The sequence below is a fragment of the Ictidomys tridecemlineatus genome, chromosome 5 (genome assembly GCF_052094955.1).
Source record: "Ictidomys tridecemlineatus isolate mIctTri1 chromosome 5, mIctTri1.hap1, whole genome shotgun sequence".
NCBI classification, from domain to species: Eukaryota; Metazoa; Chordata; class Mammalia; order Rodentia; family Sciuridae; genus Ictidomys; species Ictidomys tridecemlineatus.
In genome coordinates this window covers 91,915,864-91,987,952 of record NC_135481.1, presented here as the reverse complement: position 1 = coordinate 91,987,952, position 72,089 = coordinate 91,915,864, and the positions used below count along the sequence as shown (strand labels likewise).

General features: G+C 37.6%; 1 pseudogene; it reads left to right on the top strand.

Annotated features, from left to right (window-relative positions):
- Window positions 1–65,476: 65,476 nt before the first annotated feature.
- LOC144377651 (T cell receptor alpha variable 8-4 pseudogene) lies at window positions 65,477–65,978 on the top strand (annotated as a pseudogene).
- Window positions 65,979–72,089: the final 6,111 nt, after the last annotated feature.

Genomic DNA, 72,089 nt, shown 5'->3' with positions numbered 1-72,089 from the left:
ATTCCATAATATTTTCCCTTTCTGTCTCTTCCTTCCTCCCTCTAGTCCCTTTCTTCTATGGATGTCCCTTTGATTTTCATGAGATCTAAACCCAAAACTTTCTTTTACTTTTTGTCTGTAGCTTCCACATGTGAGAGAAAACATATGACCCTTCATTTTCTGAATTTGGCTTATCTCACCTAACCTAATGTTCTCAACTTCCATCAATTTTCCTATAAATGACATAATTTCAGTCTCCTTTATGACTTTATAAAAACTTTAGTGTGTATATAAACCATGCTTTATTTGTCTAATCATCCACTGATTAACACCTAGGTGGCTCCATAGTTTGGCTATTGTGAATTGTGCTGCTATAAGCATGGGTATGCATGTATTGCTATAGTGGGATGTCTTTAATCCTTTAGAATAAATGCCCAGGTGTGGTATAGCTGGGTCATATGTTGGTTTCATCCTTAGTCTTTTGTGAGACCTCCATATTGGTTTCTAAGGTGGTTGGTTATACTAATTTGTATTCCCACCAACAGTGTCAAAGTCTTCCTTTTTCTCTACATGCTCTCCAACATTTATTATTGTTTATATTCTTGATAGTAGTCACTCTAACTGGGGTGAGATGGATTCTCAGTGTAGTTTTGACTTTAATTTTTCTGACAGCTAGGGATGTTGCAGATTTTTTATGTGTTTATTGGCCTTTTGCATTTCTTCTTTAGAGAAGTGCTTGTTTAGTTCATTTGTTCATTTATTAAATGGGTTATTACTTCATTTTTTGTTGTTAATTTTTTTGAGTTCTTCATATATTTTGGATATTAGTCCTTTGTCAGAAGAGTAGCTAGCAAAAATTTTCTCTCATTCTGTAGGTTCTCTCTTTCTTTCTTAATTGATTCCTTTTAGATTGCTGCAAAATTTTTTTTAAATTGGTGTCATCCCATTTATTTACATTTATTATTATTTCCTGAGTCTTAGGAATCCTTTGTGAATATCATTGCCTGCACTTATATGTTGGAGTGTTGACCCTATGCTTTCTTCTAAAAGTTGCATATTTTCTGGTTTCATTCCTTGCTTGACACATTTTTGAGAATTTTATTTTGCAGGGTGAGAGATAGGTATCTAACCTCATTCTTCTACACATGGATATCCAGTTTTCCATCACCATTTGTTAAAAAGGCTTCATTTTTACAACATATCTTTTTAGTATATTTGTCAATGATCAGATGATTGTGTCTGTATGTTATTTTCTGTGCCTCTAGTCTTTCCCATTGGTTTATGCATCTCATTTTATACCAGTATCATATTGTTTTTGATACTGTAGCTCTTTAGTATAAATTGAGGTCAGGTATTGTGATGGCCCGAGAATAGCTGTTTTTCCTTTTCTCACTTGGCTACTGTAGATCTCTTACTCTTACATATGAATTTTAGGACAAATTTTTCTAAATTCTGGCATGAATGCCTGTGGTATTTAATGGGCTTTGCATTGCATCTCTATATTGTATTTGTTAGCACCATCATTCTGACAGTATTATTTCAGCCTATCCATGAACATGGGAGTTCTTTCCATCTTCTAGTGTCTTGTTCAATTTCTTTCGTTAGATTTCTATAGTTTTTATTGTAGAGTTCTCTCACCTCTTTGTGTAGGTTTATTCCAAGGTGTTTTATTTTTTTTTTGAGGCTATTATCGATGGGATTGTTTTCCTGATCAGATATAGAAAATATATGTAAAGATAGTAGCCTAATGAAGTAGAATGCCATTTATGTGTAAAGTTTTGAATGAACTTAGTTTTTCTAAGAAAGATAATTTTAAAATTAATGTTGCTTATAATTAAAAATACAGCATCAGGATGCATAAATAAGCATTCTGTGTTATATACACATTTTGGATTCTCTATCAAGTTATCAGATATCCACCAGTTATAGAAAATATCTGTGCAAATATTAAAATTTTATGTATTAATTTACATTTAAAATTAAAGTCAGACTCACATGAAATTGATTTGGACAAGAAGGTAATTCATGTTACAAAAATCAATTCCCTAGAAACATAAACCCTAGATTTAATAAAAGTTATATTTCCAATTAAGCTATGAAACAATATTGTTCTAGCATTTGTAAGAACTTCTGTATCTGTTCCATCATTCATCTTAAACAGAAATTATCAAAAATTCAGTTCATAGTATTGCATTGAGTAAAGGTTCTTGACATCACTTTTAATTATAGTGCTTGAAAATGAAATTGCTAAGACAAGGAATTTTGAAAATCTAATACAATAAATTGCATAAGCTCAATTCGGAAAGTTTTATTTTCAATTTTGTTGGTTTGGATCTTCTTCCTCTTTCTTTCAGCTGATTTGGCTAAGGGCTAATCAATCTTGTTTACTTTTTCAAAGAAACAACTCGTTCTTGCATTGATCCCTTGTATTGTTTTTTATTCTTATTTTCTTGTTATTCTGCTAACAAATCAGTCCACCACCAATCACAGGCTGCTGTTGGAGTGAGGTATAAGTGACAGGCCATCCTCAACACCCATATCATCTCTATGGCCTTCCCTGCAAGTAGCAGTGTATATTCATTAGCCCAGGAAATCATCCCTGATGGGAGGATGCCAACATCATCAGCATCACTTGTACATTGTTAGTCAGGATGATCACTGAAATTGAGACACTAAGGACAACATTGTCCTCCTGCAGCTGGTAGTCCCTGAAGGTGGCACAAAATCTTTTTTCTGAATGTCAACTCAAAAAGGCAAACATTGACCCAAAGTATCTGTATCTAAGAATAGGGAATTTTGTTTGAGAAATTGTAAATTCTATTAAATGAAGAATAGGCAAGTAATATAAAAACTTAGAATGGAGGAATGTTATATATATGTAAATATTTTATACACACACACACACACACACTTATTTATTGAGTCAAACATAGTCATCACACATATCCTTAAATCTATAATAGCATGAAATGTGTTGGATTTACTCTCTGCGATTCCAGGGGAGTAGTGAGGACAAATCAGTGGAAAGGGGTCTTGAATCTAGAAGTGAGGTCATCTTGGTTTGCCTGAAGCAATTGCTGATGGTTAGTTTTGGGGGTTCTGCTTCTTCCCTTTGTTTTATTTTATCTTACACAGGCAATTGGTAAGCTTTTCTAGATTTTTTCTTATAGATATTTCAAGTAACACCAAGGAATTAAAGTAGATGAATGCAGGCTTTTTGGCTAATGGAAATAATCCTGGAAATATGCACAGCTGAAATACTTTATCAAAGTTTTGGGGAAAGAACTTTGTAGTGTAAATCTGTGAAAAAATATTGATAAAGGCAGCAGAAGGTCATCCTAGGAGGATTGGCTCATAGGTTAAGAGAAAATTCCAGGGAAGATATAAGACAGTCACAGTATTTATGGACAATAATCAATTTGATAGCAGATTATAAAGTTACATAAAGAATAAAGTTATGTGTGGTTACATATTTTGAATTTTTAGTTTGATGTTTTGAGCATCTTTTCTCTTTCTCTAGGACTTTGCAGAATAGGAGCCATCAGAAATAGGAAAATTTTTCTTAACATAAAATTTCTCATGGCAATTCAATCCAATCTGTCCACCTGTTACTGAAGTTGAAGTATTAATGACTCAAGAATGTATCCCTGTACTCCTTTACCATTAAAATTTGATCTTTTATCTCAGGCACCTTTACTGAGGGAAGATGCCACAGTTTTACTTTTGTACTGCCTCTTCTCTAGGAATGGTAAGTTATGGGCAGGACTAGGCTTGGAGCAGCAGACTCTAATATAATGTGCATTTCCAATATTCAGTGGTCTTCTCTTTCTATTCTTTGGCTTACAAGTTCCTTTGATGAAGAGTTTTTCTGTCATAGACATATCTTGGAGGAAGATTTTGCTGAAAGGAAAAGTAGTAAGTGTTTCTTCATTTACAAGAGTACTTCCTTGATTTCAAATTTATCAAGCCAGCCCATGGTTGTATCAACACCAGCAGCACCAATTTATTAACGATGACTCAGTAGTATGCATGAACATCAAACTTGATGTCTACATACTAACTGTGCATTTAATTTCTGATCTGATACCTATTTAATAGACCTGTTGCCTCTTTTACGTGTCTGAGTTCCTCTTGGGGAAAGGAAAGACCATTTTACCAGGGATTTCAGTAGTTAAGGATGTGACCACAAGGGAGCAGTCTACCCTAGCTGGTGCAGAATAGATGACATGTTCTTTGTGGTAGTTTCTGAATGCATAGGCTGATGTCAGAAGCCTTTTGCTTATTGGCTGGGTAGGTAATAAGAGAAGCCACTATAATTGTTAGAGGAAACAAAGTGACAACCTGATGACAGAAGGAGCTCTCCTGGCTAGAGATCAAATCTGTGGTCTAAAAGAAGAATAATGAAGACAGTGATTTATTCTTTATTTGTGTTCTTGTGGCTACAGATGAGCTGTGAGTTGAGGATTGGGGGATAATAGAGTATACTACTGAATGTTCTTTTAATGTCCAGGGAGATGATTAGGTTTATTTAGATCTCCTGAATGTCCTGCAGGAAAATAAAATTCTGGAGTGTAATGACCCAATTTCTTGTTTTCTTTTTTTTCCAAGGTATGAGCCGAGGAAACAAGGTAGAGCAGCATCTTTCTATGCTGAGTGTCCAGGAGGGAGACAGCACTGTTATCAACTGTACTTACTCAGACAGTGGTTCATCCTACTTCACTTGGTATAAGCAAGAAGCTGGAAAAGGTCTCCAGATGATTATAGACATTCGTTCAAATAAGGAGATAAATCAAATCCAAAGATTCATTGTTGTGTTGGATAAGAGAGCCAAACACTTCTCCTTGAACATCACAGCTGCCCAACCTGGAGACTCAGCTGTCTACTTCTGTGCAGCTGATGCACGATGCTTCCTAGACATCTGCAGCCTGTACTCAAACCTGCTACTGGGCAGAGCCCCACCTGTTTCCCTTACCACAGACTTTCCTGAATAGCATTTGCCATATTGTTTAAAAGTAGCAAATAGCATATTAGTATATAGTAAGAAATTTAGGTACATTATTACCCTGGTGCTTAATATTTTTTCTCTATATTACTTAATATTTTTCCTAACATTTTTGTTAGGAAAGGCATACAGCACAAAGTTTTGCTATACATATACATAGTGAATATTGGACAGATGGATGAGGAGATACACAGGGAATGCATGGGGGTAGAAATCCCCATTCCAGGTATGTTCACATGATTAACAATTCTAAAGCTGTACTTAACATAGTGTTAAGGGGGAATTAGAACTATTTTGCCTTGAAATCTAGACATTGAAGATGAGTTTATATCTGCTGTTCAGATTCTTTTCATCTAAATAACCCCTTGTGAACAACATCATAATCCCTATGATTGCTGGCTTTTGACTCTTTAGATATTGCATTAGTTTTTTTTTTCTGACTAGAAAACATTATGCACCAAACACAGAAAATATATACGATACAAAAAATGAGAAATTGATAATTTTGTACCCAGACAATCCATTTCTAATATTTGCTCAAAGAATAAAGACAAGTACATATATAAGATGAACTAGTCTAGATGTCTAATATACAGTATAAGGCATACAGTTAATGATATTGTGTTAGGGATTTCTGTCAAATAAGTAGATTTTAGCTTTTTTTGGTCAACACAAAAACTTATTATGTAAAAGAATAGATATGTAATTTGCTTCACTATATAACCATTTATATATATATATAATTTTCATCTTAAAACATCCTATTGTTAAAAACCGCAATTATATAAACAAAATTTATTTTGAAAAAATCTATTTATTTCTAGTTATCCATGCTTCTCTCTCTTGATAGAACTCCATTTTATAGAGACAGTTACATTTATTACTCAATAGTTAATTTTATTTCTCCTTTAGTTCTTTGTGTATATGAAACAAAATTATATATGTACAACCCTAGATCCATAAATATTAATCCCCACTTTACTCAACTCTTACTAGTAGATTACAGAAGGAATTTGCTTAATGATTAACTCATAGATGTCTTGCTAAAATGCTATCTTTATGTCTAGACTGAATTAAACTTTATGATCACAAGTTTCTTTTAAAAATTATATTTTAGTGATCACAATAAGTCAAAGAATATGAAGAAGCTATATAAAAAAGAAATTCCTAAAGTCTTTGACTTCTTGAGAAAGGAAGATGAATTTGAAGAGCTCCCATATTAAGGATAGACACAGCTGGCTGTTGGTGTGGTGAGGAGGATCCTTCTTGGCTAAGTTACAGATGTTAGTTATCAGCTAATTGGCTTGTTCTTCTAGTCTTTAGAATAAATCAAATTTAAAACATCTGAATGGTAGTGGCTAATGTTGTGACCCCTTCTTTAACTGGCTGTCCTTCTTTCCCTCAACATTATCACTAGCTCCTGTCCTGGAGAAGGAAGTGGATTCCTGATTAGTCCATTTCACTCGAGACTGATAATGGAATGAGAGGGAAGCATGGCTTACATTTTATCACTAAGTTTCATGGTTATAAGAGAGAGAGTATGTTATTATTCACCTAAAATATCTATCTTACTAAGGTGACAATTTATCCAAAAGAATGAAACAAAGCTCACACATTATTAAAAGAAATCTAGCCACAGTGTGTAGGATAAATTATCTTAGATCCAAGCTGTTCAAGCTTTGGAACTTCAACATGGTTCAGGTACATTTCCCTTTTGCTTCTGTAACAAATTTGGTGGCTTACAGCAATGGAAATGTTTTTTCTCCAACATGGTTCTAGAGGCCTGAGGTTAAAATCAGTTTCTCTGGGCTGCACTCACCCAGAGGCTGTAGGGAGAATCTGCTCCTGGCCCCTCCCAGCTCTGATGGCTGCCAGCATTTCTGGGCTTGGGGCTGCCCCCTCCATTCTCTGCCTCCACATCACCCTGTCATCTCTCAAACACAAACAAGATTGCTTTCAAATTTCATATATTCCCATATACTTTCTAGTTAAATATCTTAACTTAAACCTATCTGCATATAAATTAACTGACATTCTAGTGGTCAGGAACTGAGTTGTTTTGGTGGTGTGATTTTGCCTTCCACAGTGGGTATGGCTGGGGCTTTTCTTTTTCCACATTGAGGAAATAATGTTACATATTAGACTGAGTCCAGTCACAAAAATAGAAGGTGTCATCACTTTATTTTCCTGGCATTTTAAATATCATTTCTTAAATTATTATATAGAAGAATTAACTCCTTGGTGTACAGTTCTATCTGTGAAAACTGAATTCCTTTGCATCATATAGGTCTGTGTAACCACTGCACAATCATGATGTGGAATAATGTTGTCATCTCAGAGCCTCTTGTGCTCTCCAATTATAACCACACCCTATCATCCCTAAGTCCAGGCAAACTTCATGTGTTCTTTTCTACTTGTGACTTTGCAGAATATCTTGTGAATTGAGTCGTATAATTTCAACCTCTGAAGAAACCTGAGTCTTGGATAGAGGAAGCTAATGCCATAGGGTACATATGAAACCTCCAACTCTGCACCAATCTCAGTCGCTCCTCCTCTTAAATGTTTTAAACTTTTATGTCATTTCATTTAAAACAATCATCATTTCAAGTGTTTTTATTTCCTTGGAGATATGATTTTTATTTTTACCCCCCCGCCCAAAAAAGTATATCCCACCATAATGACAATTGTTAAAGGAGAGTTTCAGATGAGTTTCATGTCAGTGTACACAATTAGGGTGAGTCCTTCTCTTTGTATGAGTTTAACTGCACCAATTCTACCTTGATTATTTATCAGCAGATACATTTCTAACATTTTAAGTCTAATTTTATTAATCAAAAGTCACTTAATCTATGCTTCTTGAGTCTGGGTTATAATTTGGATTATTCAAGAAGTAGCATTGATGATATACTCAGCAATTCTTTAGTTATATTTTACTATTAATGGCTTTGTAGAACTGAAATAAAACACTATTGTGGCCATTGCCTCAATAAAACCTGTACGTTACTTTGCTAGTATAAGAAGAAAACAAAATAAATTAGAAATATGTTCATTCTACCATTGAGGTGAGAAAATACTATTAAAGTATAAAAAATTAAGGATTGGACAGGAGATGTCACTGTGAGTGTTTCTAATTATCCAGAGAATTCTGTTCTGACAGTCTCAGAGGCACTGTATAGGTTGTATCAGGGTTTGTGTGTTTCAAGGATCCTGGGTCAGTGCCCATATTTTGAGGACTGTCTTCTTAAGGACATTCTCTACAAAATCTTACTTAAGATCTTTAATGTGAATTACTTTTTGATTCTTGTCACTGTAGGATGAGTGATGTCATACTAGTTGTTAAATGCACTTAGGATCAGTTCCTTGTACTTTATTTGTTCACCTGGTAGTAACAGCAATTAGGTCATTTCTATAAGGTTCAAATGCATCATTCTCTGGGTTGTTCCATCAGTTCATCTAGGTTTAGGCCAAGTAAGGGCTGATGAAATTAGAGGCTAGGAAAGGCAACCTGTTAGCATGCTGATGAGGATACTGATTCATGAGTTTACTTATCTTGTTAAGTTTGTGAAACATGGAATCAGTATAATTTGGGAATTACCTGTACCTACTGCTGATTAGTTCCTGTGAAGGGGAAAAGCATAGCCACAAAATCTTCAGTTAACAATGCATTACATAGGACATGGGGGCTCAATCATGTCTGATACAATAATTAATTTCACCTGATTTTTGTTTTTTCTTTGTGGCAATGGGAGTGGAACTCAGGGCTTCACATATTCTAGGCATGCACTCTACTGCTGAGCTATATTGTAACATGATTCAGTACTTAATTTGATTTTGGACATTTCATTGGGTTCCAAATTTTCAGAGTATATTGAGTTGATGAAAAAAAAGTGAAATTTCTGAGTCAGGACAAAGTCTTGCCTAACTGTCACACAAACGTGCTTCACATGAATTGAATGAACTCAGACAGAGAACACAAAATCAAGCTGAGTTTTGTTCATTGCAGGTGCTGTGGCTTTCTGATAGGAGGCTGCTTCAACTCATAGAAAGTAGAAGACTTAGTGGTACACACTCATGACTCATGCAGGTAGTGTACCTTTGTGAAATTCTTTTGGAGATGATCAAATGGTTCCACAGGATTGTATTCCTGTTAATGTTTCATCTTTACTGTATTTATGGAACTTTTTTCGTTCCAGGAAAGGCATGAACTAGCCACTTTCTCTGATATGCTAGGAAAGTTTTCCTACAAGTAAGTGTTCATTTAACGTTGAAGCCCACATGTTCCAACTGTGATGTGTTGTCTCTGAGGACTTAAGCCAGCATTCACTGGAGATCAGTTGGCTCTTCCAGGGGGTCTTTCTGGCTTTGGTAATATCTTGTTTTCATTGATCAAAGAAATCTGTCTTTTGTAGTATTTCTATACAAACTTGAGAACCAAACTTTTTGGATATGAGAGGAAATTGTGGAGCTTTTCCATGATTTTTCTTTATGTTGAATAAGAGATTCTTACTAAGGACTGTAGTCAGAAAGGCATGATCTGTAGTCAATTCAGTATGATCATCTACTCAAGCATCACCCCCTCCCCAGCTTCTGTGGTGACTCTTATAGTATGGAACCTTGTCTTCATGACAAAATTTCCATGATTAGCATGAAGACATATGCACTTTAAGTATTAGGTGTCTATTTTCAAACTATCAGATTAAGAAGAGGCTATCCCTCAGAGGGATCCACAAATTCAGCAACCTGAGTTAATTTTCCTTCTACTTGAAGACTAGATATATATACTGGAATTTGTTATTACCTATGTTCAAGTTTTTATTGTAACATATTGAAATCAAATGTAATTCCAAATTTGGCATGAGAGTGTCAAAATATCTTTCCTGGACATGGACACTTTTTGAATAACAAAAGTACAATCATGGAATTTCTGTGAATGATCAGTATAATGGATTTAAATAGTTATGAGAAGAATTTCATTGCATCTCTTTAATTAATTAGTCATCCTCCTGGTAGAAAAATGTTCCATTTAGTAGAGAGCAGAACAGTTGTCCCGTTTGTAGCATAATCAGATTTAGTGTGACTCCAGTGCCAGATCTGAAGTCTGTGTTGGCAAGACCGTCAGCCAGCCACAGAGAAGTTTAAGATGACACATGCCACCTCCTGCTCCAGGAAGCCTCTGTTTCCTGCTCTGGTGAGCAGCAGCTCATAGCTCAGTGGTTCCTCCCTCACCCTGTCAGGCTCCCCTCCCAGTGCAGAGCCTGAAATTCAAGAGAAAACAGATACTTTTCATCTAGAGGAAGAACACCAACATGGTGCTGCCCAGGCTGCTGAAGCTGGTCATGGTGTCCATGTGGCTGGGTAGGGATGGTCCTTGTGGGAAGGAGCCTTCTTTATGACCAAGGGACTGGGGAACAGAGTAGCTTTAAAGGGACTTTAGGAGGGAGATTAGCAGGGAGCAAAAATGTACTTTCTTGTTCCAACCACTTATTCCTCAACTTTCTGATTTTGTCCTTTTTCCTTCAGGATTCAGTTTTGCCCAGAAGGTGACTCAGGCCCAGCCAGCCATGTGGGTGCAGGATAAGGAGGCTGTGACCCTGCTCTGCTCCTATGACACCAGTGCTACAAATTATGATCTCCTCTGGTACAAGCAGCCCAGCAGTGGGGAGATGGTCTTCCTCATCCTTCAGAACTCTTACAGCCAGAAAAATGCCACAGAAGGTCGCTACTCAGTGAATTTGCAGAAGGCAAGCAAATCCATCCAGCTTGTCATCTCAGCCTCACAGCTGGGGGACTCAGCGGTGTATTTCTGTGCACTGAGAGAGGGCACAGTGGGAGGACTGTTGGAGGGAGGTGCACAAAAACCCAGGTCTGCCTGAGACAGCCACCTGCTGGAGGGACCAAGGCAGGGAATGGCAGAGTTGTGTCAGCTCATATCTGGGGTTGGAGGGAAAACACTCACTCTGAGGAACCCCTCTCTAGGTTCATAGACCACATCAGAGTTCTCACTAATCAAATCAGCCATAGTCCTGAATCTCTGGATTGAACATGGATACAGAAGTTTTTTTTTCTTTTTGGTACTCAGGGGCACTTGAACCCTGAACCACATCCCCAGCCCTATTTTGTATTTTTTTAATTTAGAGACAGGGTCTCACTGAGTTGATTAGTGCTGTTGCTGAATCTGGCTTTGAACTCATGATCCTCCTGTCCCAGCCTCCAGAGTTGCTGGGATTATAGATGTTCGCCACCACACCCAGCTCAGAAATTTTACACAAGATAAAAAGGGAAAAAAACAACACAATAAAGAATTTGTCATTTGAATATAAAGTTTAGCTTATAGAACTGACTAGAGTAGTTCAGAAACCTGTGACTGAAAAGTAAGTGCTGAGAGCCATAGCCAAGTAGGTATGACTCATGGCAATTTCCTTGTCAGCCTACCCAATGTTGCTTAGAGGAAGGACTCTCCAATGTGGAAATGGGCTTGCCTTGAACCCAGGTCATTTGCAGTGACATTGCATGAATGTTTGAGAAAGGTGACCCTGCTCAAGGACCAGGGCGGATCCGGGGGTTTAGGGCGGTTCCAGGTTCAGGGTGTGGATCCTGATGGGCATAGGGCTCTTCCAGGTTTAAGGTGGATCCTGCTGGGAATAGGTCATATCCTGCTGCCCCAGGCGCCTGCTCTTTGAGTTCCCGTTGAGTTCTTGCGGGATTCAGAGAGTGTTTGGGCTGCAGAGCCCGGTGGAGCTGTGGATTTTCCCAGAATGTGCTTGTAGAGTGCCAATGGATTTTCCCCAGAACTTGCGTGTAGAGTGCCGGTGAGAGTTCGGGAATAAAGAATTGCTGTTTGAATTTACAAGGCTGTGAGTGGCTCATGATTTTTGTGCTCAGCCAGACTGTGGCAAGTAAGTAGTAAAAATCTTAATGGACTCTTGGATTTTCAAAACAAATTTTCCATTAAGTATTTATTGAATAAAGATTATGTTTTTAGTGTATCTTAAAATAAGGAATGCCTTGAAATCAGTGTGTGTGTGTATGTGTGTGTGTGTGTGTTTAAGAAAAGTCATGCTGTTTCTTACAATTTAATGAATTTGACTTATGTTTGCTTTCCTCCAGTAAAAGATACTCACATTTACTTTCTAAAAGTGACTATTATGCTATCATATTTGTTCTAAGTGTTTTTTATATCTTCTCAACAACTCTACCATGTAAGAGCCCCATTCCCATACTGAAAACTTCATCTCATTCTTCACATCTATGGAAAGCTCAGTAAACTAATGGCTCTTGGGAATGTGGAGAATCTATCCCATAGAGACCTCTTTACAGGTAGATAGGGATCACTAAAACAGTTACCACACTTTAAAAAATATTAAATTCTCACTTTTAGTATAATATTTTCCTGCTTGATTTTTTTTAGTTTTATTGTTCTGTTTGTTTCATTCTATGCCAGTCACAGAAAGTAGTAAATTTTACTACCTGTTAGGACAAATCACTTCTAAGCAGTAACGTTTACCATGAAGTTTTTACTAATTTATTGCAGAATTATTTTTCAACATAAATGTTCCAATCTTTCCCAATTTTTCCATATTCAATAATGTTCCACTAAACTAAATGAAAAAATATAACACCAAAGAATGCTTTCACAAAAAGTTGGAATTATATTTATTGAACATATTTACATATGAAATATTCACCTATTTATTACTTTTAATTCAGGTAAGTGCTAGTATTCTCAACTTTTAAAAAATTAAAGTATTATAACTATACATAGTAGTTGGGTTTAACTCAAAACAATAATATATGCCTGAAATTTGATTTTGGTTCATGTTCCCCCTTTTTCTTCCTCTCCTCCCTCCCCTCCATCCTTTTTATACTCTACTGGCCTTCCATTCACTGATCTATTTATTTTTGCTTTCATCTTTCTACCTACACATAAAGTTGAAAAATCTTGTGGTGTATTTATATATGCACATAGCATGTTTTTTTAAAAGTTAATTTTGAATTTTTTCCAGGTTACCATACCTCCTCTCTCCCTCTGGATCTCCTTCTACTCTATTATATTAACTATTTAGTCATTGTGATTTGTACTCCTATAAACTTAGAGGTAGCTAAATCATTATAGTATATTGATTTTGGTTCTTTTGGATAAATATTAAAGAGTAGGATAGCTCAGTCACATGATGGTTAAATTCCTAGTTTTTTGAGGACTCTATATTGCTTTGCAGAGTGGTTGTCCTAATGTGAAGTCCTACCAACAATGTACAAGTGTGCTTTTCCCCAACGTGCTCACCAGCATTTATTGTTGTTTGTGTTCTTGGTCATTGCCATTCTGACTAGAGTGGGATGAAATCTTAGTGTAGTTTTAATGTACATTTCTTTAACTGCTAGAGATGTTGAACATTTTTTCATTTATTTATTTGGCCATTTGCGTTTCTTCTTTTGAGTAAAATCTGTTTATAAGTGTTGCCCATTTTTTAAATGGGTTATTTTTTTGGTGTTAAATTTTTTTTTAATTTTTTATTTTTTTTATTGGTTGTTCACAACATTACAAAGCTCTTGACATATCATATTTCATACATTAGATTGAAGTGGGTTATGAACTCCCAATTTTACCCCAAATGCAGATTGCAGAATCACGTCGGTTATACATCCACAATTTTACATAATGCCCAATTAGTAATTGTTGTATTCTGCTACCTTTCCTATTCCCTACTATCCCCCCTCCCCTCCCCTCCCTTCTTCTCTCTCTACCCCATCTACTGTAATTCATTACTCTCCTTGTTTATTTTCCCATTCCCCTCACAACCTCTTATATGTAATTTTGTATAGCAATGAGGGTCTCCCTTCATTTCCATGCAATTTCCCTTTTCTCTCCCTTTCCCTTCCATCTCATGACTCTGTTAAATGTTAGTCTTTTCTTCCTGCTCTTCCTCCTTGCTCTGTTCATAGTTGCTCTCATTATATCAAAGAAGACATTTGGTATTTGTTTTTTAGGGATTGACTAGCTTCACTAAGCATAATCTGCTCTAGTGCCATCCATTTCCCTGCAAATTCTATGATTTTGTCATTTTTTATTGCTGCATAGTACTCCATTGTGTATAGATGCCACATTTTTTTTATCCATTCATCTATTGAAGGGCATCTGGGTTGGTTCCACAGTCTAGCTATTGTGAATTGTGCTGCTATGAACATCGATATGGCAGCATCCCTGTAGCATGCTCTTTTAAGGTCTTCAGGGAATAGTCCGAGAAGGGCAATAGCAGGATCAAATGGTGATTCCATTCCCAGCTTTCCCAGGAATCTCCAAACTGCTTTCCAAATTGGCCGCACCAATTTGCAGTCCCACCAGCAATGTACAAGAGTACCCTTTTCTCCACATCCTCGCCAGCACTTGTTGTTGTTTGACTTCATAATGGCTGCCAATCTTACTGGAGTGAGATGGTATCTTAGGGTGGTTTTGATTTGCATTTCTCTGACTGCTAGAGATGGTGAGCATTTTTTCATGTACTTGTTGATTGATTGTATGTCCTCCTCTGAGAAGTGTCTGTTCGGATCCTTGGCCCATTTGTTGATTGGGTTATTTGTTATCTTATTGTCTAATTTTTTGAGTTCTTTGTATACTCTGGATATTAGGGCTCTATCTGAAGTGTGAGGAGTAAAAATTTGTTCCCAGGATGTAGGCTCCCTATTTACCTCTCTTATTGTTTCTCTTGCTGAGAAAAAACTTTTTAGTTTAAGTAAGTCCCATTTGTTGATTCTTGTTATTAACTCTTGTGCTATGGGTGTCCTATTAAGGAATTTGGAGCCCGACCCCACAATATGTAAATCGGAGCCAACTTTTTCTTCTATCAGACGCAGAGTCTCTGATTTGATATCAAGCTCCTTGACACATTTAGAGTTAACTTTTGTGCATGGCGAGAGGAAGGGATTCAGTTTCATTTTTTTGCATATGGATTTCCAGTTTTCCCAACACCATTTGTTGAAGATGCTATCCTTCCTCCATTGCATGCTTTTAGCCCCTTTATCAAATATAAGATAGTTGTAACTTTGTGGATTAGTCTCTGTGTCCTCTATTCTATACCATTGGTCCACTCGCCTGTTTTGGTACCAGTACCATGCTGTTTTTGTCACTATTGCTCTGTAATATAGTTTGAAATCTGGTATTGCTATACCGCCTGATTCACACTTCCTGCTTAAAATTGCTTTTGCTATTCTGGGTCTTTTATTTTTCCATATGAGTTTCATGATTGCTTTATCTATTTCTACAAGAAATGCCATTGGGATTTTGATTGGCATTGCATTAAACCTATAGAGAACTTTTGGTAATATCGCCATTTTGATAATGTTAGTTCTGCCTATCCATGAGCAGGGTATATTTTTCCATCTTCTAAGATCTTCTTCTACTTCTCTTTTTAGGGTTCTGTAGTTTTCATTGTATAAATCTTTCACCTCTTTTGTTAGGTTGATTCCCAAGTATTTTATTTTTTTGGAGGATATTGTGAATGGAGTGCTTTTCCTCATTTCCGTTTCAGAAGTTTTGTTGCTGATATACAGAAATGCCTTTGATTTATGCGTGTTGATTTTATATCCTGCCACTTTGCTGAATTCATTTATTAGTTCTAGTAGTTTCTTTGTAGACCCTTTTGGGTCTTCTAAGTATAGAATCATGTCATCTGAAAATAGTGATAATTTAAGTTCTTCTTTTCCTATTTTTATGCCTTTAATTTCTTTCGTCTGTCTAATTGCTCTGGCCAGTGTTTTGAGAACTATATTGAATAGAAGTGGTGATAGAGGGCATCCCTGTCTTGTTCCAGATTTTAGAGGGAATGCCTTCAACTTTTGTCCATTCAGAATGATGCTAGCCTGAGGCTTAGCATAGATAGCTTTTCAATGTCAAGGTACGTTCCTGTTATCCCTAGTTTTTCTAGTGTTTTGAACATAAAGGGATGCTGTACTTTGTCGAATGCTTTCTCTGCGTCTATTGAGATGATCATATGGTTCTTATCTTTAAGTCTATTGATGTGGTGAATAACATTTATTGATTTCCGTATATTGAACCAGCCTTGCATACCAGGGATGAATCCTACTTGATCATGGTGCACAATTTTTTTGATGTGTTTTTGTATTCGATTCACCAGAATTTTATTGAGGATTTTTGCATCTAGGTTCATTAGAGATATTGGTCTGTAGTTTTCTTTCTTTGAGGTGTCTTTGTCTGGTTTCGAAATCAGGGTGATGTTGGCCTCATAGAATGAATTTGGAAGAGCTCCCTCTTTTTCTATTTCCTGAAATAACTTGAAAAGTATTGGTATTAATTCTTCTTTAAAGGTTTTGTAAAACTCCGCTGTATACCCATCCAGTCCTGGGCTTTTCTTGGTTGGTAGTCTTTTGATGGCTTCTTCAATTTCATCCATTGATATTGGTCTGTTCAAATTGTGTGTATCCTCCTGACTCAGTCTGGGCAAATCATATGACTTAAGAAATTTATCGATGTCTTCACTATCTTCTATTTTATTGGAATATAGGTTTTCAAAATAATTTCTAATTGTCTTCTGTATTTCTGTAGCATCTGTTGTGATATTGCCTTTTTCATCCCGTATGTTAGTAATTTGAGTTCTCTCTATTCTTCTCTTTGTTAGCATGGCTAAAGGTCTTTCGATCTTATTTATTTTTTCAAAGAACCAACTTTTAGTTTTGTTAATTTTTTCAATAGTTTCTTTTGTTTCAATTTCATTAATTTCCGCTCTGATTTTAATTATTTCTTGCCTTCTGCTACATTTGCTGTTGTTTTGCTCTTCCTTTTCTAGGGCTTTGAGATGAAGTGTGAGCTCATTTATTTGTTGGTTTTTTCTTTTTTTGAGGAATGACCACCAGGCGATGAATTTTCCTCTTAAAACTGCTTTCATTGTGTCCCATAGATTCCGATATGTTGTGTCTGTATTTTCATTTATCTCTAAGAATTTTTTGATTTCCTCCTTTATGTCTTCTATAACCCATTGATCATTCAGTAACATATTGTTCATTTTCCATGTGATGTAGGATTTTTCCTTCCTTCTTTTATCATTGATTTCCAGTTTCATTCCATTATGATCAGATAAAATGCATGGTATTATCTCCACCCCTTTATATTTACTGAGGGTTGCCCTGTGGCATAATATATGGTCTATTTTTGAGAAGGATCCATGTGCTGCTGAGAAAAAAGTATATCCATTTGATTATGGTTGATATATTCTATATATGTCAGTTAAGTCTAGGTTATTGATTGTGGTGCTGAGTTCTATAGTTTCCTTATTCAACTTTTGTTTGGAGGATCTGTCCAATGGTGAGAGAGGTGTTTTGAAGTCACCCATAGTTATTGTGTTGTGGTCTATTTGATTCTTGAACTTGAGGAGAATTTGTTTTATGAATGTCGCAGCGCCATTATTTGGTGCATAAATATTGATAATTGTTATGTCTTGTTGGTGAATGGTTCCTTTCAACAGTATATAATGTCCTTCTTTATCCTTTTTGATTAACTTAGTCTTGAAGTCGATTTTATTCGATATGAGGATGGCCACCCCTGCTTGCTTACGAGGACCGTGTGCGTGGTATATTTTTTCCCATCCTTTCACCTTCAGCCTGTGTATGTCTTTTCCAATCAGATGTGTCTCCTGGAGGCAGCATATTGTTGTATTTGTTTTTTTAATCCATGATATCAGCCTATGTCGCTTTATTGGAGAGTTTAAGCCATTAACATTCAGAGTTACTATTGATATATGGTTTGTACTTCCATCCATGTTTGATTATTTATCCTTTTTTTAAAAAAACAATTTAGTTTGTTTCTCCATGATTATTTTTCCCCTCGCCCTCTGTCTTTACCGAGGCACTTCCCTCTGATGGTTTTGTTTATTGTTTTTCATTTCTTCCTCGTGTAGTGTTTTGCTCAAAATGCTTTGCAATGCTGGTTTTCTGGCTGCAAATTCTTTTAACTTTTGTTTATCATGAAAGATTTTTATTTCGTTGTCATACCTGAAGCTTAATTTTGCTGGATACAGAATTCTTGGTTGGCATCCATTGTCTTTCAGTGTTTGAAATACATTGTTCCATGACCTTCTTGCTTTCAGTGTTTGTGATGAAAAATCCGTTGTTAACCTTATTGGTTTACCCCTGAATGTAATCTGTCTCCTTTCTCTTGTAGCTTTTAATATTTTCTCTTTGTTCTGTATATTGGATATCTTCATAACAATGTGTCTTGGCGTTGGTCTACTGTGATTTTGTGTGCTCGGTGTCCTGTACGCATCTTCAATTTGTATATCTGTTTCCTTTTTTATTTCTGGAAAGTTTTCTGTAATTATTTCAATCAGCAGGTTACTCATTCCCTTGGTTTGAATCTCTGTACCTTCTTCTATCCCGATGACTCGTAAGTTTGGTTTTTTTATGTTATCCCATAACTCTTGGATGTTTTTCTTGTGATTTTTTACCAGCCTTTCTGAGTTGGCTAGACTCTTTTCAAGATGAAATAATTTTTCTTCATTATCAGACGTACTGGCTTCTACTTGCTCCACTCTGTTAGTGATACTCTCAATTGAGTTTTTAATTTGGTTTATAGTTTCCTTCATTTCTAAGATTATGGTTTGATTCTTTTTTATAGTCTCTATCTCCTGATAAAGGTGCTTAACTTCTTCTTTTATCTGTTTGTGTAATACATTCTCAATGTGTTCTTTCGCTGCTTGAATTTGCTGTCTCGTATCCTCTTTAAGGTTCCATTCCATCTGTCTAAGGTGTTCCTTGAGTTCTTTATATGACCATTTTTCTGATGACTCTAGGTCCTCCTGAATATTTAGGCTGTTCTGCATTGTTTGTACTCCTTTTCTTCCTTGCTTTTTGAAGCTGCTCATGTTACTTCTTGTTCTGTTTGACTGCTGAGTTACTGTTTACTCCTATAAATTTATTTGCTGCTTGGGAGGAAAGGTATTAGAAGGGAAGGGAAAAAGTCACTAAAGAGAATGAGAGTAAGCAGGTAGAATTCAAGGAAGGGGGGATAAGATAATTGAAAAGAAATGAAAAGACAAAAGAAGAAAAAAATAGGAAATAAAAAAAGAAAAAAAATTTTTTAAATAATAAAAAAAAATTAAAATTAAAATTGGAAGAAAAAAAATTGTAAAAAAAAATTAAAAAAACAAGAAAGAAAAATGAAAATGAAAGAAAACCCTAAATCAAAATTAAAAAAAAAGAAAGAAATAAAAAAACTAATAAATGCAGTCTTAGAGTTTGATTAACTTCTCTTCCAGTAGGTGGCGCTGTGACCACCAGGCCAAGTTTCTCCTATCAATACGCGGAAACCAATCACTGTGCAGCAGCTCCTCCTCCCAGACTGGGCGAGTCTCCAATCCTGGGTGCCTAGGGCCTCCTCTTGTGTCTAGTCACTTCCCCACTTTTCCTCTAGCCAGGCCCCTCTCACGGGTGCCGCTCACCACAATACTGGGTACACGCCAGATCTGCTGCTCCCGGGAGCCCTGTTGTCATGAATGACTGGGCACACTCTTCCAGTTTGCCAATCCCTCAGACCCTAAGTTTGTAGAGCTTGGGGCTGAGAATCCTCAGCGAATTTTACTGCCCCTCCGGTAGCCACACCCCCGGTAGCTGGTGCAAGAGACCTCAGCTGTCAGCACTGGTGGGAGCGGTAGTCCGGCACCACGGGTCCCGCGCCACCTCTAATGGCTACCGTGCTCACGGGAGAGCTGGGAGAGGCCCTTACAGGAAAGCTGGGATTGGCCCTTAAGGTTTCCCCGATTTGTGGAGAGGGAAGGCTAGCGAATTACACATCTGTAGCCGACGGTTTCAATGAAGTTATCTGGTGTTAAATTTTTTGAGTTCTTTATATATTCTGGATATTAATTGCCTGTTCTTAGTAGCAACTGGCAAAGATTTTCTCCCATTCTGTACAGTCTGTCTTCACATTTGTAATCATTTCCTTTGCTGTGCAGAAGCTTTTAAATTTGATGGCATTCCACTTTTTATTTTCTCTTTTTTTTTTTTTTTTTTTTTGGTACCAGGGATTGAACCCATGGGTGGTTAACCACTGAGCCACATTCTTAGCACTGTTTAATATTTTGTTTAGAGACATGGTCTCCCTAAGTTGCTTTAGGGCCTTGCTATGTGGCTGAGGCTGGCTTTTAACTTGTGATCCTCTTGCTTCAGTCTCCTGAGCTGCTGGCATTATAGGAATGCACCACCACACCTGGCTGGTGTCTCATTTATTGATTCTTGGTTTTATTTCTTGAGTTTTAGACATCTTGTTAAAGACACTGGTGCTATCCCCAATATGATGGAATGTTCCTTCTATTCTAGAGATGATTTCTTCTAACTCTAGCTTTTTCAGAATTATTGACCTGAGTAGGTGTTGGATTTTATCAGTTCTTTTCTGCAGGTATTGTGATCATCATGTGATTCTTATTTATATTTAATTCTTATTTTCTACTTAATTCTAGTTTCTCTATGATTCTTAATTCTATTTAAGTGCTGAATTACATTGATTTGTGTATGTTTAACGAACCTTGTATTTCTGGGATGAAATCCACTTGATCATGGTCTATTATTATCTTGATGTATTTTTGTCTGCAGTTTGCTAATATTCTACTAAGGATTTTTACATCTGTGTTCAGTAGGGTTTTTGGTTTGTACTTTTCTTTCCTTGATATGCCTTTAGTTTTGGTATCAGAGTTATACTGGCTTCAAAGAATGTATTTCGGAGTCTTTCCTCCCTTTCAATCTTATGGAATAATTAGAGAAAAACTGGTGTTTTTTCTTTAAAAATCTTGTAGAACTCAGCTGAAAATTCTTCTGGTCCAGAGCTCATATTCCTTGGAAGGATTTTAATTGCTTTTTAAATTTCATTCTTTGATATTTGTCAGTTTAGGTTTTCTATATATATTTTTGTTTGTTTTACTTTGGACAAGTCTTATATGTGTAGAAATTTGTCAATGTCTTCTATATTTTCCAGTTTATTGAAGCATACATTTTCAAAGTAGTTTCTAATGATTCTCTAGATTTAAGAAGTTTCTGTGGTGATATCTCCTTTTTTTCATATTCAAAAGAAGAACATAGTAGTCAATTCTCAATATAGGGAAACAACACAGTGTTTAAGAAGAAGAACATACTCAGATTAGTATTAGTTTTTCACAAAATTGCTGCCTAGGTTAGTTTTACTCTCCTATACCATCAGGATTGGGGATTGGACAGAATGTCTGTTTTCCCAAAACTGTAAATTCCCAAACTTTTTGGCCTTGGTTTATAAGAATATATATAAATAATTTAATTATAAATCGGATGGAGTTTCATTTAACAAATTATATAGAGTTCTTCATAATGTCAATTCAGATAGCTGGCCACACTTTAATATTATTGTCTCTTATCTTCACATCCACCTTTGTTCCACTAATCATATATTTACAAACCCTCACTCTTTTTTAAAACCTTATTTTTTTTTAGTTTCAGGTCACAACCAAATTGAGAGGAGGTTACAGAGATTTCTTACATACCTGACCCCCAGCCCTCCCTGGCTACCCCCAGCCATCTCCATGATCAACATCCTCCCACAGAGTGGTTCACACTCCACTCCCACATCATTGTTACCCAAAGTCCATGGTTTTCATTAGGGGTCACCTTTGTGTTCTTATATCATCTAGGTTTGAACAAATGCATAATGACATTTAACTACAATTATAGAGTCATGTAGAACACTCTCTTTCATGAAGACTTCCTCTGTGCAGTAGATCAGTTGGAACTGTTCATTTAGTTCCAAGCACAAACCTTTGAGAATTTTTGATTGTTACTGTGGTTTGTCTTTTCCCAGTTGTCATTAAATGGAGTCACAAATTATGTTGCTTTTTTTCAATTGTCTTCTTTAATTCTGCAACATACATTTAAGTTTTTTTCAAGTCTCTCATGACTTGATGGCTCATTTCTGTTTAGTGCTGAATAATATTCAATTTTCTATATATATCTTAGTTTATGCTTGCATTCATCTTCAGAGAGGCATATTGGCGGCTTCCAGTCTGGGCCATTAAGAATAAAGATGCAGTACACATCCTGTGCAGGTTTTGGTTTGCACATATGTTTTCAAGCACTCTGGGTAAACATCAAGGAGGGAAATTGCTGGATCACATGGAAAGAACATGTAAGAAGCTGCCAAACAGTCTTGCAAATACAATTACTTTTGTATTTTCATCAGCACAAATTAGTTTCTATTTTTCAATTTATCTACACATGCTAGCAAATGTTCCACCACTCAGCTACAATTTCAGCCCCATGTACTTATTTTCTATTTGTATGTATTCTTTAATGGGTTGTTTTTTATGGTTGAATCTAGAAGATTGTTTGCATATTTTGGATAACAGACCTTTATCAGATGTGTGTTTTGCAATGTTTCCCCAAACTATTACTTGTCCTCTTATTTTCTTGACATTGCTTTTCACAGAACAAAAATTTTAATTTTAATAAGATCCAGCTTATCAATGATTTCTTTCATGGATCTTGCATTTAGTTTTGAATATAATACTGCAATATCACATGCAAAATGACCTAGGTTTCCTGTGTTATCTTCTTGAAGGTTTATAGTTTTCACTTTACTGATAAGTCATTGATGTTCTAATGACCTACTGCTGTCTTATTAGAAGTGGCCCCAACTCCTACTATGGCTGCATTGAAGATTAAGTTTCTAACACTTGGGCTTTAGGAACACATTCAAAGTGTGGCCAGTTCACAGAGAAATCAACCATTTTCTTTGGACTACAATATCATAACCCATCAATAATTTATAATTATCTTATTGAAAAATGTAACATGCTTAACAAATTATATAAAAGTTATACATTGCTGGTGGGACTGCAAATTGGTATAGTCAATATGGAAAGCAGTATGAAAATTTTTTGGAAAACTGGGAGTTCAACCAACATTTGACTCAACTATCCCACTCCTTGGTTTATAAAAATAGCATACTATAGTGATGCAGCCTCATCAATGTTTATAGCAGCACAATTCACGATAGCTAAATTGCAGAACCAACTTGGATACCCTTAAGTAAATGGATGGATAAGGAATATGTGACATATATTCACAGTAGAATATTACTCAGCATTAAAAGAGAATAAAATAATGGTACTTTCAGGTGAATGAATGGAGTTGGAGAGTATAATGCTAAGTGAAGTTAGCCAATCCCAAAACACCAAATGCTGAATGTTTTCTCTGATGTAAGAATGCTAATTGTGGAAGTCTGGGAGAAATAGATAAATTTTAGGGCAAAGGGAAGGGAAGGGAAGAGGAGATGGGGTAGGAAAGATGATGGAATAAGTTAGATATCATTACCCTAAGTACATGTATGAAAACATGAATGGTGTGACTCTACTTTGTGTACAACCAGAGACATGAAAAATTGTGCTCAATTTGAATAATATGAAATGAATTTCATTCTGCTGTCATATATAACAAATTACAATTTAAAAACCCTTAGAAGTGTAAATAAAGGTATATAAAAGTCATAAACAATGCATACATATTGTTTTGTTTATAGATTTAAGACTATCATGTATATGTCAGTATCTATTTATATAAAAATGTATACCCCTATCTATATATAGATTCATTTTGGGAAATTTATTAACAAAATTGTGGGGACTGCCAATTCCAGTTTCTGTAAGCAGGTCATTGGGCAGGAGACCCTGTGAAGAATTGATTTTTCAGCTCAAATCTGAAGACTGGAGATACAATTTCTTCTTTCTTGGAAGAACTCAGTATTTTTTTCTTAAAATCGTCAACTGACAGATGGGGTCCACTCACATATGGAGAGTAATTTGCTTTACTCAAAGTAAATGTTGATCTTATCTAAAAATAAATTATTGTCACAAAATATACCTGGGCACTGTGATCTAGCCAAGTAGACCCATAAAATTTACAGTCGCAACCCCTTTGCCTCCAAGAAGTCTCTTCTAATAGCATGCCTTGCCTTATATGAGGATAATATAGCAGCTTTCTTTTTATTTTGTATGATTTTTTTCAGTATTTTGCTTTTAAACGGTCTGTGAATTAAATCTCAAATGTACAATAAACATTTCTACTTTAGACTTCCATGTGTTCATTGGCTCCCTGTTCATTGAAGAAATAGAAGCAGGAGTTTTTGAAGCTTCAACACTTACCACTTACCAGCAGGTGTGCTCACATACTCCACCTTTCCTCTCATCACAATGGCATCTCATGAGAGCAGGGCTTTGCTGACCCTTAGCACATATCACCATACCTGAAAACAGTATGCCCTTGAAAATAGTTGCTGAATTCATAATGAGTGATTGAAATACTACTATCACTACCAGAGAAAAATTACCATTCATTCATTCATTTATTTAGTAAAATTTTATTATGTACTTATTTACTGACAGGCTTTATTCTAGTAATTGAAAGTGTAGTAGAGAGTAGAACAAAGAAAAATCTCTGCTCTACAAAGCTTATATTTTAGTTAAATGCTTAGTTCATGATAACCACTATTATTACCCCTTTACACTGTCTGGTAAGTGTTACCATACCTATTTTCAGATAAGAAAGCTAAAGTTTAACTCTCCTATCCAATATCATATGAAGACAGAATTCAAATTGAGGCCCCCCAATATATGTCTTACTAATCTACTATGCTTATGCAGACATATAGGGGCTAATATTTATATTCCCCATTGCCAGTAGTGAACAGGAAACCTGGAAAAAGAATTAACGCAAGATTTTGATAGCTCTAACTCTTAGGATCTTGGTAAAGGTGTCCTGCACTGGGATAGGTGAAGGGAAGAGAATGGGGTTGTCTTCCAGTTCACCTGGGATTCACATGGGAAGTAAAGAAGGGAGGCATATTTGAAAGCATTCAGACTGGGAACTGATTTCTTGAATCTCATGTTGCCTGATGAATAGTACAGTGTTTAAACCCAATTGAAGCAGAGTCACTCACCATTCTGCAAGGAGAGGATGAACTCCTCACTACAGTTATACTGTGAACCACTTTAACAAGTTATGGTGGCACAATTAGAACATAAAATAGCTGTTTGGAAGCATCTGTGAGAAATGTGGTGGCAGTTTTCTTTCACTTGTACATTGAACTCATATAAGAGCTCTTAAAGTGTGTCACCTATCTTTTTAGGCATTGGGTATATGGATATTGAACTTAGCAGATAAGCCTTCATGAAGTCACCTTTTCTGATGATTCTCTACTTCATAGAATGGAAGCGAAGTCTATATGATAGAGGTTTTTGAGAAACTGCAGCAGAAGTTTAATTTTGTCTTCCTGACTCATTATTCCAATGGATGTGTGGTTAGAGATTAGTGATTGCTGAATGGATTTCAACACTGGAGGCAAGATTTTAGAAGCCGATTTTTCCTGAGCTGTAGTGGTAGACTGCCTCCGATAGCAAAGCCATTGCTGGCAGAGGACCTGCTAGATGGTTCTTGGTAGCAACAACCCATGCTGTTCTCAAAACAACCATGTTAGTGAAGAGGTACAGGCTGAGGTAAGGGAAAACAAATGTAACAAAACTTGATCTTTATTTAATAGTAAAATGGTAAGGATAAAAAACATGATGATATTGACAAACAATATTAAAAGTTATTGGATATTATTTTAAACCAGTCTAAGAATAGCTTTCTGGGAGCAAGGACTACAGATTGAGGGTGTTGTGGATCCCTTCTCAAGCTAGATATGTTCTGTGAAACCATCAGTGGAGAAGGCTCAGCACACTATGATGATATTGAAGGGATCTCTGCTCCCATCAGAGAGTCCTGTATTTCCAGAGGTCTTCCTTCCCTGAGCAGGCAAACAGCTGCAGGCAGGTGAACAGCTACAGCTGAGCCCCTGCACATCCAAGAGGAATCACCATTACCACCTACTGCAAAGACTTTTACCAATCTCCAATATTAAAGCAGAATCCTAAAAAAAAAAAAGGAACTGATGCTCTCCTAACTATTAGAAATGGAGAGAAAAGATTGCTGTGGTTTAAAAGAAAAAAACCTCAGCTCCCTATTTGTTGTGTCTTCAGATCAGAGACTCAGGCATTACTTCTGAGCAGAGAGAGGTCAAAGAGCATTCTTCAGGCACCTACAGCCTGTGTGTCTCAAGTGGTTCTCAATCCTGGCTGCAAGATACAATCAGCCAGATGTGGCTGGCACTCACCGCAGGTCAATCACATCAGAATCCCTGGTATTCTGGTTCTGGCATGGTGTACACCTCAGAGGTGCATATAATTTGTAGGTAGAACTGAGAACCCTGTAGATGTCATTCTTTATAACTGGAGCTTCTGAAGTCCTGTCTTAGAGTTCCAGGTGTAATGCTAAGGGCTGTTGCTATGACAAGTTGCTATTTATGTGAACAGATTTAATTATAGTTAACTTGTCCTTGCAAATATTGAGATTTTTCTTTTGTCTTATCTATTGTAGTCACCTAATGTATAATCATTTATTGGCCCATGAAGAGGAAATATTTGCTTGTGAGAAGGTTCTTTGAGTACAAAAAGTAAGAGTGAAGGTATGGTGTGCATGATTCCCTGTCTCAGAGCCTGCATGGGAATGCTGCCATGAAGATTACTGATGCTGTCATTGTCATTGAAGAGACTTTTCCCATAAATCATTCATTTGCCATGATTGTCATTACTTAGTCTTCTCTCTGATCCTTATATCTTTTCCCAGAAGCCAATGTTTATACCATGTTAATTACTTGAGTTAGCAACTACTAATATAACCCAACTAATTTATGTTCATAGGAAAAACTACTTCAAATAGTTCAAATGGGTATAACGAAGTTTCTGACTTTTGCAAAGCATGGCAGATTGAATTTGTACATTTACTTCTGTTCCTTCCACAACCTCCAAAAGATGGTATTTAAAAAGGCAAAATTCCATATGCAGAAAGGCAACAGAAAAGGAGAAAGTAGTAGATGAAATACCAATAACACATGAAAAGATGGAAAAGAAACATCATATAATAGTCGCCAGGCATGTTGGTGCATGCCTGTAATCCCAGTGGCTGGGGAGGTGAGACAGGAGGATTAGGAGTTCAAAGCCAGCCTTGGCAATGGTGAGGCACTAAGCAACTCAGTGAAACCTTGTCTCTAAATGAAATACAAAATAGGGATGTGGCTCAGTGGTTGAGTTTCCCTGAGTTCAATTCCCAGTACCAAAAAAAAAACCAAACTATATGTATGTGTATATATTTATACATATATATAAAGCAGTCTACAAAGATTTGAGAAATATGAAATCAAAGCTTGCAGAAGGGGAATACAAGAAGATGCCTCCCAATTAGCGCTGGACCATTCTGTCAGGCCCAGAAATTGAACATAACAACAACTTTAACTGTGAATTCTGGAAGAAGATGACATTTACTCAAGATTTCTCAGCAATGTATGATATTTGTTTCCAGACTGAAAGAGAATCGAAGTGCTGAGGACAGCATAAAATTCACAGGAAAGGAAAAAAATCCCCTAAACTTCTAGTGAGCATAAAATTCCAACATCATTGGTCTTCTCAGCAGAAGAGCAGAAAGCTATAACATAATAAAATTTCTAAGCAAAAAGATATAAAAAAATAAATGTGATGGACTACCTAATGTATTTGCCCATCTTCTGGCAAACCTTCAGATAAGTCACAGGATTTGAAGGTGGATTAAGAAGACCCTCTGATGAAATGAAAAAGATAAAAAACAACAAAACGTAAGAAAACACACATAACATAGTATTTAGGCTGGGTAAATTTAAAATACATGATTCAACCACCCCAAAACAATGAATGAATGATAGTGTCTTCTTCCATGAATCTTGTATGCCAACAAATTTGATTACTTGCTTTATTATTAAAATTATTTATTTTATTTATTATCAAAATTTAGAAATTTATTAATTGATCTGTTTTATATATCTATCTATCTATCTATATATATATATATATATTCAACCTATTAAAGTACCTACTAAATATCCAACAACACTGTGAGTGTTCATCAACAGAGCAAGGGCTGTACAGACTAAACTTGCCATGATGTGGTACAAGGCAGTAGCAGAACCTATCTGTGCTAATGTGGTAAGACCTACAGGATTTATTATTGAGCTCATAAAGCAAGGTAAAGGAGGGTATCCACAAGACATATCATTTTGAATCAAATAAAAACTATGAATGAAATTCTACATAGTTTCTGTTATTTTACATATTTGGATTGTGGTTGTAAATTTATAGTAAAACATCTGAGAGCTCACCTTCAAACTGAGAAGAGGAAGAAAGAGTTAGGGTAATATTAATGAAAGGGACAGAATTGGGAAGGATAGTCAAATGGCATTTATATGTCATTTTATTTGGTCTATGTGTAGTGTTTCATTACTTTCAATTACTCACATATTTGTGAATTTTTCATAATAGTAAAATTAATAAAAAGTCATAAAATCCATCATTAAGAGTTATCCATGTTCTTGTCTATCATCACAGAAAGGAAGAGTTGTGGGGAAAGGTTTTGTATTCACTTTCCACACATAAATGCTCTCCTGCTTCTGGGGTCACACAGCTTTGCTTTATGGTCATCTCAGGGTTCTACCCCTTGATTTCATTACAGATATGTGGGCTTTAGTCTTCCCCAGTAGACTACAAACTGTTCCCTCCCCCCTTTCATATCCTTCTTTTTCACTCCCAATTATACTTGAATAAATGTTTATGAATTTATTTTGAACTAAATTAGAGAAAATTGAGTTAGCAGCATATGGTGACAACTGATAGTTTATTTCAAAGCATAATATCCATAAAATGTCATTTTTAAAGTGTCCCTGGTCTTTGTGGTGCTAGGGTCTAACCCAGAGCCTCATGTCATGTCCTCTACCACTGAGAACACCCAAAGCTCTAAATGTGATTCATTTTTAACCCCCCTTTAATCTAGGCAGTCTTTTTATTTCACCCTACCCTCTCGAATTGTTTGCTTTTCCTGCAGTATAAAGTATGAGGTGAGTGGGGCTCAGTTCAGTGACTGCTGAGGACTTGGTGGTCTTCCTTGGCCTTTGTTGACAGTTTCAGTCCACCAGGGGGCACCCTAGGCTACACCTGGAATGACTTATTTTGTAAGATCCAGAAGAAGGGAACATGTGACCCAGCCAGAGACAGCAAGGGGGCAGTGGATGTTGGTCTATGTTCATCTCAGGCCTTCAGCTCTGCCATTCTACAGAAAACCTCAGAAGGCTGAAGCCTGAATCTATGTCCTCTGGAGCCCTTATGTCTGTAAGTCCACTAGGAGAATGATTCTCTGAGAGAGGTCAGGGAATTGAAATTTTATCTGGAATATGTTCAATAGAAAACATCTCCATTTTCTATTTTCAATTTTTTGTTTTATTACAAAAATTTCCCAAATACACTGACACAGACATCATTGCAGGACTTTTGATTCCAATATTTTCATATACCTTCCCTGAGACTAGAAGGAAAAGAATAAATGGATGAGAAGAAAAGATGAAAGATGAAGAACAACATTAGAAAAAGAAAAGGGGAAAAATATTATTTGACTTTATCAGCAGTGTATATTCTGATTAGTGTGCTGTGTGGGCTGCAGAATGTATGGGGAAAGAGGTGGACAGAGCAAGGAGAGAGAGAAAAAATAAATAAATCTGTTCCAATATCATATATATGTCATATTTTCATTAGAACCAATGAAATTTTGTTGGAAACACTTTTAATGCAGATGTTGATCAGCTGATTTTAAGCAATTGTTTTTACTTCTTAACATACATTGAATGCCATCAAATGGCTTACCTTTATCAGAACATTCATATAAATGATTTCTCAAGTTCTCTTCCAAGCTACTTAATGTGGGAAATGGGCTTACATGTCCTGTGATTCTTCAAGGCTCTACTTTATGCTGTTGACACATTGTTCCTTCCCTGAAGTTTCATCTACCTTTCTCACATATTTTCCTCAAACACACTCTCTTACATCAGAAAGAATAACAAAACTCTAAAGAAAAACAAAATTTACCTTTGTTTTCATCCACCAGAAACATCACCCCAACCCCCTGCACTGTCCTCACACAATTCTGGAGCCACCACTTCGGTCTCCCTGGGCCACTGGGGGTGGAGCTCCCTGTTAGGGGCAGGACAGAGCTCAGCTGTGACTGGTGCTCAGGGAGTCAGGTGGAACCTGTTGCCTGGGAGATTAAGCTTGTCTGGCCCAAGACCTGACACCTGCAGAGCAGGGAGAAGACCCAGCAGCCAGGCCAGCAGCCATGCAGAGGGGACTGGGGGCTCTGCTGGGGCTTCTGTGGGTGCAGCTTTGCTGTGAGTCAGGTTCCTCCCAGATGGGGCTGGGGGTGTTGGAGGGCTGACAGTGTGAGGGAGGGCAGGGAGAGCTGGCACCAAGCCCCCTCCCTGTGCCCCATCCTCAGGGTGTTTCCTGGGATATTCTGCAGGTTTGTGAACTGGTCATGGATTCCACAGTGACACCAGCTGAGTTTGCTTTTCTCTTTCCAAGCAGGGGTGAGAGGGCAGCAGGTGGAGCAGAGTCCTTCAGCCCTGAGGCTCCAGGAGGGAACCAGCCCTACTCTGAGGTGCAATTTTTCCACCACCATGAACAGAGTGCAGTGGTTCCGACAGAATCCTGGGGGTGGCCTCATCAGTCTGTTTTTACTGGCTTCGGGGACAAAGCAGGAGGGAAGGTTAAAGGCAACAGTGAATTTTCAGGAGCGCTACAGCACCCTGCACATCTCCACCTCCCAGCTGGAAGACTCAGGCACCTACCTCTGTGCAGCAGGGCACAGTGCTCCTAGGGGACCTGCAGCCTGTCCCCAAACTGCACCTGCATCCCCACCCTCTGCCTCAGGGAGAACTTGCCCAGGAGCCTTTGCACAGCTGTGGTGTCCTGATTCAGATTGTAGTACTGTCACCTCTGCTAACAGGATATTTCTCAGCACTGTCATCCCACATGGATTGGACCCTTTTCCTCCAACAAGCCCTTTTCAAGAAAAATTTGTAAGAAGGATCCATAAGAGCCACTGATAAGGATGTCAGGGCCCCAAATATTGTTAAAAGAGAGCCTCTTGCTGATGTCATATATAATATGACATTTAAATTATTGTGATGAAAAATACTTGAAAAACTATGATTGTCAGCCTATAAAAAAGAGATTACCTAGTTTTCCATATAGTCATAGGTTATTCAGTTTTCTAAGAAAATGAATGAAAAGATACTGACAAGAAAAGGAATGAAAAGTACTGACAATACTTCTTCACTCCGCACTCAAATGAACTGAGGATTACAGAGGGAGTGACTGCCTGCACTCATATGGTCACCACCTAGAGCAGATGGGGTGGGAGGGGCAGGGGATTCACTCAGCAAATCTGACTACAGAGCTTGTGCTCTGAGTTAGCCAGAGTAGAGGATTCCCAAGTGCACGTGATATGTGTTGATAAGTGTCCACAGTTTATATTGTACAATTTAGATGACAAAGATAAACAACCTTTTCTTTTCTAAATGGAACTCTTTAAAGAAGAGATCATTAAACTTTTCCTTTTGTTACATTAAAGCCATTGGTCTTCCTTTGAAGAAATCTATTACCCAGGATTTTCTTACATCATTTCAAGTTTGGGAAAGGAAGCAGAAATCATCCAGCATATGCTCAAAATCCTTTATTTGCTGTAGCCATATCCTAAAACTTCTCACAATCAAGTCAAAAGTTTAAGCTGCATGTGGATCAATTGCAATGTAAATGGAATTTCAACCTCGCCAAGGGATAACCTAGGAAGCAGTGAGACTCTGAGGTTAAAACTAGGACATGTGGGTATTTCAGTAAAGTTGGGAACAAGAGCAGCTTCCTATGATGTGAAGTGTACAGTTTCATAGGACTTGGGACTCAGGAAAGTTTAGTTACTAATTAAACATTGTGCTATCATTGTCTTGAGAGTCTTAATAATTTTATCTTTGAATTTTTATTTTTTAAGTAAAGTCTGATAAGAGGCTGGAGCATGTGCCTGAGCAGAGGACAGATACAAACGTTTGGACAGGAACACATGCAAGCTCAGGTTCAAAAGCACAGTGGGCAGCCTATGAACTGGCAGTTATTTCATCCATTCCAAGTGCAAGTGCACACTGGAAGCTCTCTGGGGCTCTGTGGTGGCAAACAATGTTATAGGTAAATTTTTACAAGATGGAAAGGTACATGTGGGCATTTCAATAAAGCATTTTAAGAAATTGTTAGAATCCTTTGAAGAATCTGGTTTTAAAAATTGATACCACATTGCACAGTGAATATTCACAGGCTTAAAAAGGGAAATTAAGTATAAAGAAAGTAGCTTGATGTAGAACACCATTCTTTTGTGAAGTTTTGAGTAAACTAAGTATTTCCACAAAAGACAATTTTAAAATTAATGTTCCTTTCAATTGAAAACACAGCAAAGGGATGCCTAAACAAGCACTCTAAATTATATATATTCATAAAGCTTCTGTCAGTTTGTAAGATTTCCACAAAAATTAAATTCAGACTCACAGGGAAATGATTTGCATGAGGAGTTAATTCATCTTTAAAAAAGTGTTCCCCTAGAAACATCAAACCTAGAGTTACTAAAATTTAAATTTCAAACTAAGCTATTAAGTATCATATCATAGAAAATACTTTTTAAGAACTCCAGTATCTTTTGCATCATTTCTCCAAATCAGAAATTTAGTTTGCAATTGTGTGTGTGTGTGTGTGTGTGTGTGTGTATGTCTGTGTGTGTATACTGGGGTTTAAACCCAGGAACACTTTACAACTGAGCAACTTCCCCATCTTTTTTATTTTTTTTTTAAATTTTGAGACAGGGTTTCAAGTTGCTTAGGGCCTTCCTAAGTTGCTGAGGCTGGCTTTGAACTTGTGATCCTCCTTCCTCAACCTCCCAAGATGCTAGGATCACAAGCCTGCATCATTATGCCTGGCTTAGTTTGCAATTGTGCAATTATCAAGGGCATCTGTCATCACTTTCAATTATATTTCTCCAAAATGAAGTTGTTAAAAGAATAAGTTTTGAAAAAAATGTTTGGGAATCAATCTAACAAAAGAGTGAAAGATCTCTATAGTGAAAACTACAGAATTCTAAAGAAATGAGTTGAAGAAGTCCTTAGAACATGGAAAGATCTCCCATATTCTTGGATAGGAGGCAGAATTAATATTATCAAAATGGCCATACTACCAAAAGCACTATACAGGTTTAATGCAATTTCTACTAAGATTCTGATGTCACTTTTTATAGAAATAGATAAAGAAGTCATAAACTTTATTTGGAAAAATAAAAGGCCCAGAATAGCCAAAGCAATCCTCGGTGAGAAGAGTGAAGCAGGAGGCATCACAATACCCTACCTTAAATTATACTACAGAGCAACAGTAACAAAAATGACATCATATTGACATCAAAATAGACATGTAGACCAATGGTACAGAATAGAAGACACAGAGACACACCCACATAAATGACAGTTACCTCATGCTAGACAAAGATGCCATAAACATACATCGAAGAATAAATAGCCTCTTCAACAAATAGTGCTAGGAAAACTGGATATCCATGTGTAACAAAATGAAATTAGACTCCTATCTCTCACCCTGCACAAAACTCAGCTCAAAGTGTATCAAGGACCTACACATTAGGCAAGAGACTCCATGTCCACTAGAAGAAAAATAGGCCTGAATCTCCATTATGTCGGCTTAGGAATCGACTTCCTCAACAAGACTCTAAAAGTGCAAGAAGTAAAATCAAGAAGCAATAAATGAGATGGTATCAAACTAAAACCTTCTTCACAGAAAGGGAAACAATAAAGCATGTGAAGAGAGAGCCTATGGAATGGGAGAAAATCTTGACCACATGCACCTCAGGTAGAGCATTAATCTAGAAGCTATATAAAGAACTCAAAAACTTAACACCAACAAATAATAACCCAGTCAATAATTTGGCAAAGGAACTGATCAGACACTTCACAGAAGAAGAAATATGACTGGTTAATAAATATATGAAAAAATGTCCAATGTCTTTAGCAATTAGAGAAATGCAATTTCCCACTCCAGTCAGAATGGCAATTATCAAGAATACAAGTAACAGTAAATGTTGGTGAGGATGTGGAGAAAAAGGTACTCACATTGCTGGTGTAACTGCAAATTGGTGCAATCACTCTTAAAAACAGGAATCTCTTTTCTGAGATTCCTCAGAAAACTTGGAATGGAACCACCATTTGACCCAGCTATTCCACTCCTCGACATATATATGAAAAACTTAAAATCAACATACTTTAGTGATGCAGCCACATGAATGTTTATAGCAACTCATTTCACAATGGCTAAATTATGACATCAACCCAGATGCCCTTCAATAGATGAATGGAATATGGAATATGATTCAGTCACAAAGAAGAATAACATTATGGAATTTTCCAGTGAATGGATGGAACTGGAGACTACAATGCAAAGCAAAATAAGACAATCCCCCAAAATGAAAGCCTGAATATTCTCTCTGATGTGTGGATGCTGACTCACAATAGGTTCACTGTATTGGAAAAGAGATTGGGTGAAGGAAAGAGGGATGAGAATGGAAAAGACAGTAGAATGCATTGGACATAACTTTCCTATGTTTATATGAATACATGACCATTGTAACTCCACATCATGTACAACCACAAAAATTGGACATTATATTTCATATATGTATGATATGTCAAAATGCATTCTACTGTCATGTATAACAAAAAATAATATATAAATAATTTTTTAAAAGAATAAGTTTTTAAAATCTTATAACTTAAATTGCATTAGAAGAAGGCAGAAAATTTTTATACTAATCAAGATATATTCACAAAGAAATATTACTTATTTTAATGTAAACTTTTAATGCTAAATTAAGTTTGTATTGATACTTATATGTATAACTATAAATCTTATTGTGTTTTATAAATAATATAATATTTTGTAAAGAGACATGTATATTATATTATTTCATAGCACTTTTTCTGCTTTTTAAACAAGGTATCATCAATTTTCACTTTGCACAAAGTTTTACAATATCATAGCCATCCCTGGTTAAGAATCTTGAACCCTGAAGTTATGCTTGAAAGAAGGTGGTTCAAGCTGGAAATCAATAGGGATATTTGAAAAAGTTCTTTACATGTAAAGTTATATGTCTGTCTCTCCTGGGTTTTCCATCTTGTTCAAGTGTTTGTGTGCTTCCTATGAGAAAAACATGATGTTACAGATAAATGAAAGAAATGATCAGAAGGAAGCATCCTATTGATCTGTGGCTCATGCATAGAGTACACCTCCATACCAATGACTGTGATGATCTTTATACTTAGTAAAGTCCCATTTTATTCTGTTTTATGTGGATGTAGTCTCTTCCACATCCATCATCCATTATTGATGTTGAACAGCAGTAATGGAAACCCATCCTGAGGATCCTGTCTCTGCTTCTGAAGAGGCCTAAAGATGGGTTAGTGTAACTTCATACACAATAGATTATGTGTGAATGTGAAAATGCTCTTGGAGTTCCATGGTGCAGGGTCATTTCTTTTTTTTTTTTTTAAGAGAGAGTGAGAGAGGAGAGAGAGAGAGAGAGAGAGAGAGAGAGAGAGAGAGAGAGAGAGAGAGAGAGAGAGAGAATGAGAGAATTTTTAATATTTATTTTTTAGTTCTCGGCGGACACAACATCTTTGTTGGTATGTGGTGCTGAGGATTGAACCCAGGCCACACACATGCCAGGCGAGTGCGCTACCACTTGAGCCACATCCCCAGCCCGCAGGGTCATTTCTTTCCCTCTCATACTACTTCATGTGTCACAATCCAGTCCTCAATATATGCTTTTTCTGTTATATTGTGAAAAAATAATTTCATAATTTCAGTTTCATTTCAAGTTTTCTAAGGAATTGCCATACTTCTTTCCAGAGTGGTTACACCAGTTTGCAGTCCCACCAATAATGTATAAAATTACTTTTCTTCATACATCCCTGCCATAAATTATTGTTGTTTGCATTCTTTCATAATTGCCATTCTGACTGGAGTGAAATGGAATCTCAGTGTAGTTTTTAAATTTTCATTTCTCTCATTGCTAGAGATGTTGAACATTTTTTCATGTATTTGTTGACAATCCATATTTTTTCTGTTGTGAATTATTTGTCAGTTCCTTTGTCCATTTATTGATTAGGTTATTTATTTTTCTGGTGTTGAGTTTTTTGAGTTCTTTGTATGAATCCTGGAAATTAATGCCTTATTTGAGGTCTGCTTTGTTAGATACGAGAGTAGCTACATATATTTGTTTTGTGTTCCATTTGCATGATGTATCATTTTCCATTCTTTTACTTTCAACCTGTTGCTGTCTTGCATGTAATTTGAGTCTCTTGCAAATAACATAGTTGCTCTTGCTTCTGTACACATTTCACCAGCCTATGTCTTTTAATTGAAGAGCTGTGATCATTTACATTTAATGTTATTATCAAGAGGTGAATTGTTCATTCCTGACATTCTGATTTGATTTTAATTTTATCGTGTTTTCAACTTAGCTCCTCTTCAAATTAGATTTGTTCATTTGTGAACTCTCGTGTTTGTTTTTGATTCATCTGTATGTAGTATCTCTTAATATATTTTCTGTAATGTCAGCATTGTAGTGGTAAAGTCTTTTAGATTTTGCTTATCCTGGAAAGTATTTAAATTTCTTTTTTGTTTCTGAAGGATAACTTTGCTGGATATAGCAATCTTGGTTGACAGTTATTTTCTTTTAGGACTTGGAACACATCATTACAAGTTCTCCTGGAGTTTAGAGTTTGTGCTAAGAAACCAGAAGTGATTCTGGTGAGATTTCTTCTTGATACAACCTGCTGGTTTTCTTTTGAGGATTTAAAAATTCTATCCTTGTTCTTTATGGTAAACACTTTAATCATAATACATCAAGAGGTGTTTTTTTTTTTGATCTTGTGTATTTGGGGGTTTGAATGCCTCCTGTATAGGAATGTCCTTCTCATTCTCAAGGTTTCAAAACATTTTTGTTATTTCCCACAAGTACTTTTTTATGTTATCAGCCTGTATCTGAAAATTCTTTGTGATTCCAATTATTTTTAAATTTGGTCTCTTAATGTTGTCTCAGAATTCTTGAATATGCTGGTCATGATTATGTATTTTATTTTCTTTAATACTTTTGCATGTTCAAGGCCAGGTGTTTTATCTTCCAACTAACTCTGAGATTCTGTCTTCAGCATGGTCCACTCGATTAGAAATGTTCAACTAAACACTTTATTTGACTTAGTATGACTTACATTTGCAAGATTTATATCTTGTTATTATTCAATATTTATATATCCTTATTGAATTTCTCATTCTTTTCCTGTACTAACTTTCTTATTTAATTCAGTTTTTTTTTTCTGTGTTCTTTTGGAATTCATTGATCATTTGTATAATGATTGTTTGCAATTGTTTATCAGATATTTCATCCACTTCATTATCTCTGGGGTCAGTTGTTGGTGAATTGTGAACTTTAGAAGGCATTGTGTTGCTTAGTTTTATGTATTTCTTCTATTCCTGTGTGGGATTTTATGCATCTGTCAGGCTGGATTTGCCTTTTTCAGTAGTTAGAAATGTGACCACACGGTGGCAGTGTACCCCAGCTGGTGCAGAATAGGTGGAGGTTCATTGCAGTGGCTTCTGAATAATAAACTTGGTGGAGAAACAGAACCTTTTTCTTATTGGTTGAGTTGACAATAAGAGAAGCCACTACAATTGTTAGAGACAAAAGGAGAAACCTGATAATAGAAGTAGCTCCTGGGTAGATTGCAAGTCTGGATTGATCTCAATTGGGAAGAACAATGAAGACATCTCCCTTTGCTTTATTTATGTTCGTGTGGCTGCATCTGGACTGTGAGTTGAGGATTTGGGGGATGCAGAGTATATTTGCAGATGTTCTTTAGACAGCTGGGAAGACTGGCTTTATGGAGGTTTTTCCATAGTCACTGAAGAAAAAAAACATTCTGAAGAGTAACCACATGCCAACATCATGTTTTTTTCTTTTACTTTCTGCATAGGGGTGAGTCAAGGAGAGAAGGTGGAGCAGCATCCTTCTACCCTGAGTGTCCAGGAGGGAGACAGCGCTGTTATCAACTGTACTTATTCATATAGTGGTTCAGAGTACTTTCCTTGGTATAAGCAAGAAACTGGAAAAGGTCCCCAGCGTATTATAGACATTCGTTCAAATAAGGAAATAAATCAAATCCAAAGATTCATCGTTGTGTTGGATAAGAAAGCCAAACACTTCTCCCTGAACATCACAACCACCCAACCTGGAGACTCAGCTGTCTACTTCTGTGCAGCTGATGCACGATGCTTCCCAGACACCTGCAGCCTGTACTCAAACCTGTCACTAGGCTGAGCTGCTTCCTTTGCATAGACTTCCCAGTATACCATTTTCTATATTTGTTTTGGAAAGCAGTAACTATCATATAGACATTAAAAGCATGTAATAAAAAAGTTAGGTCCATGATGATCCAGAAAGTGTTGGAATGTTTTGTTGGCTGATTATTGCTTAATAATTATTTTTAATTTGCAGTTGTTGTACATTTAAGGTGTAAAATATGGTGTTTTGATAATCATACACATAGTGAAATTTGGCAGATGATTAAAGAGATGCATATGGAAAGCATGGAGAAAGGAGCTTCCAACTCCAGGTATTTGCATGTTATAGGTAATCCTAAAATTGCAATTAATGGATTCTTAAAGGGAATTAGAATGGTTTTACCTTGAAATTCAGACTTTGAAGATGAGTTCAGACACCTGCTGTTCAGACTCCTCTCATATAACTAAGGCCTTGTGATCAACATAATGCTTATTGTTGGTGGGTTTTAGACTCTTTAGTTATCACATTAGTTATTTTTCTGATTATAAAACATTAGATGCCAAATATAAAATATATAAAATAACAAAAAATGTGAAATTGATAATTCTGTATCTAGACAATTTGTTTCTAACATTTGGTCAAAATATTTGAAGAAGTATATATGAAGAATGCACAAATCCACATATCTAAATACAATATAAGAATTCTAATTACTTATTTTATAGTATATATTTCTGTGAGATGAATAGGTTTTTGGTCATTCTTTTCAAACATACAAAAAAAACACTAAAGAAAAATATGTAATTTGGTTATCTATATAACCATTTAACTATCTAAATGCATCCTATAACATTTTGTTGTAAACCCAAATTTTGGGTTCCAAAATTTACTTTAAATAAATGTAGTTATTTTCATTTATATATGTCTTTCTTTCTTGATAAAGTTCCAATTTATAATGAAAGCTAAATTTATTCCTTCACATTTAATTTTCATTTCTCCCTTATCTTTATTTCTGGTGAATGTGAAAAATTTTGTATTTAGTATATTTATTTTATGTATTAAATATATATTTATGTGCTAAATATATATTTATGTATTTACTACCAGTGGCTTTGTAGAGTGGAATTATAACACTAGTGTGTCTATTGCTTCAAATAAGCCATTACCTAATCAAGTTATTTTATTAGCAATTAGAACAAAGTAAGATCAATAAGAAATACATTACATTCTACCATTAAGATGAGAAAATACTATTTAAAGTATAAAAAATAAGGATTGCACAGGAGATAGCCATACCGAGTGGTTCCAATCAGCTAGAGAATTCTGTTCTGACAGTCTCAGAGGCACTGTACAGGTGGGATGAGGGCACATGTGTTTCAAGGATCCTGGGTCAGCACTCATCTTCTGAGGACTATCTGCATAAGGACATTGTCCACAGAATCTTAGTTAAGATCTTTAATGTGAGTTATTTTTTAATTCTTGTCATTTAAGGATGAGTCATACTAGTTGTTAAATGCAACCAAATATTAATTCCTTGTACTTTATTTGCTCAACTGGTAGTAAATAGCACTTAATGAGGACAGTTACACAGGATCAGAGGCATCTTTCTCTGCATTATTTTCAGATCCTCTGTCATTGGGTTTAGCTGACATACAGTTAAAAGCAGTCTGTTGGCATGGTGATGAAACAATAGACTATGCTGAGTTTATTTATCTGGTTTAATTTGTAAAACAATGAAATATGTAAGGTTTGGGAGCTACATCTGCCTATAGGTGACCATTTCACATCAAGAAAACATACAATTTTGTGTGGGGTGGCTGGGGGGAAGCTGGGCCACAAGAGCTTAGATGAACAATGCTTTACAGGCTGGGGGGTGGGGCTCAAGCATGTCTGATGCAGTAATTAATTTCACCTGAGTTTTGTGTTTTCTTTGTGGTACTGGGAGTGGAGCTCAGAGCTTCACATAGGCCAGGCAGGTGCTCCACCACTGAGCTATACCCCTTGCATAAGAACTTTAGTCAGAAAGCCATGTTTAATTCATCATGATCATCTGCTCAAGCATCACCACGCTCCAGGTTCTATGGTGCCTCTCATAGTGGGGGACTTTGTCTTCAGGACAAAATTTCTATCATTAGTATAAAGACATCAAATATTTCAAGTATTTGATGTAAATTTCCAATACATAATACATGCCTGGTATCGTTCTTTTTCAGTTTTCAAAATAAGACACAATTAATTAACAAAATTGGCATGGAGTGTCAATACATTTTTTGGATATGGATGATTTTTGAATAATAGAAGTACAATTATGTGATTCCCTTGAAATAAAACCGCTGCAATGGATTTAAATGTTATGAGAAGAACTTCATAATCTCATAAATTAGTCAACCTTCTGGTAAAAAAGTTGGGTGTTTTTAGAAAGCAGAGCAGTTGCAATAGATGTGGTATCATCATATTTAATGGGGATTTTAGTGCAATATCTGAAGATGCTTCCATCAACCCAGACAAGAATAAAATTATTTTGAGAGAAGGAGGATAATTTTGACCACTGTACTAAGATACAGGGGGTGGCCAGCAATGGGTTTTTGTTGCTTAACATGTTGATCAGTAATGTTTCTAGGACATGTCCTTATCTTTAATGTGCACATTAAAAAGAAGGCTTTTCACAATTTCTCATGCTATGGTCATCTGTCCTAGGGAGGTGTCTGAGGTATCTCAGTATAGATTTTATGCAGATTTGGGCACACAGAATATGGGAACTTGCTGTGTTTCATCAAGGCCCAAGTTGAGGCAAAAGGAAAAATAAGAATTCAGAGGTTGGATAATCTGCTGACCCAACTCTGGTACCTAATCTGGCCTTCATGAACAGAGCTGGGCAGGGAAAACTAAATTAATAAAAGAAGCAGAACTTTATGACAGGATTCACTGTCTGAGGGCTTCCTTCTAAATAGTTTAGCAAAGCAAGATGATGATGATGATGATGATGATGATGATGATGATTATCATTATCATTATCATTATCATTTTCTGCTGCTTGGTCCAAGATAGGCAACTGGACAGAGACTAGAAGTGAGGGGGAATATTATTATACCAGTAAGCAGGTGAAGAGTGCTGCAGTGATTAGTAAACACAGCTCAGATTTCTGTTGATAAAATGATTGATTTTTACCCTAGAATAAAAGGCACCACACACAGGTGAGAGTGTACATGACTATGGCATCTCACCTGTCTCCATAATCCATCACACATAGTGCTTTAAGCAAGTGCCACCTCCCAGTGCCATTACAGGTGCGATGACTGAGCTCAGCAGTTGGTGGTGTTATTTTCCTTCCAGTATGCCCGTGTTCATGTTCAATGGTCATTAAATTAAGAGTTAAATTAAGAAGGGAATCTGGGTGGGTGAGATCATCAACCAGTACACAGAGAAGTTTGGGGTGGCACACACCAACTCACTGCACCAGGAAGCCTCTGTTTCCTGTTTAGGGGCAGCAGATCCTGGAGCCCAGTGGTTCCTCCCTCCCCCTGTCAGGCTCCCCTCCCAGTGCAGAGCCCTGAAGTCAAAGAAGAATTTCTTCTAAAGGAAGAAGGCAAACATGGTGCTGCCCAGGCTGCTGAAGCTGCTGATGGCATCAATGTGGCTGGGTAAGGATGATGCCTGTGGGAAGGGGCCTCCTCTGTGACCAAGGGACTGGGGGACAGGGTAGCCTTACAGGGACTTTGAAAGGGATGGTTAGCAATGTGTAAAAATGCACCTTTTCTTTTTTTGTCCCACACCACTTGTCCCTCAACTTTCTGATTCTGTCCTTTTCCCTTCAGGATCCAGTTTTGCCCAGAAGGTGACTCAGGCCCAGCCAGCCATGTGGGTGCAGGAGAAGGAGGCTGTGAGCCTGCTCTGCTCCTATGACACCAGTGCTACAAATTACGATCTCCTCTGGTACAAGCAGCCCAGCAGTGGGGAGATGGTCTTCCTCATCCTTCAGAACTCTTACAGCCAGAAAAATGCCACAGAAGGTCGCTACTCAGTGAATTTGCAGAAGGCAAGCAAATCCATCCAGCTTGTCATCTCAGCCTCACAGCTGGGGGACTCAGGGGTGTATTTCTGTGCACTGAGAGATGGCACAGTGGGAGGGCTGTTGGAGGGAGGTGCACAAAAACCCAGGGTCTGCCTGAGACAGCCACCTGCTGTAGGGACCAAGGCAGGGAGTAGGCACCCCAGACAGGAAGTGGCAGGGCTGTGTCAGCTCATGTCTGAGGTTGGAGGGAAAACACTCACTCTGAGGAACCCCTCTCTAGGTTCATAGGCCACATCAGAGTTCTCACTAATCAAATCAGTCATAGTCCTGAATCTTTGGATTGAAGGCAGAGATGTAATTTTTGACAGAAGACAGAAAAGAGAGAGCAGCTATAACAAACAGTGTTGGTTGAAGAATTGGCTAAGGAAGTTCCAAATCATGTGGCTGAAAAATATCAACAAAGTTCTGTATGAATTGTATGTATTCAGATCAATTTGTCCAATAAATATTTATTGAACAAATATTACTTTCCTTTTTTTAAATAAAAAAGTCCTTGGAATCTCTCTGTATGTTTTTGAAAGTATATATTTTTAAAATACTATTTAAAGTATTAGTTTGGTTTAAGTTTATTTGTTGAAAGTAAATGATACTCGCATTTATTTATTTATTTATTTATTTATTTTGTGTGTGTGTGTGTGGTGCTGGGAATAGATCCCAGGGCCTCACACATGTGAGACAAGGGCTTTATCACTGAGCCCCAATCCCAGACCCTCACATCTACTTTCTAGAAATTCCTACCATGCTACATACTTGGTTCTCAGAGTTTGTTCTGTCTAAACACCTCTAACATCAGGAGCTCAATTTCTATTTGAAGGTTTCCCTGACCGTCCACTGTCAAATCCAAAGATGACTAAAAATTATTGGCTTTTATGAGGAAATGTGGAGGATCTCCTCCATAGGCTTATTGTTTGTTCATAAATAAGCAACATTTTTCCTAATCATCATCTTTTGAATATATTATATCTTTCTCTATAATATTTCCACATTACTCATTAATTTGATCACTTCATACTGACATAAAAACAGACAAGCGGATCATGAAATATAAGACACCGAAAACCATATAATTACAGTAATCTGATGTTTGATAAAGGTGCCAACATGATATATTGGGGGAAAGCGCAGCCTCTTTACTAAATGGTGTTTGAAAAACTGGATATCCATATGTTAACAATGAAATTAGATGCCTATCTCTTACCTGCTCAAAAGTTAATTCAAAATGGAGCAATGATCTAGATATAAGATCAGAAAGTTTTGCAATTAATACAAGAAAATACATGGGAAACACTTCAATTTATAGCCACAGGCAATGACATCCTGAATAGGGTTCCTATAGCTTAGGAAATAATAGCAAGAATTAGTAAATTGGAAAGCATGGATTTAAAAAACTTTGGCTCAGCAAAGAAAACAATTAGCAGTGTGAAGAGGCAGCTTACAAAATGGGAGAAAATCTTTGCTAGCTACACTTCCAACAGAGAATTAATGTCCAGAATACATATTAAAAAAAAAAAGTAAAAAAACTCAACCCTAAAAGAACAAGCAACCCATTCAACCAATGGGCAAATGAACTAAACAGACCCTTTTCAAAAGAAAAAGCACACTTGGTGTACAATTACTCGAAAAAGTGTTCCATGTATTTAGCCATCAGGGAAATGAAAATCAAAACTACACTGAAAGTCTCTCTTGCTCCAAAAAGAATGACAATCACTAAGTATAAAATAAGCAATGAATGCTGGTGAGGATGTGGGGGAAAGGAAGGCTTATACATTGTTAGCAGAAATGGAAATTGGTACACCATGGAGATTCCTGAAAACAGAACTGCTCTATTACCTGCAATACCACTCCTTGATACTTACCCAAAGGATACCCATGTTTATTACAGCATAATTTATAATAGCAAAATTATGGAACTACCATAGGTATCCATCAACAGATTAATGGATAATGAAATAATTGAATATATACACAATTGAGTAATATTCAGCCATAAAGAAGAATAAAACTATGTCATTTGCTGGAAAATGGATGGAACTGGACAGCATCAGGGTAAGTAAACTATGCCAGACTCAAAAAATTAAGGACTTTATGTTTTCTCTGTTTTGTGGAAGCAAATGGAAAAAAAGAGGGAGGGAAAAAACCACAAAGGACTTCATGAAAGTAGAAGGGAGGTCAACAGGGTAGAGGGAGAGATTTGGGAAAGGAAGACAGCAGAGTAAGGGGAGGTACTGGGGAGTGAAATTGATCAAATTGTGTTATATGCACGTATCAACATGCCACAGTGACACTCACCATTCTGTATAATTAATACACACCAACTTAAAAACATGATTACCTTAATGATTTTGGGAATACCGTTAAGTACATTCACATTGTTTTGCAGCTGAACTATTTTTATTCTGACAGACTGAACTCTGTGCTGTACTATTTTTGTTAACATTTCAACACCATTCCAACTTATTTTGCTGTCTGCCCATATATCAAAATAAAAATTTGCAATTAATTTTCCAGAATTTCTTTCTAGAATAGTTCTGAGTCAGTGTCTGATACTGGGATCTGGAAGGCAAAGAAAGGGGAGAGGAGACATGTGACCCACTCAGATATCTGGGCCTGAATTACTTAACTATGTATCTGAGAAGCTATTCCAGGTTGACTCTGGACTCAGGAGATCCTTTTTCTGAATCTGTGGAGAGACAACTCCAGGCAACAGACTGGACTAAACCTCCATCCTTGTAAAAAGCCCTTGAGGCCAAACCTGCATATGGAGTGTACTTTTAGAGGCTGCCTGACTTGCACAGCTGGGCTCTTTGTCTTGGAGTCATTGAAACAGTGGGGAATAAGACATTGATCTTGGATCATTCTGTAGGGATCCAATTGCTTTAATTATCATGTTCTTCTGTCATACGTTTTGCTTTTAAATGATTTGAAATTCTGGAATATTTGAGTATTGTTTAGATAGTGTGTGCCTCTTCCAACTCCAAAAAGCTCTTATTGAAAAGATAATATCTCTAAAATCTGATATTATTTTTAAGATAGAGAAACTGTAGTCTTTCCATTAGTAGTGACTCCTCACCCAAAAGCCCACCTATTTATTATTTTTATTTCATTTAGTACATATTAATTGTGCACCTATGAAATGTCAGTCACTGTTCCACAGGGGGAGTACAGTGCTAAAAACTACACAATCTCTGAATTACGACTTGAATTCTTATTACTTCCTATGATTCCAACCCAAAACATTTTTATGATATTTCAATGAATTGTAGATTGGCTTATAAAGATGCCTGAGAATATAAAGGCCTGAATTACAATGTCCAAGGTAAGTGGTATCTTATCAGTTACAGAGCCATTCTAGGATGTTCAAATAAAGCATTTACATGTCAGATAGAGTTCTAAGAACAAAAAAGATCTTAGAAATTATGATAGCTGTCCCTTATATTCACAAGGGCCACCTAAAGACTAATATTTGCTTAATAATGAGGCCAGGAATGAGGACATAGTTCTGACATCTGAAAGGAGTCTAGGAAATCATTCTTCCTAGATCAGTCCCTGTCCACCAGGGGGTGCAGCTTCCTAACCCTAGCTCACTTCCTGTATGAATTGTAACTTTAGGTTTGTCATTTCTCTAAGACTTCAACATTCCTCATGTTAAGAATCAAGAACATTATTTAGTTGACTCTCTAAAGATGAACGCTTCTCCAGGATTAGTGACTGTGATGCTCTTGATATTTGGTGAGTAAAGTGTCTTTCTTCTATTATGTTAGCAATTCATTAACCATGAATTTATCTCAAAGTTTTATCACCAAGATGACAAAGATCTCTTTTTTTCCCCCCTAGGAAGGACCCTTGGACAATCAGTGACCCAGACGGAAGGTCAAGTGACCATATCAGAAGGGTCTTTCCTTACTATAAACTGCACTTATTCATCCAGTGGGTACACTTACCTGTTCTGGTATGTTCAATACCCTGGAGAAGCTCCACAGCTCCTACTGAAAGCCTTGAATGTCAATGATAAGGGAAGTGAGAAAGGTTTTGAAGCCACATACAAGAAAGAAACCACCTCCTTCCACTTGGAGAAAGCCTCCATCCAAGAGTCAGACTCTGCTGTGTACTACTGTGCTCTGGGTGACACAGTGGCAGAAACTGCAGGGGGAGCTGAGCACAAACTCTGAGCAGCATCCAGGTTGCTGGCTGCTGAGCGTCTGTCTCTGGGGTTCACTCTGGTTTCAGCACAGTCTATGGTGTGTGCTGCTCAGTTTCTCAGAGCAGAACAATAAGAATGGACATCCCCCAAGTCAGCTCTTCATTAGTAAAAGTAACAGTGGAGGCTGGCAGTGATAATTCCTTAGGCTCAAGTAATTTCAAGGTAAAACTATGTAAACCAGAAAGTGGTCTGTGTAGTCATTCTTGTAGACAAAGTGCAGTCCCACATTATTTTTCCCCCAAAATTTGGAAAATAATTTTATTTGGGATAAATAAAGTCTACAATATCAGTGGGCAATGTGGAGTCCTTAAAGCATAGCAGTTGAAGTGGCACAAAGATGACAGGGATTTGGGGAATGCGGCTTCTATTTGGGCAGCATTCTGTTTTTGCTCTGAACCTTGTCTCCCTTCAGTATCCATCCGTGCAATCACCACAGCTTGTCCCAGGTCACGTATGTAGACACAGCTGTGTCTTATATTTTTAGAAAGCCAATTGTGTCCAAGAAAGTGGAATCTGCAAAACTTCTCCCTAGCTGAGTGTGGAAGGACAAGTGGTAGGAAAACAACCGTCCAATAGAAAGAAAGGAAAAAACCCAGGACAGAAAAGATAACACACAGGCTCTTCATAGAGAAGAAAGGAGGAGAAACAACCTCACATGCAAAAACAATGTAGCAAGAGAAATAAGCTTTACTCAGCATAGGAGGGGGCCCATTTTGGTAAATCAGGCTGGTGTTCAAAAGGAAGGGAGAGAATAGAAGTATCATTGAAGAAGTCTGATAGCTGAGTATCTGGGTGAGTCACCTACATCAGCTGGCTTCTAACAAGGCCTCCAGTGGGCTAGTTATCAGGGGCAGGGGAAGACTACATGTACAGTTTATCCTGCATCACTGTGAAATCAAATTAAAACACAGTAAGGAAACTGAAAAGGGCATAATCCCATAAAATACAGAAAATATATTGGCAGTGATATCAATGAAATTTTTGAGGGTGAGAAATACATGGAATAATGAAAGTTTCTAGAGAAGACCAGGAAACGATGAAATCTGGGCCCAGAGGGAGAAGCCACCAACCTCATGGAAGTTTTAGTAGAAGTGCTACCCTCTTACCTTTGAATCCTTGGGAAATGAAGTGTGTGTGTGTGTGTGTGTGTGTGTGTGTGTGTGTGTGTGTGTGTTTGCGCGTGCGCATGCATACCCATGTGTGTTGTGAGTGTGTTTGGAAAGGAGAGGATGAAGGACCTTGTAAGAAATATAAAAGTAACAGACCACCCACACTTTCCACTACCATCTGCAAATGACTGTTTCCCAGAAAGTTGGAAATACTGAGAAACCGAGGAATAGAACATTAAAAGGTAAACAAGACAGGCGCTGGGGCTGGGACTCAGTGGTAAAGCATTTACCTAGAACATGAGAGGCACTAGGTTCGATCCTCAGCACCACATAAAAGTAAATAAATAAATTAAAGATATTTTGTCCATCTATAACCAAAAAATAAGAGTTTATTGTAAAAAAAAGGTAAGCAAGAGAAAAATTAAAATAAATGAATAGAATAGTTGATTACTCAACAGAGGGATATAAAATATTGTTAAAGAAAAGGACATATTTATAGTAGGCCATGCTGTTCAAAAAATTGTCCCTGGATAAGTTTTACTCTCATATCATCAACAGTGCTGATGAGGAAGCATACCTGTTTCCCCCAATCCTTATGTATTACCAAACTTTTTGGCTTTTACTTATCAGTTAGGTTTGCTTTATTTATATAAATAATTCATTTAATTTTCAATCAGATGGGGTTTCATTTAATATTTTTAAATTTACTTGCATTTTATCTATATATTGTCCATTTATCTGTTCATTTTTAATGTTATTGTCTTTGTTCTTCACATTTACCATTGTTACATCCATCACATATTGGCACACTCCCACCATATTATTTAAAAACAATACTTCTAGAGTAGTTATAGGTTACATCAAAAGCAAGAGAAAGAAATTTCACAAATGCTGATAACCCTCTCCTACCTCCCATAAGCACACCCTCCACCAGAGTAGTACATTCATTACAATTTATGAAACTAAATTCACACATCATTATCACCCAAAGTGCATGGTTTACATTGGGGTCACCTGTGTTGTTTTATGTCATATAGGCTTGGACAAATGCATAGAGACATGTATCTACCATTATAGTATCATATAGAATGATATCAGTTCTCTAAATATCTTCTGTGCTTTACCTATTCATTCCATTCCCATTCATACCTTGGCAACCACTGACTTTTTTACAGTATCCATAGCTTGTCTTTTCCAGACTGTCATTTAATTGGAATCATAAAGTTTGTAGTCTTTTCTAACTGAAAATGTTCACTTCATAACATGTGTATGTTTTCTCCATGTCTTGATAGCACATTTCTTTTTATCATCGAATAAAATATCATTTTATAGATATATCAGCTTATTTAGGCATTCATCTCCAGAAAGCCATAGTAGCTTCTTCTACATTTTGGCAATTAACAATTGTTGGCATGTGAGCAGCTGTTTTCAAGCACTTTAGGTAAATACCAAGAACCTTGATTGCTGGATCATACCAAAAGAGTATGTAAGAAGCTGCCAAACTGGCAGTACTCTTTTGCATTCCCATCAGCATGTCCTCACCAGCATTTGGTGGTGTTGTGTTCCTCATTTAGCCCTTCTAATAGGTATATTGATAGTGTGTTATTGTTTTAATTTTCATTTCCCTGATGACATATGAGATGGAGTTTCTTTTCACATGCTTATTTTCTATTTGTGCATAGTCATTGGTAAAGTGCTTAGGTCTTTGGTTCATTTGTATTAGGGTTTTTTTTTTTCTTATTGTTGAAATTTTCTTATTGCTGAACTTCAAGATTTCTTTGTATATTTTGGACTCTTCTGTTTGGAAATGAGTTGTCTCCCATAATCTCCTGTGCTAATACAGGGAGTTCCAAGGTAAATGATTAGATCATGAGAGCTGTAACCTAATCTGTCCATCTTCTTTTGAATGGGCTTAGTGGTAACTCAAAGCAGATGAGGTGTGACTGGAAGAGATGGCACATGGGGGCATTCCTTGAAAGGGTTAGTCTCCCCATTTTCTGTGTCTGATTCCCAGCCACCATGTCCTGTGCAAATTCCTTCCACCAGTGCTTCTTCTCCCATGATGACTAACCATGGGAGTCTCTAAAACTATGGACCAGAATACACTTTTCCTCCTCTGAGTTGGTCTTTTCAGGTATTTTGGTCACAACAATGAAAAGCTGACTAATACAAGTTCTTTGTCATATGTGACATTTCCAGTATTTTCTCATAGTCTGGCTTGTCCTTCAGTAACCTAGTATCTGAATTATCACAAGGGATGTAAAACTGATGCTGGAGACCAAGACAACACTTCTTGCTTTTACTGGGAAGAAGAATCATATATTCCAGACTATGATCATCTACTTACCTTAGAGTCAGGAATTAAGATACTGCTTGGTGAGATGGAGACTCTGAGAACTCTTGATTTTTTTTTTTCATTATGCCCACTGCATTGCAATGAGAGGGCCCATAAGCAGTGAATTATTTATGTCTCATCTGACAGAAATCAAAGCACTCAGGTAATCAAAATTCAATACCATGTTTTCCTATACTTCTTTGTAGCCTTTTCTCCCTCAAAGTCCATTCTCTTCTGTCGCGACCCCTCGCCAGCAAGGGAAACACGACAAAGGATTCTTCTTTCAGCAGTTTATTCAGGACCCCTGAAGCATGATGAGAAAATAGGAAAGAGCGCGAGCGGTCGGTCTGCCCTAGCTTAAGTACCCAGCCCCGCCAATGAACTAGCACCACGTGGAAAAGTCTAATAGGTACAGCGTAGCGGAAGCAGGCCAGAGCCCAGCCCCACAGCCTTACAAGGAGTTGTTTACCTCTAACAACTCTAACTGCTAAAGAAGCAGAAGCAGGAAACCAGCGCCATTTTCAGGGTGCGGTCACCGGCTCCCAACACTCTTCTTTTTTGGAGGTCGACAATGGTGTCCAGACTGTACCTTTACTCTGAGCACTCATTTCCATAACATCTTTGAATCAAATGGTGCTGTGCTGCTGAGTCTGCTCTGTGACTTCATGATAAATAAGTCATCTTTTCACAAACTCATCAATACCTGGAGCATTTCAGTTGACATAAAGGGAATACCATCATTTGTTATGTGATTATTGATTATGGACTAAAAATGAGAAATATAAAGTCAATAGTTAAGAGCAAGGATTTAGGAGCATGATTGTCTGTGTTTGAATTTGACCCTGAAGGCCTTTATCATTAGGACCTTGGTTAATTAAGTTACTAACTTTTTAACTCCCAGTTGTAGGGGGGATTCAATGAATTAATTCATGTGGAAACCTGGTTCAGATCAGTGCTCAGGAAGCATATCTGATAGTAACAACTATTATGAAAATTTCCATAATATTAAGAAAGCGAGAAGTTGTGTTCAGGGAGAAAAAGTTATTTTCCTCTTGCTTTATTAGTTAGCAGATAAATAAAAAAAGAGAATTATTATGAAGGCCTCATATGTACCATATACTGCATCAGGAACTTTGATTCTACTGATAGCAGTATAGAATATTGATTGGATTTATCCAGAATAAAACTATCACAGTAAACTTAGAAATTGAGAAACATGTGTATTGAGCAATAAGAATTTACCCAATAGGTAGAATTTCAAGTGCACGGAACAAAATATGTAGAACAAACAAATTTTAAAAGTATTCTCAGAAGATCATTGTAACACAAAAGATAAATGGAAGCTTATGAAGAAATAGAAATTATAATTCTATCTTAAGGAGAGACACACATGGAATTTCTTCATTAGATAATTATTTATTAAATATCAATAAGTGAATGGTGTTTTAGTAGATATAAGGAAAAGAGTAATAAACAAGAGACAAATGCAAACACAAGAGAGCTTCCCTAGGAGGCTTGTCTCTTGCTTTGTGCATAGTGTTGAATTTCTTTTTAGTAACGACCTATGAGGTTTATGTTCCAACACAGGCATTTGCTTTGGTTATTTTAATGACTGGCAAGTGCATATAGTGGTGAAAAGTCATAGGCATAGAAGTTTTGTATCTGTCACTTACTAAATGTTGCAAACATAGACAGAGTTTCTGAGACTTAGAGCATTTATTTTTTTACAGTTCATCTTTTGTAATAAAATAAAGCTGATCCTGGTTGTAAGAAATAAATTAAATCTATGACTTTAATTCAATGATCAATTGTTATTAGAAAATGATTTTTCAACTAATAGTAATTATTCCTGGATGCAGATAGATGATGTATTTAAGGTAATTTTAGAAAAAAATAACAAGAAAACTTAAGAATGGATTAAAATTTGCTCCATTCTCTTGATATTAATTGTATTTTTTCACCATGATTATGCCTGGGTCACTCTTTGTTTCACATTGACTTAATCCAATACAAATATTTGAACTGATTATAATGACTTTCCTGTTTGTTTGTTTGTGTTTCTCTCCTGGACTTTATGCATAGGAAATGATAATTTCTTGTTTTTGGTGGAATTCAATGTAAATTCTATTATAAAACAAAAAAGTTTGATAGATCAAGGCTCATGTATAACTTCAATATGCTGCACTACTGTGCCAAAAACTATATTAATACTTAGAATCTCACTTAAAATATTTCTGCATTCGAAAGGATAAAAAGAATGTTTTAATTTTTTTCTTTGAGAAGGGATGCTTTTTATTGAATGGTAACTGCTAAAATAATATTATAAAAAAATAAAAAATCTTAACAACAATCAATAGTTTAATTTTGGGGTATGAATATACAGCTATACCTTTGTATGAAAGGTCCATTTTATATATTCTGTATTTATTAATTTTCTCTTTTTTCTTTGCATTATATTTAGGTATTTCTATGCCATAAAACCAATTTTAAATAATTGTAGTTTTAAATAATTGGTTACTTTCTTTATGTAGATGAATATAAAAATGGTAATCAATTTTAATATTGTTTTCAATTATCTAGTATTATAGACAATGTTTCAATTAACATAATTATATTTTCATTTTAATGGAAATAAATTTGCTTAAATAAGAGAAAACATACGACACGGAATGCTTAATATCCATGAAGATATTTTTCACCAAACTATTTTTAACAGTAGCACAATATGATCTGGATTTCCCAGTACTTTACCAACTATGAATGATATTAAAGCAGCCATTTTGTTAAATAAATAATTTTACACATTTTAATTTCATTGCCCATTGACCTGTGAAGTTATACACTTTGCCTTTAAGAAAATAGCTAAAACAGGATTAAAAAAATCATAGTCCATCGCACACAAAAAGGATCCTTTCATACTGTAAGATTTATTTTAAAAATATTTAAAATGCATTGTTCTGGTCCAGGTTACCTTCTCACTGTGCCTTGTCTCTGGCAAGGAATCAATTGCACATGCTCCTCAGAGTGAGGAAGAGCAGTATCTGGACTTGTGAAAACTCTCAGCATCCCCAGGTCTATGGAAATGGAGTTTGCCTGCTAATAAGTTCCCCCAGGAGCTTCCATCACTTAAAACTTAGAGAAGCACCAATCTGAAGGATTGCCAGAGTGATCTTTTTAGAGCATAAATCAGAAGCTTCCTTTCCTTGATTGGTGTGCTTCAATGATTTCCTGTGGCTCCTAGAATAAAATGCAGTTCAAGCTGTGACAGATGAGATTCTACATAATTTGAACCTGACCTGATCTTTCAGTCTTAGCCTTTATGTCTCCTTTCCTGGCTCTAACTCAGGATGAAACCCATCTGTGGAATTGACCACACTCAAGAATCCTATGATTCCAGATTCAGCTAACTTTGAATAAATCCCGAAACATAGACAACAAGGATATAATATATTATCCATTATGAGTCAGACCTGATGGGACAATCTTTGCTTTAATCATCAAAAAAGAGACAAAAACCCAAGGATCATTCCCAATACAGAGATTTTCTATGGCCCATTTACCCAAATCATGTGTAAAATTAAAGGGACAGGTTAATCCTATTAGGGATTTATTGCTAAACTTTATTTAGATTGGTATTGCATCACTTTTATTAGCCTATAAGAGCAGTGTAACTGAGTATCTGCAACCTCTGTAGGCATTCATGGACTAGCCAGTACTGCTCAGACACCATGAGCAACATATATTTGTATTGATCAGATGAAGAAAATGTGCTGAGGTGAGTAGTCCTGCTTCTTCACTTGTTGAAGTTTGAACATTAGAGAAGCAAGCTGACACAAGCATATAGAGCAGGGTTTATTTAAAAAGGGGTAACATAGACTTCTCCCAGGAGGGAGAAGGGGGCCATAGCTGGTATCCTGGTATCCTTAGAAGTGAGATGTTCTGCCCTTTTTATATGAGCTAGGCTTCCTTTGTTCTCCTGCTCTCTTCCCCTTATTTTTCTCCTTCCTGCATATGTGACTAGGCATTTGACTAGGCCTAATAAATGCTCCTGGCATGGCGAAAAGGTGGGAAACAGGTGAGCTGAAGGGGGAATGGCAGGATGAAGCAGCCAAGGACACATCAATTAGCAACCTTGTAGCTTCCTGCAGGGAGGGGCAATTCCTGAGACAGGTTACCTTATCAATAGGTTGGGGGTGTGGAGGAAGGGCTCTGAAGGAATTAACATTTCAATCCTTCAGGGGACAGTGTCCAACTTCCAGGACCCACTCAAAATTGGCCTCTTTGATCTGACCTGACTCAATTTATCTACCTATCTATACTGACTGTCCATCTAATTTTGGCTTCAATTGTAGAGTGTGGGAATGCACCTCCAGGCTGGGAAGTTGCCTTTGATGTAGTAGAATAACTTAGGAGAGACCATCTTCACATGAGTTTCCAGTTTCCACAGAATGTGAAAGGGAATGACAAACAAGGAGCAGGTTAGATTTCCAGATGCAGCTGCTGCTTCACTGGAGCAAATCATGTTGTTACTGTGCTGGCTTGTGGTGCTTGCTTTAGTAAAGAGAGTGTTAATCTCCCCCCTCTCTCCATCTCCAAGGGTCTAGGGTTTTCTCTTGCCAGATGACAGGGTAATTTACTTTTCTTTACCAGAACATCAGTGTGTTCTCTCTGCTTTATTTATTTATTTATAAATTATCAGTAATTTCCTAGTCACATTCAAGCCTATTGTCTACAAGAAAAAAAGAGCAGCAGGGACCAGGGTATTTTCAAGACTTGTACAGAAACCCATGAGAGTCACTATCTGGCTGTCTCAGGATACTGTACAGGAACTCACATGGAGTGAATGCAAATAAATGGTAATTATCTTTTTGATCTAGTATCATGTTTACCAAACAGGTGATTCCAGGCTCATCAAGAATCCAGTTTTAAGACCATTCTGACAAGATTGCTAGAAAGAGGATTTACCAATCACATTGATGTCAATCATTGGTTATACATCTGACAAACACTATTTTTTTCAAAATTAAAGGAGAAATTGAGATATTCTAAGGTATATAAGACTTAGGGTGTCCTTACTTGCAACTCTTCCCTACAAGAAATTCGAAAAAAAGTTTTCCAAGGCTGAAATGAAATGGCATAATGAAGTAATTTGGAACCACAGAGAAATCATGAACTTGGTGAAGGAAATTACATAGGTAAATAGAAAACCAGCCTTTTGTTTTTCTCTTTAGTTCTATATAACTTAAATATTTATGTTGGTATATGTTATAATATCCCACAGGCGTCTTAGGCTGTTTCTTAGTTTCATTATTGTTTTTTTTTTACTTCTGCAATTTACATATTTCAAATAGACCCCCAAATTAGTAGCATTTATAGTAACATTTATCTCAATTTATGAATTGCCTGCGGAGGGGAAAAAAGGTTTCAGTGTTTTGTGGTTCACAAAAAAAAAAAAATTACAAAATTTACTACTGTAGAAAACAAAGACTTCTTAATGCAAATGAGAGAAAAAAACTGTGGTTTTCCTTCTTGACTGATTGCCATAACACCTGCAGGCACTCAAAATATTGTCACATCTCTTTAAGACATCATTAAGCACAGAGGCTTTTCCAGGATAACACTGATGCAAGATGAATTCTGTCATCTTGCCATCAATAATGCGGCCCTTGCGCTTACCACCTCATTAGATGTATTAACCCATTTATATTATTTTGGGACAGATCTTTAAAAAGGAGTGCATTTCTTAAAGATTGTGCCTCAGGCCCACATCTGATTTCTAGGCCTTAGTTTCATCTTCCAACATTTTCAAGTCTGAGGTGATGCCATCTCCTGCATCTATTATTCCTACTTTGGTTTCATCTTTACTAAGCAGTGCTATTGTTATGTTTGTCAAGTATAACATACACTTGGAGGAAAAGACTTGATATTGACTTTTTCCCTCTTTTTCTTATATGCAGCTGGAGGGAATGGGAAGGGTCTGACCAGGCCATCATTGGTGGATGTTGGTTACATGGCTCTTGAGTATAAAAGGGCCTGCTGCTTTGCTGCCCTCCGGGCACCAGCTTTAGTAACCACATGAAGCAGGCTGCAGGACAAGGGAGGAATGTAAGCTGTATGTGCTTGTCTCTCTGTAGACCCAGCTGGGCTTCTGGCTTAGTTATCCTCTGATAGATCTGGCTGGATGGTTAGTTAGGATGCAGATGAAAAAGGGAGAGAGAGAGAGATCTGATCCAGAACTTTCAAAGGTCAACCCCTAGATATCAGGCCTTTATTCAAGACAGGAGAATAGGAGAGATTAGACAAACAAATGGTTAGCACTGGGTTTTATTTAGAGCTTTAGGTGTTAAAGGCAGCCCCATCCCTCCTGCATGAACTCAAGTGACCATTTTTGGACACAGATGTGTCACTGTTGTTAATTGTATAAAATCGTCCACACTCCTCTAGTTTCTGACCTCGTTAGAAAATGTTGCCCAGGCTGAGAGCTGAAAGCCTGATTTTAAACCATTATGTATTGAAAGAACTCTGGCGAATTACAAGTAACTTTAAAAATTATAGATGAGGGGGTGGTATGGGGGGGTGTATCAATTTGAATTGGGAAACATGAAATGCTGCTTGAATTGCAAGACCCTCACACAGATTGCTATGATAGAACTGTTAGGAATGATTTTCAGTGCAGGAAAGTAGCCATTTAAAATAATTACTCTTAATCAGAAAAGATGGCTTTTGGATATAAAATACACATATACATGTCCCCCCACCTTGACTTGGAACAAATGTTTTTAAATTTTTAATGTAAGTCAAGTGGCAGAATTTTAGTGTTAATTGTTTACCATTAGGAAGGGTGTCTATCATGAGTCCACAAGATGGCAGTGTCTTCTTCTCAGGAACCTTTAGGAAAGCTGTCAGGTGATTCTCTGAGTGTGTTGGAGTGAGATAAAGTGGTAGGGGGGTGGGAGGGGGAAGGGCTTGTTGGTGTTGCAGGGATGGCAAAAAAAAAAAAAAAAACCAAAACCAAAAAAACCCTCTAGATTCTTTTTATGTTTTCTAAAGCAGAAGATTCAGAAACATCTAAGTGAGCCTTCCTCCCCTCTCTTTAGGGTTTACCATCTGATGCTTAGTGAACCAGGGGAGAAGAGAATCATGAAATCCCTGAGTGTTGTACTACTGATCCTGTGGCTTCAGCTGAGCTGTGAGTTTGGGCATTTCTGTGGGAGCATAAAGGACAAAATTTGAAGTGTATTCAAGGCCCATAAGAAGAAACATGAATGGTTTTACCTTCTAAGTAGGGGAGGGTGGGAGGCTCATGAAAGGTTAATTTAAATCCTTGTAGAGTATCCACTACCCAACCACCCTTCCTGGATCATTTTCTTTTTGCACAGGGCTGCACAGCCAACAGAAGGCCGTGGAGCAAAGACCTGCAGCCCTTAGTGTTCCAGAGGGAGCCGTGGCCTCTCTCAACTGCACTTACAGTGACAGTGCTTCTCAGAACTTCATGTGGTATCAACAGCATTCTGGAAAAGGTCCAAAGCTGCTGATGCTCATATTCTCCAATGGTGAAAAAGGTGAAGGAAGATTCACAACTCAGCTTGATACAGCCAAGCGGCATCTTTTCCTGCACATCCGAGGCTCCCAGCTCAGTGACTCAGCCACTTACTTCTGTGCATTGAGCACACAGTGGTTCCCCTGGCACTTGCAGCTGCACAGAAACCTACTGTCCCAGGAGGCCTGAGGTAGAGCAGAGACCACAGAGCAGAGAATCTTTTGTGCTCTAAATGTGATGGGAATAAAGAGTGATAAACATTGCTTTAGGAGTGTAATCCCCAAACAGAAATGCAAAGGGAAGAAAGGAGTCATGAAAAAAATCCAATTTGGGAAAGTGTTTAAGCCCAAATTATTATTATTTTTTTTGGAGGGGGTTACCAGCAATTGAACTCAGGGGAACTCAACCACTAAGCTACATCCCCAGTCCAACTTTGTATTTTATTTAGAAGACAGGATCTCACTGAGTTGCTTAGTGCCTCAAAGTTGCTGAGGCTGGCACTGAACTCGTGATCCTCTTGCCTCAGTCTCCCCAGCTACTGGGATTACAGGTGGGTGCAACCACACCTGGATCCCAAATTATTTTAGTTATTAATCCCCATCTCATCTTCACTCTTAGCTGCAACCCCACTCCTGGACATTGGATGGGTAGGAGGAAGGACTAGAGTGAGAGGGTGAGAATTTGTAAAACAAGAAGCTCAGGTGGTTGCAGAGATAAAATGTCAGAAAGAGTCCATGTTGCTCTTCCTGAATAAAGGCCAAGTAGAACTCAGAATCCCTGGCCTGAGCCTTGATGCCTGTGCATTGGGGTGAGGTTCAGGGAGGAGGAAAGTAAAGTCATAGCCACAGAGAGACGCACAGCAGCAGGGCTGGGAGCACAAAATGACTCCTCATATCTGGAAATGGACACATGAGAAAGGATTTAAGAGAGTCTCAGATACAAGGGGCTTCATTCTGGTTAGTAAAGTCCTGCATGAATCAGCTGTCACAGATGACAAGGTATTGAATTTTTAGCAAATATTGGTGAGGAGAGTTAGAAAAACTGAAAATCATATGGATGTTACCCCTTCTGTTTCCAGAGCTCCATGGATTTTGTTTGCCAATAAACAGATCCAGTAAAAATGTTTGTGGTCTGATGAAACTTAAGTTTTTATAATAAATATTAAGGTGAATTATAGAAAAAACAATGAAAGTCATACTTATTGTAAAACTGAAGCTGTAGTTATTAGTTTTGTCATTTTAAACATTGTCTAGAAGGTCAGAGAAAGTTGGGAATAAGAAATTAATTAATTTATGTTTAATTTTGTTCACATAGTCATTGGCTAAATGGATGCAACCCAATCAGGATTTGGTTTGAATTCTTCATCTGAAGAATTGAAAACTGAACAGATATTTCAAATCATGAAAGAAAGATTTAGAAGGTAGTAAGAAAGAACAGTGTGTTATGTAGTTGTTTTTCTTTTCATAAATATATATATATATATGTGTGTATATATATATATATATATATATATATATATATATATATATATATTTGCCACTAAATACCTAACAAAAACAACTTAAGAGAGGAAAAGTTTACTGGGCTCACAGTTTTAGAGGATCAGTTTATGATTGGCTAACTCCATTGCACTGGGCCCAAGATCAGGCAGAACATTACGGCAGAAGGGCATGGTGAAAGAGTGTTGCTCTGTTCATAGAAACAAGGAAGGAGGGTGGGGAAGAAGGGAGGAGCCAGGAGGACAAGATACAAGCTCAAGGACCCACCCCCAGTTACTTACTCAGCTTTTCCAGCTGTGCTTCAGTGGGCCAGAGTTACCACCCAGTACAGTAGTTCTTTCAAGTTTGGATGGAATGGTTAGGTCACAACTCTAATAATCTAATACTTAATCTCTGAATATTCCTGCATTAATACAGGAGCTTTTGGAGGCCATTTCACACCTAAACCATAATAGGAAGAAAGTTGTGCTACAATCAAGATGCTTCAATTTCAGCTCCACCTATTTGCATGTCTCTGACATCATGGCACTGAGGAAAGAGCCCAGGTAGGGCTGGCTTAAACATCTATTATGTTACTAATTGGAAATTTGATCTTATTCTATATTATTATGTTTACTTCAGAATTGTTTTCAGAATTAAATGAAATAGGATGCTATCATAGGTTGAGTTTCTTAAAAGAAGAACATGAATTGAAATTATTTTTATCATAATTTGTTGAGAAAACAAGTTAATATGGAGAATAGTTAAGCATGGATGTTGTTCAACTGTAATCTTGATTTGCCTGATATTTTTGGGAGCTCTGGGGCATGAATGGTTCTGCAGATCTGATCCCTCCCACCCTGAGGTAAGGGGGCAAGACTGCCAACATTTTGTGTGCAAAAATAAAGTACTGAAGTCATTGGCAGTGGTTTTTCTTGGAATAGCAGTATAAACTATTGGGCAATGGTGACTCTTAGTGGCAGAGGTCAATTTTGTGGGTAAAGACCAACTGTGAGTCAAGAGTAGTCAACACTGATTGTGGGGGGCTGCCCTGCACACAAGCTAAGGACCCCTCCTCAGCCTTGAGTAAAGGAGTGTTGGACTGGGATCACACACCACACGCTGTGCAAAGCCAGTGGTCCTTACCTCAGCTTGGCAAGGAACTGCTTCAGCTCTGGGCTTGAGCAATACCCAATGGGACTGGGAAACTCTCCTTTTGAAATATTATCTCCTGCCTTATTTGAGTGGAATAGTCCATCAAATGTCTTTTTCCTAATAAATAGAGGGGTTCCAGGTACACTTGCTCTCTTGCCCTCTTGCCTTCCCTCATGGAAGGGGACCCTTGAGGTTGCAGAACAGTCCCACCCTTGGCGTGAGAAACTCATGTCCGTTGTTGGGTGGTTTCTTTGCCATTTTCTTAGCTTAATGTTGCAGCCAGCTCTTCTGAACCCAGCTCATCTCTTCAGCATGGGCAGCTGGAGAGAACTCTTAGCATGTGGGTATTGTTCACACCAACCTGGGACAAGGGATTTAGGCTGAACATCAACATGGAAATTTGCTGGAACATGGGTGGCATTCACTTGCTGAGAGACTTTCTAATTTCTGTATTCTAATTTTTTACTTTCATCATCTATTTAATAGGGTATCTATAGCTGGTCTTTTCATTCTTGAAGAATTGAAATAATTAAACTCAAAGCACTTGTTAATAGAAAAGATTTAAATAAGTCTAAGGGATTGTTATTTAAAACTAAATCTTAAAAAAATATAAAAATAAGTCTTATACTTTTTTAAGAGCAGTGTTTTGGTCATCTTTTTCACCATTGTGACTTAAGGACCCAACCAGAACAATTGTAGTGGAGGAAAGTTTATTTGAGGGCTCACAGTTTCAGAGGTCTTAGTCCATTGAAGGCTGGCTCCATTCCTCAGGGCTCCAGGTGAAGCAGAACATCATGGCAGAACAGTGAGGCAGAGGGAAGCAGCTCATATAGGGATCCAGAAGCAGAGAGAGACTCTGCTCTCCAGATACAAAATATATACCCCATAGTCACACCCCAGTTCTTACTTCCTCCAGCCACACCCTACCACTTCAGTTAACACTCAATTTATCCCTATCAATGGATTAATTCATTAATTAGGTTAAGGCTGTAACCCAATCATTTCTCCTCCAAACTTTCTTGCATTGTCTCACACATGAGTTTTTTGGGGACACCACATTAAACCATAACAAGCAGTGACCAGGAAACCAGTATATTATTATCTCAGTTTGTTTTGGTAATGATTTTATGACACTATGTCTGTTATTTTACCTACACAGAAATGCCTCTGATAATCAGTTGATCATTTTGGGGCTTTCCTGAATAGAAGACATACAGGAAGAGATTCCCACCAAGTACACTTGGGAATGGCTAACATTATTCTGTTCTTTGTTTATCTTTAAGAATGAAGGGCTGGGTATCAGCACAGATGCCCTATGTCTTTGTGCACATGCTCTGTACAAGGTGCCTTCTTGAGTGGGGTTGGCTGGCAGGATGGTCTATGGGCATGCATGTGAATGGACAGGTTTTTCATTAAAATTAAAGTGCAGGCAGTGGTCAGTTCAGTTGCTCCTTTTCTTCCCTGTGTCTAATGCCAGTTTGAAGATGGACAAACTCTGTCAACTCCTCACATCAAAATCTTCAGCCTTCCCAGATGGCTTATTGCAATTTAGTGGGAACTGAGTATCTGGGTGGGACTGTCCTACTGTGCTCCTCACACAGAAGCAGCAGCAGGATGGAGGGCACAGAGGGAGGCTGCTGTCCCCTTCACACATTCACATTCAGTCTGTTCCTTTATGTCCCTCCATCCTACCCTCCAGCACAACTACTTTTTCTTAGCCCAGAGCTGCTCCAGGGTCTGATGGAACTGGTCTCCTCCACTCACTTTCCCACTGCAATCTTCACAGGGCTCGTTCTGGGCTGTGCTTTTTCTCTCTCTTTTTCATTCATCAGTGGGCTCCTGTCTGCTTTCCATTTTAAGATGTTGATACATTTCTCTTATAATTATCATGACATCATGAAATGAGATTCATCTGTTTATTTCTTTAAAAAAATTTATGTATTGGTTTTTTTCATTTTTTGCCTTGAGTCAAGGGAAATTTATGACTTAACACTTCAACATTATACCTCATTGGTTTCTCAATTTCATGATAATCTCATAGAAACTATTGGGAAAAAACTCTCTCTACTTCAACAAGCAAATTCCTTTAGCTCCTTAAATATGTAACTTCCAAATTAAAATGATTTTAAAAGGAAACATGTTGGACTTTTCAAATTTGGGTTATATAGAATTTTGGGGGGGTGGGTCATTAAGTTGCACAGACTGGCCATAAGTTTGTGGGCTTTGGCAATCCTGCTGCCCCAGCCTCCTAAGCAGATGGGACTCCAGGCTTCACCATGCCCTGGATGTACAAAATGTTCCTCCTTGCCTTGATAAAGATCAAACAGATTTTCTGCCACTGAGTAGTAATCAAATGCTGACTTCATCTGAACAGGGAGATAGAGTTCTTCTCTGTTGTGAGCCATCCATGCGCTGTGTTTGTGAACTATGCACAATGAGGCTGTATGAGGGGACAAGTCTGGCATTGCATGCTGATTGGGCTGTGTGATGCAAGCGTGCCTCTTCTGTAGCTCTGCTTGAGATCCCACACACCACCTGAGATGGGTGTGACTTGCCAAGATGTCAATCAATCTGCTGACCACAAGATATCAAGAAGCAAGACTCTACCTTTGAAACCTTATCGCCTTCCTTATTTGGTGAAGAACTTTCCATGGAAAATCCTTTGTGTGTCCATCCTTCCCCCCATAAAAATAGATTCTGGTGCGGCTCTCTTTTCCAGTGAGTTGCAGCGTAGAAGCTGACCCTTAAGGTTGCAGAGCAGTCCCACCCTCAATCTGAGAAACCATGTCCATGTGTTGAGTGGTTTCTTCCCTGTTTTCTTAGTTTAATGTTGCAGCTAGCTCCTTTGAACCCAGCTCATCTCAGCATCAGGGCAGAGATGGTGAGACTTCTCCTTTTGTTTGTTTCTTTGTTTTTGTTTCTTTCTGAGGGGTAAGGGGAAAAGGAAAGAATATCAGGGAATAAGCAAAGAAGAAAGGAATCCTACACAAAATAAACAAATTCCCCACACTGTGCTCCTTGAGATAAACTGCTGAGAGATTGAATCCTTCCAAGGACACTTATCTTTCTGTTCCCCTTGAGTTGCTTCATAGGGGCTATGCAATTGTACTATATCCCTGTTTGAATATCTCCTTTGTATCCCCCAGCCTTGTACAACAGAGCACCTTCCCAGGCAGGAAATGAGGGCATCTCTCTGCCCTTTGTGCTTTTGGAGGTTTCTGATATTTCCTCACCCCATGCAGTCTTGCAGTGGCTCTAGGCTTCATGTTCCACCCTGCATCACAGGTCACATCTTCAGTCTCCCCTGGATGAACTTCTTCCTCTGGGGCCCATGCTTCCAAGAAGTATAGATGCTGCAATTCAGTTCTGAAACTTGTGGACTTGCTAGATACATCACAGAAGAACTAAGTGCTAGGCTGTGTGTCCACTCCTGGCCTCCAAAGTTTTACTTACTTAAGCATTTTATTGGTTCCTTATCATTATACCTCATAATGGGATTCATTGTGCCATATTTGCACATGCACATGATGTAATTTGAAAAAACTCATTCCCTTCTAATCTCCCTCCCTAAATCCTCTTCTACTTACTGATTTCCTACTTTTCTTAAAAAGTAATAATAGATCTGGTAGATAAGAGATCAATACATATACTTACAAAATTTTAATCATAAGCACATTCTAGAAACATTTAAAATTTCAAACTGACTATATGATTTGGTCTTATATATGTAAGAAACTATATGCAGGATGGTGACACAGATTATAACCCAAGGGAGAAGTGGTTTCAGGCTGGTATGGGTAGGTGTACTGTTTGGAAAGTGGTTCTTCTGACTTTGGAAAAGGATTCCTGTTGGTTAGACTCTCATTTCACTGGTGATTCTCTTTGTTTCTCTTTGTATTTCACTTTTAGGCTCCAATGGTATTTATGTTAAAATAAGTTGGTCATTTTATTAGGCCACATAGCAGACTGCTTTCATTTGTTTGGCATGTTTCCCACCTGTATAGGCTCACTGCATGCTTAGCTCAGGTGAGGGTCACTGACAACCTCTCCTTTATCTTCTGTAGTTCCGAAAGTAGATTTTTTTTTTTACCTCTGGTCTGCTGGTTGTACTCCCTTCTGTCTTATTGAGTTCATGAATACTTATTACATTTTTTGGTTTCTTTTTCATTATTTCCAGAATCAGATATTTCTATTTCTGCCAGATCTTCCTAATCCTTATCATTCTCCCTACATGTCTCTGTAGGTGGGTCTCTGATAGTCTCCCTTTTAGTGTGATGTTTCCATAACTGTGCATAGTATACCAGTCTGTTCCAACCATTGACAATGACAGCAGGACCCTCGCTTTGTTTTATTAAATGTGGTACTTGAATGATTTTCTCATAGCCTTAACAAATTAGAGTTTTTGAACAGAAATCAAGGAGTTGTCACACTTTATGACAAAGAAAATTATAGCTTTTATTAGTTTGGGTAGATTGATTAATTAATGACATGTGATCCAGGCTGAGATTTAGTATGAGTCTCTTGTATATTTTGCTTTTTTTTTGCTTTAGCAACAAATAAATAATTTGTTTTCCTCACTCTGATGCTTACCTGCAGCAGCACGTGGCCATATGAAGACTTACCTCAGCCTAAGGCCACTGGTTCTTATCCACTCTGTCTGAAGAATGGCTTTGCAAAATACTATGGAGTATCATCTGTATTCAGAGTCTACAATACAATCTTCTGTGACTAATTTTCAGTTAAATTGTTGTTATCTTCTCCTGTTACGTAACTACCACTTCTCATATACTTTAAGATTAATACCATGTACTGCAGAAGATGACATCATCACAGATACTGAAAGGGACACGCACATTCCCTCTAAGTTGGCACATCACACCTTGACATGGGAAGGAAACAGCCTGTCTAGATCCCCGGTTCCGCCTCTGGCCTCCAGAGGGCGATGTTGCACAAGGAGGCGTCAGTTCTCACTGAGCATCCTCTTCATCCACGGAGCCCCTCCTCCCTGCCCCTGGCTGATGCTTCCTCATTGATGTAGTTAAGGGACCTGTCACTAGAACAAGGGACCTTAGAGCATCCACACTGCTTAAAGGAAAGCCTCTTTCTAACCGTTTCTGAAACTTGTCCAAGCAAGGGACTCCTGTAGCGCCTCCTCTCCACTAAGTGACCCAGAGGCTCAGCCAGCGCGACCTTCCCTCCCGTGGATCTCTGTAGCTTTCCCCCACCAGCCATGCTCCTGCTGCTTGTGCCGGTGCTCGCGATGGTTTTCACCCTGAGTGAGTACATGCTGTTCCCTCTCCCCTCCCACCAAAGGGACCCTGTTTTGATTCGAGCTGGAGAGGGACGCGTCTTCTCCACAGCCAGGTCTGCGCTGCTTTTCCTGACTCAGCATCAATGTTGCAGGAGGAAGCGGAGCCCAGTCAGTGACCCAGCCTGACCGCCACGTCCTGGTCTCTGAAGGAGCCCCTCTGCAGCTGAGGTGCAGCTACTCATCTTCTGTATCACCCTATCTCTTCTGGTACCAGCAACGCCCCAGCCAAGGCCCCCAGCTCCTCCTGAAGTACATGTCAGGGGCCACCCTGGTGACAGGCATCAATGGTTTCCAGGCTGAACTTAGGAAGAATGAAACCTCCTTCCACCTGAGGAAGCCCTCAGCCCATTGGAGCGACTCAGCTGAGTACTTCTGTGCTTTGAGTGACACAGTGCCTGGGGCTGTAGGGGGAGCTGAGCACAAACCTCCTGACACAGGGCACTTTCTGTGACACACAGGCTCAAGCTGGGGAGTTTTCAAGAGGTTTTCCTTTTCTGTGCAGCCCAAGAGGACAGAGTGGCCTGAGTCCTGAGGAATATTTGTCTCTTGAATATTTGCCTCCATGTCTGTGTACTGCCGCCTTCAGGCTGGCTGTGGCCCAGATAAAGATTTCGTGTTGAATTTCTCCAGGAGGGACCCCTGTCTTTCCCCACAACTTCATGCTCCAACTCCCACCTGACACCTGCTCTCTGAAGAACGTAGCTATAAGGGCTCTCAAGTTAAAAAGGCAACAGCACTGTAATTTTTAAAAGTAACTTCTAGCATCCACTGTTACGATTAGCATTGCCTCAAAGGAACTTTATTTAGTGTCTGGCTACAGACACGCTCTAGTTTCTTTTTGGTGTGCTATTTCTTCCTGTTTTACTTATGTACCCCTTTTCATTTCTGTTTGGAATTTTTCTGACACGATATTTATCCTTTCATTATCCTTTATTTCAATCAGGTTTACACTTTTCAGGGACAAGAATATTTTAAAGTTATAGTGAAAATACTTACATTCTACTGTTTTTTAAAACTGTAAGTCTGCAATTCAGTAACTAGAAGCAAAATATAGTACAACAGACCTCTAGAACTTTTTTATATTGTCTAACTGACACTTGGTTCTCCTGGACCAGCATCTCTCCATATCATCTTCTCCTTAGTCCCTGACAGCCACCATTCTACTCTGCCATGAGTTTGACTAGTTTTGATACTTCATCTAAGTGGAATCATGCTGTATTTATCCTTCTATGACTGGTTTATTTCAATTAGCATGATGTTCACAAGGTTCATCTGTATTGTTACACATGGCAAGGTCACCATATTTTTAAAGGATAATAATATTTAATTTATGTATATGCCACATTTTTTATCATTTATCTACTTCTGACATTAGGTTGTTTCCACATCTTTTTTTTAGGTTAATGAACAGATAGTTTTTTTTAATTGATGCATATAAGTTATACAGAATAGTGGGTTTTATTGTATCATTTTGTATATGTATGTGACAGTTTATTTTTTTTAATTTTATTTTTTTATTATTAGTTGTTCAAAACATTACAAAGCTCTTGACATATCATATTTCATACATTTGATTCAAGCAGATTATGAACTCCCTTTTTTACCCCGTATACAATTGCAGATTCACATCAGTTCCACATCCACTTTTTTACATACTGCCATACTAGTGTCTGTTGTATTCTGCTGCCCTTCCTATGCTCTACATTCCCCCTCCCCTCCCCTTCTCTCCCCTTCCCTCCCATCTTCTCTCTACCCTATCTACTGTAATTCATTTCTCTCTCTTGTTTTTTTCCCCTTTCCCCTCATTTCCTCTTATATGTAATTTTGTATAACAATGAGGGTCTCCTTCCTTTACCATGCAATTTCCCTTCTCTCTCTCTGTCCCACCCACCTCTCGGCCCTGTTTAATGGTGATCTTCTCATGTTTTTCCTCCCTGTTCTGTTCTCAGTTGCTCTTCTCGTATCATAGATGACATTTGGCATTTGTTTTTTAGGGATTGTTGTGAATAGTACTGCAACACACAAGGGAGTGCAAATATCTCATTGAGATTCCAATTTCATTTATTTTGGATAAATACCTAGAAGTGGGATTGTTGTGTTATACAATAGTTCTATCTGTAAATTTTTGAGGAAGGTACATACTGTTTACCCTAATGGATACAACATTATGCATTACCACAACCCCATGTTCAAGGGCTCCAATTTCTCCACTTCTTTACCAATACTTGATTGTCTTTTATTTTCAGATAGTACCCATCCTCATAGATGTGAGGTAAAATCTAATTGCAATATCTCATTCCTCTGATGATTGATGATTTGAGCACAAAGGACCCTGAAGAGACCTAAGACCATTTTGAGAAATTGGAACAAACCTGAAGATATAACACCTCCTGGGTTCTGAATATATTACAAATCTTCAGTAACTAAAACAGTGTGATTCTGTCATTAAGACATACATACAAACTAATGGAACACAACAGAGAACCCAGATATAAGGCCATGAATGTACATTCAACTGATCTTTGTCAAGGATACCAAGCTCACACAATGAGTAATGAAATAAAGATAAATGTTCAATTAAAATATTTCTACAAAAGATTATGTTAATAACTTATGGTTAAACATTTTAGCAACTCATAACTACCATGCAAATCGGTAGGACTGATTAGAAGGAAACTGTTTCTAAGCCAGAGAAGATGAAATGTTACTTAGCACTAATTCATAGTTGAGGAAGTGAGTGGGGTAGTGTTTGAGTGGTATCGTTCCTTCCCTGTTCACCATCAGTGGTCCTGTTGCTGAGCTGCCCTCTGTGCAGCTAGGAAGCAGCTGGCTGAAAGCCCCAGGAGATAGAAAAACTTAATTTTCTATTAATTACTATAAACATATTCACATCTGATTGGCCTCCACTGAGAGCTGTGGATAAAATTCAAAAATTGTATTTAGAATAAAAATTATACCTTTTAAACTGAGTCCCCTTTCTGCATTTTCAACAAAACAGAATGAAAGCTAATGTGCTTGCTTTGGTAATTTTGACTTTTGTAGCTTTTATAAAACTAAAAAACATTGCTCTGGCAAGCCAGGCAACTCTAGAGAGTGAGCTGTACATGCTTTCCCTAAAGTATCTGGGAGACTTTGTCATTGTTCATACCAGGGATAAGGGATAGTGGGCTAGCAGTTAGAATGGAATATTCTTGAAGCATATTTAAAAATAGTATTTAAGTAAATGGTCTAATTTCTACACAATTATTATGATGAAGTGTCTTTTTTGACACTATAATAACTGATGCCTCAGTGTGCTTGATTTTAGCAGCTTAAAGCAGCACTTGTTAAGAAATATATAAATATGAAGTCCCTCACTTTGAAAATTATTGTATTATATTTTTAATGTAACAGTGCAGATCTTGTTGGACACATGAATGTGTATAATTATGTTAAATGCAAATGTTTTAGTCATCTTTTTTTAGGGTCATGATTAAAGACCTGACAAAGAACCAGTTCAAGTAAGGAACAGTTTATTTGAGGGCTCAACAGTTTCAAGGTCTGTGTCCAGGCATAGCAGGCCTCATTCCTCTGGGCTTGAGGAGAGGCCTCATTCCACTATGGCAGAAGAGTGTAGCTGAGGGAAGCAGCTCATATGAGGATCAGGAGAGAGACTCCACCTGCCAGATACAAAATATATATCCCAAAGCCATGTGCCTGATGCCCACCTCCTCCAGAACACCACTCAGTTAATCCCCACCAGGTTCATAGGAAAAACAAAAACAAAAAGAATGCGTAATGGGAAACTAGAATCCCTTAGTGATTTGTCAATATTTATTATCATTTCACTGATTATTAGTGATGTTGGACACATTTTAAATGTATCTTTGGCCATTTATTTATCTTTGGGGAAATGTGTAGTCAAGTCCTTTTCTCAGTTTTAAATCAGTATTTTTATTTTTTTCTATTGAGTTATAGGATTTTTAAAAATATATATATAGGGGATTAATCTCATATCAGACATGATTGTGAATATTTTCTTTCATCCCATAGGTTACTTTTTTTCTCTATAAATTGTTTCCTTTGCTGAGGTGATTCAGTTAAAACAGGGTCATTTGGATGGCTCTCATCCAAAATGACCTGTGTGCATGTAAGAAGAGGTGATTAGGGCACAGACAGCACAGGCAGAAGGGGGACCAGTTGAGGACACACTGGGAAGATGTCTATCTGCAAGTCAAGGAGAGAGGCCTCAAGGAGAACCCAAAGCTGCTGACACCTGAACTTTTGACTTAAATCCTCCAGAATTGTGAGAGAATAAATTTTGTTGTCTAATGCTGAGTGCCATAGCCGTGTCGGAATGACTCATGGCATTTTTGCCAGAATGGAGTGGTTGAGAGTGATGCCAGCAAACCATTGAGATGATAATGGTTATGTTAAGCTGTGTATATTAGACCCCTGTTGTTCACCTCAGCCTGCTACTTTGGAGTTCTTGCAACTTTGGAGTTCTCACGGGGATTCCTGGAGAGTTCCCATTGGTTGGGAAAGTGCCAGAGGCGGGATTTTCGGTTGGTGTGTGGTTCCTGGAGGAGCCGCGTGGCATTCGGGAGAGTTCCTGGGGAGCCTATGTGGTGTGTCCAGAGAAAAAAGGAGTTTCTATTTTGAACCTACAAGGCTGTGTAGCAGCTTGGTTATTTTGTGCCCAGCCAGACTGCGGCAGTCTAAGTCACTGGATCTGTGGTATTTTGTAGTACAACTAGCAAAGTGGCACTTTATATATGCAGCCTACTTTGCAATGGATGTGGGCACTTGACTGGGCCCCAGGAGTCAGGTGCATCATATCCTACGCTGACTCAGGAGCCAGTTTATGGAATAAATGAAAGATTTTCCTTTGGGGCAGTGGGAGTAATTACAATAACACAGGGATGGCAGGGCTGCAGAGACAGTGGAATTGCAGCTGCATATGTCATCCTACCTGAGCAACCTTGCAGACACCACCTGCAGAGTGCAGGGCTCAGAAGAAGAGCTCATAGATGCTCAGAGGAGGGCTTCTCCAGTCTGATTTTTTGTGCTGAGTTGGTAGATTTGAGTCCAGTTCCCTGAACCTATTGAGGATTCCCAGGCAAACCTGGTATTCACTAATTTGTTCCTTTTTAATTTAATCAAATCAGAGTTCATTTCCATGCTCACAAAATAAAATCTCTAACATATATAGTCTCATTCCAGCATTAGGTTAAAAAAAGATCATCGTGAAGATACATTTGTATAAATTGTAATAGTAGCAAACTTAACAGTGCTTCTCAAAGGTATCCAGTAGTTTCTGGGTTCCAACATTCTTCCTTCATTGAGTTCTTACCTTGCTGCGCCCCTCCCCTGACTCAGGCAATGGCAAGGCCCTACTGAGGTGGATGGCGCAAGTCGTCCATCCTCTGGAGGAGCACAGTATGTTTCTGGGAATGGGCTGATTTGTTTTGGTATTCCTTTAATAAGTATAGTCGCAATTTCTCATATGACCATTAAGTATGAAGGAAAAAACATGACTTTCCCAATTAATGCAACTACTTCTAAAGCATAGATCTGTTTGCTCTAAATGCAATGATTCAGCTGTGGAGTGTAAATTGTTAATGTCGAATGAAAAACTCCCTGTATTCCTGTCAAGGAAGTTTTTGAGAAATTAAATTAAAATCTAGAGAAGAAAAATTAATGTTAAGAAGATAGATTAGTGCTTAGTACTGGGCAACTTGTTCTTGTTCCTGTGCACAATGGTTTGTGCTCTTACTCCTGTTTGATTAAAAGTAATAACAAGTCAACTACTTGCCGTAACCATGGCACCGGTTCCAGTCAGTAAGTCAATAAAGAATAGTCAAGGTATAGGCCAATAGTTTGGGACATTTCTAACTATTATTAAAAGTTAACTAAGCAGAAACAGCTCAAAGCAAAACGCGAACTGAAAGTACAAATGCTTGCTTATGCATAAGCCAAGATACATTATTCTATTCTAATTGTAGCTACGTAATATTTTGTTTTGTTTGAATAATGATTCCTGTTTTGTAACCACAAAGTACTGTGAGCCTGCCAAAATGAAAAGTATATATGATCAACTTCACAAGTAAAGATTGGGATCAACACCTTCACTTTGGTGTCTGTGTTGTTTCTCCACCCCCTCTTTCACTGACTCCTCACCATCCGTTCGTCTCCTGAGACCCCCTGTTGAAGCTGGTCTCCGACATTACCTGAATTCAACTATATCTGCTTTTACTCTAAGCTAGAACCAGCATTCAAGATAGGAAAAGAATGAACTATATTTCACATTCCTTCTGTGTCAGTTCTGCGCACTTCACCATCCAGACACCATTCCATCAGCAAGATGATATTGACGCCACCAGATGGCAGTGCCTCCCTCTTCTTAGACTTAACTTTCAATGTGTGTGTGTGTGTGTGTGTGTGTGTGTGTGTGTGTGTGTGTGTATGTGTGTTTGCAGGCGCACTTCCGCCCTTACTTGCTTGCATGTGTATTTAAAGCAAAGGATTGAGTTTGCTGCTGACTGGCTGGGTAAAAATAATGCAGACTCTGGGAGGGGACCAA